General features: G+C 55.6%; 1 protein-coding gene across 2 annotated transcripts; it reads left to right on the forward strand.

The window, feature by feature from the left end:
- The first annotated feature begins 5,458 nt into the window (after nucleotides 1-5,458).
- CNTFR (ciliary neurotrophic factor receptor) lies at nucleotides 5,459-43,493 on the forward strand. Of its 2 annotated transcripts, XM_031447210.2 has the most exons (10): nucleotides 5,459-5,627; nucleotides 13,417-13,530; nucleotides 25,109-25,193; nucleotides 29,427-29,660; nucleotides 36,203-36,320; nucleotides 36,494-36,660; nucleotides 38,119-38,282; nucleotides 41,737-41,917; nucleotides 42,274-42,442; nucleotides 42,533-43,493. In XM_031447210.2, coding segments are annotated over exons 3-10 (1,119 nt in total). In that variant the 5' UTR covers nucleotides 5,459-5,627; nucleotides 13,417-13,530; the 3' UTR covers nucleotides 42,534-43,493. The 2 variants fall into 2 exon arrangements, with proteins under 2 accessions (XP_031303070.1, XP_031303073.1); XM_031447213.2 differs by lacking the exons at nucleotides 5,459-5,627; nucleotides 13,417-13,530 and adding an exon at nucleotides 16,462-16,527.
- The last annotated feature ends 12,383 nt before the right edge of the window (nucleotides 43,494-55,876 follow it).

A 55,876-nucleotide genomic window follows, 5' to 3' on the forward strand; every position in this document is an offset into this window, starting at 1 on the left:
CTTTATCCATTTTTTCTTGTGTGTAGCTATAGTTGGTTCTTTTCCATTGCTGCAACTATATCACAATCTATTCACTCATTATGAGTTGTTTCCAGTTTGAGGCTATAAATGAATAAAACTGCTAAGAACATTCTTGGTAAACGTATGGAATAATTTCCTTTGGGTATATATCTGGGAGTGGAATTGCTGGGTCACAGGATATACATATGTTCAGCTGAGTAGATCCTGCCAGACAGTGTTCCAAAGTAGTTGTACCAGCTCATACACCCACCAGCAGTGTGTGGAGTTTTAGTTTCTCCACATCCTTGAGAGGGAAGGGATTTTTGCCTGTTTGGTTCACTGCTATATCTTATTACTTAGATCAATGCCTGGAATATACTAAGCGTTCAATACATATTTATTGACCGCTTTATGAATGGAGGAGCCATCAGCATTACTGGGGTCCTTTTCTGGCCCTAGCACTAAATTGCTGTGTGACTCTGGGCCGGTGACTCCCCCTCTCTGAGCTGTTTCCCTGTCTATTGCACCAGGGGACCAACACTAGGGGCTTTGCCTTCCAGCACCAGCCAGGTGTTGTGAAAGCTGGACACCTGTTCATTCATTCACTCCACTTGTATTGAGTAACATCCTGCTATATACCAGGATGGTGAAGGTGTGATCTGTAACATGCCACTGACAGCCTCTTTCAGGTCAGCCAAGACCAGGGGTCACTGCGCATCTTGTCCCCAACTCATCCTCCTGGAGACCGCTCTTCCTCCCTCAGTCCAGCCCTGACCCCAGGGGGAGGGGGGTCTGGAATGAGACTGTGGATGGAAAATATGATTAATAATCAAAAAAACATCCAAGAGGAAGAGACCAGGAAAACAACTTGGGGAAGGCTCCTCGCCCAGGGGAGGGGGGCCATGTCCTGGGCCTCAGGACAGCTCCGGCCGCCCTCCGGCCGCCCTTTCTGGGAAGCTGCCACAGGAGTGGGTAATTTTAGCCAAAAGTGAAAAAAAAAAAAAAAAGCTGCCCTAATTATTTATGAAAAAAGATGCCCCCTTAGTGTAAATTATGCTTCCCCTGGGGGCTGCTCCCTACTCTGTTACTCCCCTCCTAGTGGTCCCCCTGCTTGGTCAGGCTGAGGGGCCCTGGAAACACTGGGCTGGGGGCAGAGGAGGAATTTCAACATGAAATGTTTTGTTCATTAACAGAGAACATAGGGGGAAATTCCCTTTCTGCTTGGGCCTGGGCAGCCCAGGCAGATACTCAAAAGCACTTGTGAAAAATTGAGTCTGGGTTGCAGAGTTGGGGGTGGGGGGGGCGATGGACACAGACAGTCTCTCCCCTCCTCTTAGACTCCTGACTTTAAGGAGTTTCCTGAGACTTAATCCTTCCTCCTTCCAATGTCTCAGGTTGCCCTCAAACTTCCTTCTTAGCAAAACAGGAGGAACTGGGGTTAGACTGGAGTTAGAACTTCCAAGTGAGGAGGAAGGAAGGATATCAAAGAGAGGGAGGGGGGGCTTTGGACCTATCCAAATAAAATAGGCAATGTTGAGATTGGTAGGCAGCAAACCTGAGGGGGGTGGGGCAGGAGTGAAAGCACCTCTCTCTCAGCGGCTTTAGAGAACCCCAGTGAGGAAGAAGAGGACATCGCTCTGGAGAACTTGGAGCAATTCCAGGCTAAATACTTAGGTACCCCCATTATGGCTTCAGCCCTCTCATTCTCTACCTTTAGGGAATCTTTGCCCTTTTCTGGTGCCAGAGGGTGGAAGGGTCAGGGCACACTTAGGTGGCCATACAGATGACAGGATTCCAGACGGGGTCTGCACAAGGTGGTGTGAGTGGGCACTAAGTGTTGTCCCAGGGTGTGGGTGAGCCGTCTCTGGGGGGCTGAGCTGGACCCTGAGTGTGTTGTGGGGGGTGATCTGGGCCCCCCTCCCTGGCTCGGCCTGGGGCTGTGTCGGATCGGGTTTCTCGGCGCCTGGAGCCTCCGCGAGGCCGAGCTGTTCCCGGGCCCCGGCCAAGCCGCCCCGGGCGCTGGCACTGCGTGAGGAAGCGGGGAGGGGGGGGAGGGGGAGGGGGGGGGTGCTGTGAGGGCGTTTACGTAACTGCCTCCCGGAGCCCGCCCCGACCCGCCAAACCCCAGTGTGTGATTGAGAGCGTGTGTGACTCTGCGTGTGTGCCTGTGTGACACGCGGTGTGACTGAGTCCATGGCTGTGTGGGTGACCGTGTCTATGTGTGGTATGGTGTCATTCCGGGAGTCCCGCCCTTCTGAGACCTCTAACTCCCAGCCCCAGGCAGAGGACCCTAGGTCCCAGTGTGCCATAGGGAGGAAATTAGGTGTGTGAATTTACATAAGGTGTGTTCAGCATTTATAGGAAGACAGTCTGTGTGTGAGTGTTTGTGACTTTGAGTAGCCAAGTATGTGCCTCATGGTGGAGCTTTCTGATGGTATAGAAGGTTAGAAATAAGCACCATTTCCCGAAGGAACACTGGAAACGGCAGCGGGGGCCTCTCTTTCCTTGAGGACACATCAGTAAGAATGAGGAACGGTCCTTGCTACCCAAAGGCTTGGGATGGCACAGTTGTCTCCCGGGGAAGGGCGTGGGAGGTGGTCCAAGTTTAGGATATCTGCCAGGGTGGAAGAGGGTGGAGCCAGAAGTCTTTTCATGGTGAGTATAAAACTCCAAGGAGTTATACAAAGTTAAGAAGAACTTCTCCCCAATTTCCCAAGGCCTTCAGGATTATCAAATCTGCAGTCACAATCATTTGCAGGGCACAGGGCTCTGAACTGGGGGCGTTATTTCTGGCTACCCGTCATGGGAGAGGCAGATGGTGAGGATGCGTGGGGCTGGGGGGAGGGTATCAGTGAAGTGGGATTTGGCTTAAGGATAAGTGCGCCATGAGCGAGAAGGGGGCTGGTGCAGAACTGGGGATACCGGGGATAGGGGCGCCCAATAAAGCTGGAGAGGAGACAGGGACAGATCCTGGAAGGGCTCTGAAGAGCCTCCTACGGAGCTTGGCTTTGCCCCCAGGGAAGTGGGGTCCAGGGGGGTTCAACACGGAGGCTTAGAAAGCTCAGAAGCTCATGTACAGTTAGGGCATTGGAGCCGGAGGGAGCGGAAATCCACGAATAATCTGTTGCCCCAGCTCAGATGGAAAGAGAACCACTTCTGGGTAGCGGCAGGAGGGAGAGAGGGGCCGCACCCCTAGTTGCTCTATAGGTGGGCGCTGCCTCTTTGCGGGATCCGCAGCCCAAGGGAGCACGCGCGTCCCACACTACCCGCCAGGTGTCGCTGCGGCCCCGGGGAAGCGGGTGCGGACGCTGGGTACTGCACCCAGAGAAGCTGCGGATCGACTGACTCAGGGATCCGGTCCGACGTGCGCCTCTGGTCTTCGCGAATCCTCTGACACACCAACTTCTCGGGCTGCCGTCCCCGCTTGCTCTGAGCAGACCCTGCCCCAGCATCCGCGTACTTGGGCACTGTCGACGGCAGCCCCAGCGTCCCCGGGTGGAGAGGAAACGTTGGTTTGGGGCAGAACTCCTCACTGCCCTCAACCTGGCAGAAGGGGGCTGAGTCCAGGACACTTGGAGGATCTGGAGGTCATGACAGCCCATCAGTGATCCGCAGATCTCGACGCCCATCGTCGCCTCGAGGGGAGGGGCGCCTTCCGCAGAACCCAGTCTCTCCGAGGCCTAGTTTAGGTCATGGGGAGGGGCATTCCTGACACCTCTCCCTCGCCCCCCACCCACACATTCTGTTGCACCATCTCGGCTACTTCCTGGTGCCCACCACCTGGTCCCCGCCCGCGACCCGGGTATTTGGAGGCTCCTCCAGAGAGTCCGGATAAAGGACACCTACTGTGGGTGGCGGCGAGCTGGATCTCAGCAGGGTGCCACTATTTCTCTGTGTCCTTAAACCCCAGCCGGCCCTTTCTGAGCCCCAGCTCCGGCTGACTCCTGCCGGTTGCACTGAGGGGATTCGGAGGCCACGGAAGTGAAAGTGAAAAGCCCGGGCAGTGGCAGGAAGGTTTTTCCTCTGCAATGGGAGTCCCTGAGGCATTTGTTGGGAAAGGGCCCGGGTGCTCTGGGCAGCCTACTAGGGAAGGGTGTGAGGAAGCAGCGAGATGTTTCCTTTTCCCCTCCCCGCCCTCGGCCCTTGCGCAGCATCCCGGAGGGGCCAAGCGCAGGGATTATGGGTCAAAGGTCAGGTGAAAAATCCGTGGGGTGGGGATGGGGGTGGGCCACTCGTTATCCGCCTCTGGCATTCACTCTTTCTGTTGCGCTTTCCTGTGGCCTCAGAAGTAGTCGGGTTGTCTAACCTTAATCCCCTATGTTATAGCTGGACCGGAGGCCTGGGGGCGAATGAAATTAGCACACCCGCCCCTCAGAGGCCCAGGCTGCGAAAGAGTGAACCTCAAGCGCCAAACTCTGGCACTCGCGCTCTGGCACTGCCGGTCCAGGCATAGAGGGTGCACCCTCCCTACGCCCCGTATCCCAGTGGAGATCTCGCCCCAGGCCTTATGCCCGCGGATGGGAGAGTGAAGAAGGAGAGGGTAGTTGTGGTGTGTCACTGGAGGCTTGGTGGGAGGCGAGGGCCTGGGTTCCCAGCCTGATCCGTGTCGGGTCATGGGAGCAAATAGCCCTCTTTCCTCTGCGCGAGGGTGTAAATAAATGTCTAGTGGCTGGGAGGAGGAGGTCGGGGGAGGGAGTCATTGCTGGGGGCGGCAGGAATAGGGGAAGGGCGGAAACGGCTGGCCTCCCGTGCCCAAAGTGGGGCCTGGTGGCTCCAGCTCGCGCTCTTCTCATGGAGGTGCCCGCGGGAGGACCCCGAGAGTTGGTCCGAGGTGTACCAGGATGTCGTTGCGAAGCAGTCAGGGCCTGAACGTGCGGGAGTGTGCGCGGCGGAGACCTGGCCAAGGCTGAGTGTGAGAGAGTGAGTGTGAATGAGCGACCCCGGGGGTTGGGTGCGCGCCCAGCGGCCCTGGGGGATCCGGCGGAGTGGGTGTGGGGTGTATGTGCGCGCGCGTTTTTGAGACCCGCGGTCCGGGCTGCGTCTGAAGCGCGGGGGCCACAGCCGTCTGGAGGGCGTTCCCGAGAAAGGGCGAATGCGAAGGGGCCACGCGTGCCAATGCGGGCGAGTGTGCCCGCGAGGGGAGGGTGCGTGCTAGCGCGAGACGAGTGGGAGTGGGGGCTCACAGGCCTGCTCAGGGTGAGTATGCCCGCGCGAGCGGGCCGCGCGAGCCAGGCGCGGGAGCGTGCCATAGCGGGGGCGCGCGGGGGCCGTGGCCTGGAGGGGGTCGTGGCGCGCGGCCGCGGAGGCGCGGGGAGACAAGGCGGGAGGGGGAGGGGAGGGAGGGCGCGCGCGGCCGAGCGGGCGCCCGCGGTCACATGGGCGAGGGAAGGAGGGAGGGAGCGCGCGAGGGAGGGAGGAGGATGGGGGGGTTAAAGCCGCCGAGCGCCGAGGAGCCGGTGCAGAGCGGGCGGCGGCAGCGGCGGCAGCGGAGGCGGCGGCTCCAGCCCGCGCGGCGCGGGGCTCGGCGGCGGGATCGGGCAGCGGTGCTAGCTCCGCGCTCCCTGCCTCGCTCCCTGCCGGGAGCGGTCGAAGGGCGAGGTGCGGAGCCCCGGCGACCCGAGGGCGCGGTGAGTACCCCGCGCGGACCGCGCGCGGCCGGACCCTCAAACCCTCGGGCTGACCGACAGACCCGCGGCCCTCGTGCGCGCGTGAAGAGGGAGGGACAGGCGTGGGCCCGAGACTAGGGGGAGGGGGCCAGGAAAGTTCACGGGAAACTTCGAGGGTAAACTCGGGGGCGGGGGCGCAGGAGAGGCGGCCCCCCACGTCTGGGCGCGCCGAGGGTTGGGCGTGGTGGTGGTGGTGGTGGTGGGGACGGACTATCGGCTGGCGGGAGGTGGCAGGGGCCGATTGCCCTAGCCTCCCTGTTCTCCCTCGCCCCTCAGCAGAGCGCGCAGGGTCTGGGAAAATTCCGGAGCTTGATGGGGGTGTCGCAGTGACCCCCGTGCGCCCAGAAGCTTCCTTCTCCAGGAGAAATCTGGACTTAAGCGCGCCCAGGGGTGTGAACGGACGGTTGCGCGTCTGCCAGTGTACGTGTGTCCGTGTGAATCCGCTAATGTGTGTGCGTGTGTGTGTGTGTTGGTGTGAGCCTGACTGTGGTTTCCTCGTGAGTCCGCCTGGATGTATCTCCATTTAGTGGGTCTCCTTCAGTATTTCTTTGTAAGTCCTGTTGTGTTGTGTGTCCGTGTGAGTCCGCTTGTGGTGTATCCCCGTCTCTTTGTGAGTCTGCCGGTGTGTGTCTCCTCCAGTGCGGCTCTGTGTGAGCCCGCCTGGGTGTCCCTGTGTGGCTCGGAGTGGTGTATCTCCCCGTGCGTGGGGGCTGGGCCGAGGGGAGGTCACCAGACGGACAGCTCTCCTGCCTCGCTCCTCTCCTCTCCTCTCCCGAGCCTCTCCTCCTGCGTCTAGCTCTCGAGCTCGCCGGCTCCCTTGGCCCCCTCCCCCCTTCAGTAGCTTCAGGCGGGCAGGAGCATTTCACGCCTTGTTGAAAATTCAGGATTTTCTTTCTCTTTCCGTCTAGTCTATCTCGATGAGAAGCGTCTCTGTGTGTCTGTGTAGCTGGCAGCTTGTCTGCAACACTGGATGTGTGTCTGCATGCCGCTGGAGGAGTGTGTCTGCAACACTAGTTGTTTTGCCTGTAATACTTGGTATATTTGTGTCTGTGTCACTGGGGGTGTGTCTGTGTCACTGAGGTGGTGGGAGTAGGAAATGCTGGGTGTGTTCGTGTATCTATAATTGCTGTTTGTCCAGGGAATCTGAAACAGAGTGCATTCTTGTGTGTCTAACTCTGGGTGTGATGGTGTACCAATGCATATGTGGGGATGATGCGGCTTGAACAATTGGATATTCCCATGGCTGTAGAGCTAGCCAGGGTTTGGCGTTTGGAGGGGGCTGTGTCTCAAAAAACTGTATCCTTGCTTCACTGCCAAAACCCACACAAATCCTCTGGACTGGTTTTTAGGGCTAGGGATCAGGATTGGTGACATGGATCTAAAGTTCACACCCTATCTGGGTTAATACTCCAACTGGGACCCTGAGCCTTACATGAAGAGTAGGAGTTTAAAGTTCACACTTAAGACTTCTAGGGGTTCTGGAATTCATACTCAGCTTCGCACTGGGACAATTTAACTCATATGGACTCACACTAAGAATTACACTAGGACAATGGACTGGCAGGCACTCAGATTCACAGTTATGTTCTGGTCATATCCAGTGATACACTTTAGTCCTGGAGTTTACACTCAGACTCACACTGGGACTCTAGGCTCGCACTTAGATGCACATTTCTGTCCTGAGGCTCGAAGACTAACACTGAGACCTAGAGCCCATGCTCAGAACTCATTGGGGTCCTAGGGCTCACACTAAGACCCCAGAGCTTTCTCAGATTCACACTTACGTTCTGGGGCTCACTCTCAGACTCACATGGGGAAGCCGGGTCTCATATTTGAACTCAAGGACTCACACAGGATATTGGGGCTCACATACTCACACTTCCATCTCCAAGCTCACACTCAGATTCACAGCAGGGCTCCAGTGCTCACATGCAAGCTTCTCACTTCCATCCTGGGATCACTTAGGGACCCAGTATTCACACACAGACTTCTAAAGGGACCCCAGTGCTCACACTCAGACTGATACGGGGAACCTTCGCTCACACTCAGAATGCCCTGAAGACCAGGAGCTCACGTTCGGACCAACACTAGGACTCCGAGGCTTCCACTGCCTTGTCTGGGAATCCTGGGGCTCCCAGTTAGACTCACATTTCAGACCCAGGGCTTATAGGTACATGCATACAGGGACCCGTGTTCACACTCAAACCCATACTTCCATCTTGGAGTTCACACTCAGAGCGACATCCCTCGCAATTACATTAAACTCACTTCCATCCAGGGGCTTATGCTCAGACTCACGCAAGGGTCCTAGTGCTCACACTCAGACTTGTGCTTCCTTTTTGAGGCTTCCATATTCACACAGGAGCCCTGGGGGGCAGGTCACACTTAGAATCACACCCAGTTATGCTTCCATCCTGGGGCTCACATTCAGACCCACATTAGGATTGTGGTATTCACATGACCAGTGGCACTTAGAACTCATAGTCAAACACACTTATGCTTTCTTTGGCTTATGGTGTATATTGGGGCATTTGGGATCAGGAAGAGACTGTTACAAGATCTGTCCCCTCCTGAGGTGGGGAGAGGAGGAGATATGTGTTTGGTCATGTCCCTTGGGCTGTGGGCTGATGGAGAGGGTGGTGGGAAACACTGACACAGTTAAACCTTTCTGCCTTTTCTTCCAGGAGATAGCTCTTGGCAGGAAGCTCTAAGTGGCTTTTTGGTACAGGAGCGATATGTACGCTTAGAGTCCCCCATGTGCCATGTACCTGCACATCCCTCTTAAGTAGTTCTAGGTACCCCTTCTGTGATGGAGAGGGTCAGGTGTAGGAAAGTAAGACTCATGTCCTCCCAAGATAGCTCCAGTCATCCTTAGGATGGGAGTGATGTGTAGATTGACTGGGTGAGGGGTAGACCTCTGGCTCCTTTGACCTTTCCAGGATGTTGAATCTCTGATTCTAAGGGAGATGATAGCCCCAGACCTGTGCATAGAAGTTGGCTGGAGGAGAAGACTGCACTGGAACCCACCCTCTTTTCTCTCCTATGCCCTGGGCAAGGGGGTAGGGCCAAGTTAGGTTCTACCTCACAGCATCTCCTGGAATGTCTCTTGAGTCCTTATCTTGTCTCCATGGTATGCCCAGGGTTCTCCACTCGGCTTCCCAGAAGAGCAATAGCTTTGTGGGGAGGGGACAGTTGGGCCAGGTTGCACTCAACCTTAGGACTCCACCTGCCTTGGATTCACTGCCCAGGCATTTAAACACCCTCCCACTGTGGAAGCCCTCGAGGTGCACCATCACCCCACGGGAGTCCATGATGTAGGGACTTGGCCCTCAGGCTCAGATGGCTAGACCGTAACTGCTCCCTGTCCCTGTGGGGGATACGTGCTCTCCAGCCCCCCTATAGGGATGGGGGGCTTGGAGGCCAAGACGCCCTGCTTTACCCCCCCGTGGTGAGTTGAAGTGTAAATGAATCGGAAACAGATGGAGCATATTTTCTTTGAAATGCAGATGGGTTGGGGGGGACCATGTGTGCCTTGTTTGGGGGAGTCCCAGAGAACAAGGAGGCTGAGGATGAGGAGAGAGAGCTGACCCCTCCTCCAGACCCACCAAGAGGTGGGAGGAGTGGGGGAGACCTCAGCTGTGTAAACTCCGGTGGCCCCGGGGTAACCACACCCACCCCAGCTCCCAGCTTCCTGTGGGGAGGGGCTGGGGAGGCAAGTGGTCCCTGTGGGCCTAGAGCGCTGAGGTCATCACCCGCCTTTCCCTCTGCAGAGGGCAAAGAGACCCTCCAGGGCACAGAGCCATCCTGGGTTTGGGGTCACCAGAGCCAAGAGCTCTGGGGGTTAAGAGGTGGGAGGAGAAGCTGGGGCAGATGTGGGGGAAGAGTCAGACCCTGCTGGTGTGAGGAACTAGCTCCCAGAAGCTGGGACCAGAGCTACGGTGGAAGAAACTAAAGTTAGACTGTTGTGGTGCCTTCTGGGCAGTCCTGGGGTTTAGGAATGGACTGAAGAGTCCTCATTCCCGCAGGAAGTCAGCCCGCCCCACCATACACTACCTGTACTTTCTCTTCCCAATACTTAGCAAGGCTGTGTAGTAATTGCCCATGAACTCTGGGACCTAGGGATTGGGTCTACTTCCCTCACCCACCGTTCCGGCCCCTGGCACAGACCAGGTACACAGGAGGAGGGCAGTGTTGAGTAAACCATACACCTTTTTCTCTCCTGCCAGACTGACTGAGTGCTATTGGTGGGCAAGACCAGGTCCCTAACTCCGGGCACAGTACCTGGCAGGCATTGGGTGCTCAAGAGATGCTGAGGAAGGAACCATTGAGAGAGACAGACCACTGGGAGAGAAGACTCTCTGGGGTTTGTGGCTTGAGACCCAGCAGCCTCTGTCGTATAACCCTATTTGGCTCGAAGGAATGCTGAGTGATTTGCAGGCTAGACTAAAGGAAGGACTTCCCTGAATTCAGGGAAGGAGTGCAAAGGATAGACAGCTTCTTCCTTGAAAAGGTCTGGACTAGGAGAGACCGAGGCAGGGCAGTGACCCTGCTTCTGTGGCAGAGGTCAAAGTTCACCTCTGTCTTCTCCTGGCTTCAGGATTTTTCAGAAGGTAGGAGAGTCCTTTTCTCCCTACGTGGTTGTGAGCGTGTCCCTTGCTCTCTCTAGGTCTGGGTTTCTTGGACTCTGGCGAAGGCAGTCAACCACATCTCTGAGCCTTTGAGACTGGGCTCTGAGGTTGTTTAGCTGCTGTGGACACCACGGACTGTCCGTATTGGTTATTAATGTCTGTTTGAGAACACGGGGTTCAGATCCTAAAAATACCCTGTCTAGCCAGAGCCTCGGAGTTGCTGGTGTGGGCCAGTGTAGCAGTGGCTGCATCTTGATCAGATGGATACAGAGCCAGGAGAGACTGGGAAAGTGTGGGGAAACTGAGGCACATGCATGGGAGTTGTACAGGAGACAGAGCCTTTGTTTTATGTGGAACAAAATAGTGGTGCCAGTTAGTCAAATTATGGCAACATTTAAGGTGATCTGTTATCCTATACTGCAGAGAATTTCCTTCTCAGAGAGTCTGGCCATAATTCTGGTATCAGATATAAAAATCAAGTAGTCAGTAGTAACCGTTTCAAGTCCAGCTTTGCAGTGTTCCAAAATAAGTGTGTTGCAAAGAAAAAAATCCTGCCCCAGTAGTCTTCCCTCAGCCACTGCCTCCATCCCGACCTCCTAGAGCTCTTCCTTGCAGCCCAGGCCCCAGTGAGGTTCTTGCACACCTCCTTCTCTAGGCCCCACCTCACTTCTGACCCCCAGGCCTCTGTGTAGCCCTTCTCCCCCAGAAGAGAACTGCACAATGGTCCCCAAAAGGTAAGAAGAGCCCAGCCTCTGAGGGCAGATGTTGTTTGACCTTGGCCCTTGAGCTGACCTTACTGGGCCCCTCCGTGAAATCGTGGAATGGGGGGGCTGGGCCCTGGCCCAGGCCCGGAGAGAAGGCGGTTTTGGCACCCATCCAGGTCCCTGACGTCAATGACTCCAAATAATGGAATCAATATTGGGGGGGGCAAGCGTGAACCAGGCCCCAGCGATTAGAAACAGATCAGCACAAACCCGCAGCTGATTCTGATAGAGCTGCCTTGGAGAGCTAGGGTGGGAGGCCTGGAAGGAGGTGGACCTGGGGAGGGGGGGTGCTCAGGAATGGGGGCGGAGCCACGGGGTGTCCAAAGCGTGAGAGTGCACAAGTGGGCAGGGACTCTGGGGCTGCCTGGGTTGGAAGGATGGGGCGGGAAGAGGGGGGCTGTCCTGGTCCCTTTCTCTTTTGAGCCTGTGGGGTTCCAAAGCTGGGGAGAGATTGTGAATGGAGACTTCTGGCAGCCAGTGAGGGATAAAGAGGTGCAAGGGGAGTTCAGAGTTCATCTCTCTGCATCCGAGACCTGGGCGTCGAGGCCACATTGGGTGTCACAGGTCATATCAAGGGACCGGGGAGAGTCCTGATGAGACCTAAGGGAGATAGCCTTTTGCTTGGAGGCATTCAGCATTAATCGGAGATGAAGAAATGGGTATTCACCCTCAGGTTAGGAGTCTGGCCTCCTCCACCAGCCCAAGTCGTCTCAGTCTCCTAGAGGGCAGCAGGTGAGGATGGAGGGGCCCACGAGGTCCACAGGGGGCTGGCCTGGCGGCAGCTGACAAAAAACAGGAAGAAGGGCTGGGGGAGCGGCTGTAATTACGGGGCATTTATTATTAATCAGATGAAATTGCTGGAAGCAGCTGGTGTAATGTGTGTCGTGATACAGCCTCGGCATGGCCCCCCCAACACAGGCGCACACGAGTGCACACTTACACACATACCACACACAGCCTGAGTCTTGTTTGCTTTCACAGTTTTCTTCTCGTGAAGGTTGGATGGCTCAATATGTGTCTCTGTGTCTGTGCCTGTTGGTGTGTGTCTATGTTTTTTCAGGGGAACCTGTCCCCTCCTCTCCCTCTATTGTCTCCTTTTCCCACAGTCCCTGTGATTCTTTGGCCCAGTGTGTCTGCCTCTGTCTTCCTCTCTGTCTCCCTCTCTTTGTCCTTTCTTTTGGTGTGTCTGTATCTGTTACTACCAGCCAGACTGTCTCTAACACCTTGTTTTAGTTTCTGGCCATATCTCCCTGGTTGGTGGTACCTCTGCCTCTGTGAGCAGAGTTGGATGTCATGGAGTCCTTTTCTCATGAGTATGTGTTTAGGCCCCTGATCATGCCTTTGGCAGACATATCTGGGACCTGATTTTTTCCAGGAGAGGGGCAGTTGGACCCTGAGATCTTCCCAGTTCTTGTAGAAGTCCAAGGCTCTGTTAACTGACTGGAGTCCTAGAAGCAACAGTGACTTTCAAAATAGCCCTGAGTACAATACCAGCTTTCTTGCCAACTACCAGTCCTGTGACTTTGGGCAGGGTGCTTTTGCTCTCCGAGCCTCAGTTTCCTCATCTGTAAAATGGAAGCAGGATTACCTCCAAAGATTGTTTTGATGATTCTGTGCAAAACTGTATGTTAAGTACTTATCATGGTATCTGGCTTATCAAGGACCCTGAATAAATGTTAGCTGTTGTTATTATTATTATTGAGAAAGGCACTGTGCTGGTGGGAGAGAGAGCTGCAGAGGCAAGCTGGTATTGCAGAAGGGCTTTGGAACTAGATTTGCACTCAAATCTATGCTCTGGAACTGATTAGCTGTGTGGTCTTGGGCAAATTAACCTCCCTGAATCTTGGGTTTTTCAACTGTCAAATGGGAATAATAATAGGACCTACCTCATAGAGAAGTCATGAAGATTAAATGAGATAATGGATATAAAGTGCCTAACACAGTTCCTGGCACATAACAGATGCTCAATAGATCATAGTGGTGATGAGGAGAAGATGGTTTGATGGTGGCCATGTGTCTCTGTGTGAGTATGCGTGTGAGAATGTGTGTGCTATGGAGGTGCTTGTGTCTGTAGACTGCTTATATGGGGATTTTGGATTGTCTGTGGGTGTGTGTCTGTGTGTGGTGTCAAGCCATTGGTTTCTTGTCTCCCTCTGTCCTTGTGGTTCAGAACCTAAAGTCCACAAAGCGGGCTGCAGGAAGTCAGGACCTCTCCCAACTTCTCTTCTAGACACTGATCTGCTGCCTGCCTCAGTCTCCCCTTCTCACAATGGGGTTGTGAGTATGAAATGAGATCTGAGTTGGACTAAGGTCTATGGCTCCTCTGTGGCCTCTGATTTGTGCCCTTTGCCCTTCTAGAATCCAGTCTTGTCACATCCTCCCGCCCCCTTGGTTTTGGAAGTCTCAGGAAGAGTTTGGTCCGGAGGAGGAGGAGGACATTGATGTGCTCGGTGTGCAGCCAGTGGTGAAGAGGTATGTGCTGGGGACCCAGGAGAGGCAGGCCAGTTTCGGGGCATCAGGCAGGTGCGGTGGGGCTGTAGATCTGGGAATGAGTGAAGGAGGGCCTGAGACCCCTCCCTTCTCTTCCCTCATCCTTCCTCCTGAGGCTTTTCATGCCCTCATGACAGGCTTGTCTTTACAGGGAAGAGACTTACCCACAGTCACACAGGTGGGTCAGAAAACTGGGTTCTGCACTGAGGGGGCTGAATCCAGGATGTGGGAGTATGTTTCTGTCTCATTGTCAGGCTCCCTCTCTGCCCCCAAAGCATCTCTCTGGCTTGACTCGGGGGGAGCAGCTGGGCTTGGAGGAGATGGGAAGGAGGGTCGAAAAGTCCAAAATATTCTGGGGCCAGCCGCGGGGCTGGGCCTGACTCTCTCTGCCTTTCATTCATGCTAGGCAAAGCCCCTGGATTGGCAGCCCGGGGGTGGGGGTGTCCAAGGAATCGAGGCGCTGGAGCGGAACGGAAGGGCCTATTGTCCAAAACCCGCCAGAGGCCCACAAAGGCCGGCCGGGCTTTTCATCTCAGTTCCCAAACAGCCTGGCCTTTTTCCCGGCCCGGGAGTAGGGGGGCTGACCCTTCAGAGCTAGGAATGGGGTGTTGTTGAGGATGGGGTGGGGTATCCCTGGCTGACAACAAGGCCATAAAAGGGACTTAAAATGGAGCTGAGGTTCTGAAGAGGAGGAAGGGAGGCTCCAGAAGGCTATAGAGAGTTAAGCTTCCATCTCACTGTTCCCAGAGGATCTAAGGACTTAGAGTGGGATATCTGACAGAAGTTCAGATTTGCACAGTATTAGGGGGCACACCTGGGAGGAGTCTGATTGCTGGTTGGGAAAGTGATCTGCTGAGCTCTGAGGGTCATAATCCTCCCCCCAAATTGGGGACCTCTTAGGGAGGAGAGACAGGGATCAGAGAAAGCTAGTGGTCAGGCAAGAGAATGGGCTCCCTGCAGCAGGAGGGACTGAGGCCAGACAGCAGGAAGGACTTTCTGCCAATGAACAGTAGCTCAGATGCCCTGACCCTGTCCCTGGGGATCCCAGAGGCTCGCAGAGAGCAGGGGAGCTGGAGAACACCCCCGAGGGGTTAAGGCTGAGGCAGCTTCTGTGGGGGCAGAGGAGGAGGCCAAGAGGGAGGACTTGGCAGTGCTGTCCACCTCCCCCAGCAGCACCTCCAGCACCACTTTAAAAACGGCTTTTTAATTTAACAAAGTGGATGAAAAACTGTTTTTGGAAATAAAAGATATCTCTGCTGTCTCCCAGGCTAGCACTCAGCCCTTGCAGAGAACCTCTCTGAGTTTCTCCCCGCTGTCAGTGGCTCCTTTCCTCTCTCTCTGTCTGTCTCTTTTGTTTGTTTCTGCTCTTTGGCCCCCCAGCTTCCCCTTGGCCTCCCATCACCACCCCCCTCCATTCAGCCTCTGTGGGAGTGTCATCCTCAGCCTCTTATTTCCGTGTCTCTGCATCTCCTGTCTCTCCTCTCCCAGTCTCTCTCTTCCGGGGCTTGTCTCTCTCTCCTGATTCGTCTCTGTCTCCCAGCCTGTCTCAATCTCTGTCTCCCTCCCCCTCTCCTTTCTCCCCCCAACCCCTGCTCTAAATGGGTCTATTTAAAACACCCGACGCTGCCAAGTCAGAAAAGCGTCTCCTGATAAAGCGCATTAGGCAGAGGGAGGGAGGAGGAGGGGGGAGGGAGGAGGGAGCCGCGGGCGGATGGATTGATCCAAGCCCGTAACCCCATTAATCAAGCATCGTGGATCCCCCTCCCTCCCCCAGCTTCAGCCCCTTCAGGGCTAAAAAGCCCCTTAAATATTTATCACCCCTCCCCCTTGGGGGGTGAGGGGAGGGGTGGGTGGCCCTTGGTGTGAGCATCCCCAGCCACCTGGTTTCCCCCCTTGTGCATGTACACATGTGTGCCTGTGCTCCTGTGTGCATGTGTGGGTGTGTACACCTGACAGGATCAGGGCCCAACTGCCATCTCACTCCCCCACCATCTGAGTGGCCTGGTCCCCTGAGCAGCTCCTGGGGACCTTAAGGGTCTGGCCTGGCTCCTGCTCCTCCTGAAAGGTTGGGCATGCAGAATAGGGAGAACTTGGAGTCAGTTGGGGGCCCTCATTCCCCCCAAAGTGCAGGGCTGGAGGACTGGGTGGCATTGCACTGTCACTCTCAGAAGGCAAAAGGGTGAGCTGGGGATTAATGTCCAGATTCCCTCAAATTCCCAGCGCAGGAAGTAACTTGAGGAATAGAGTTGAGGACTCCACACTCCTCAGGTGCACAAAGGTAACTTGGAAGGCTGGCTGAAGTTTCCCCTTTCTCCTCAGAGGGCAGGGATATGACCCGGGGGTGGGTAGGGGGCTTCCCACTACTCTCAGGCGGAGAAGACCTCCTGGGCCGGGTGGAGGTCCCCATCGCCTCCAGAGAATAGGAAGGTGGCCACTCTCTGGGGGTGATGTGGGACTGCCCCCCCGCCCTCCCCGGCAGCAGAGGTCAGCCCTGAGTGAGACAGGCGGGGGTTTGTCCGAGTTGGCCTGAGACAACTTCGCGCGGGGCGGGGGAAGGGAGGCCCCAGCCGCCCCTGGACGTGAGGAGGGGCCCCGGCCCAGAGCCGGGAGGGTCCCTTCCCCCTCCCCTCCCCCGGCATCAAGTGCCACATCTCCTCCTGACTCAGACAATTAGATTCAAAGGATGACCTCACTGCCTGCCGTCCCTCACTCGCTCCCTCCGCTAGCTCGGCTCGCTCGCTCGCTCGCGGCGCGCTCCTTCCTCCCCTCCTCCCGGCCCGCTCGCCGCCTCGCTCGCTCCCTCGCTCGCGGCTCGGCCCCTCGCCCGCCCGCCGGGACCCTCGGGGGTGGGGGGACGCTCCTGCTCCCCGAGCCGGCCCGGGCCCCAGCCCCGAGCCCCGAAGGCCCGATGCCCGCGGGCGGCCGGGCAGACCCACGGAGCACCGGAGGCACCGACGGGGCGCCTGCGCGGGGACCCAGGTCAGTGGCGGCGCGGCCGCAGGGCCGGAGAATTTGTCACCCCCGCTGCCGCCGCAGAGACGCCCCCGCCCGCGCCGCCCGCCAGCCCGCCTCGGCGCTTCCCGCTCCTTTCTCGGCCCCCGCCCCCCGCGGCTGCTCGGCGCTCCCCCTGCCAAGCTGTCTCTCTCCTCTTCTCTTTCTCTCCCCCCAGCCCCCCTGCCTCTGCAGCCAGTGGGAGGGACTGGGACTTCCTGAGGTCCCAGGGATGGGGCCGGGGCCCATTGGCTGCAGCCGGACCAGGCCTCTGAGAGAGGAGGGGGCTCTGGCTGTGTCCACTGGCCTGGGGGAGGGGACCACCACCTGGGTGGAAAGGGGGCTACCGAGAGAGGGGCCCAGGGTGTGGGGGTGACATCTCGACAGAGGGGATGAGCTCCTGATATCTTCCTTTTCTCACATCCTGTGGGCCTCTTGCCTGGCTTCATTTGTCCCCACCTCCTAACTAACTTTACTCCCCATGGCCTATGTTCTTTTGGGCCCTGTCACCTAGTTTCCATAGACCCTGCTGCCTGATTTCTTTTGTTCCCACTACCTGCCTGGCTTTATGGGATTGCCTTGCCTGATTTTCCTTAGGTCCTGCTCCCCTGACTGGCTTCCGCGGAGCCGCTCCCTTTAGGACGGGGCATCAGGGCCCAGGCTACACCTGGAATGGCAAGTGCTGGATGTCAACAGCATTGCCGATTTTTCTGGGGTTGGGGCCGGCCAGCAAAGCCTGGATTCCTTTCTGCCTGGACAGCGACACAGCGTCCTCTCTTGTGATAGGGGGCGGGGCTGCAGAGTCCAAGGACACTTGAGGATTCTTGTCCTCAGTGGTTGGTTAGGGGAGCACTGGCTTGGCCAGCGCTGTCCCCATCTCTCTTTGGGCCTGATGGTAATGACAGGGCTTTGGCAGGGGCTGGGGGTTGAGGTCGAGGCCTCATCTCCTTCCCCTTCCCTCCCTTCCTGCAGCCAGACCTGACATTCAGGTGTCCTATGGACAGTTATAGGCACAGAAATGTCTTGAAGAGGCCTGGGATCACACAGCAGGTAGCTAGGCTGAGAGCTGCTGCTGTTTCTCATCCTGGGGAAGAAGGGGTGAGGAGGGGAGGCAGGAGGCCCTGGGGAGCAAGCTGGTTTCTGGGGTTTGCTGGCTCCTGCTGCCACCAATGCCACCATCTCTTCACCCATAGGCTTCCCCACCCCTCCTCTCTGGCCTGGATCTCCCCTCATTCCCAAATGCCGGTGAAAGCGGGGTTAGGAGAGGAAGGAGCCGTCTGTTCCCTCTTTTAGGAACCTTTCCCTTTCTGCCTTAGGCCACCCTGAGCTTTATTCCCCTTTCCCCAAGGCACAGGCCAGGCAACCCAAGGTCCCAGTGACTATTCTGAGTGTGTATCTGTATTTCCCTCTGCCAAGTATAAAGGTGTGAGGTGCTGAGGGGGTCTGAGTTTCTGGAGGTGCTATGGTATCTGTGTTCTGAGTGTGTGCTGGTATCCATATGCGAGACCAGGACTGTTTTGATCGAGTGGGTGTGAGACTCTGTGTGTGTGACTGAGATTCATGTGTGCACCCACACCAGCGTGTGCAAGGCTGTGGCAGCGGGTGTCCACGTGGGAGGCCATGGCATGTGGCTGTGATGGTGGACTTGGAGTGCCAGTGTCTGCGAGAGGCTGCCTGGGTGTGTCTGTGAAGCTCTGGCTGCCTGTCGTGGAGGTGGGGGGCTTTAGGGAGCTCTGCCAATGGGAGTGAGAGCCCGAGTGTGTGTTCTGTCTTGGGGTGAAGTGAGCACTGGGTGCTGTGTGCCCCTGAATTGCTGGTGTGCATGTGTGTGTGTGTGAGCATGTGTGCGCGCATACTCCTGCCTGTGTTTACCCATCAGGAACAGATTGCTCTGGCTTCCCCACTGTGAGGAGGGGAGGAAGGGGGAGGAAGGATGGCTTGCTTTTGCCCAGCAGACCAGAAGCTTCCTCAGAAGTAGTGTGTGCAGTGTGCGTGCATGTTGTGGGGTAGGGAGAACAGGACACTGTTACATGAAGACAGTCGAAGTTTCTGTTCCCTCCAGCTTTGTCAGAAAGACCATCTTCAGTTCTTTTTCTTACACATCAATGCTTCACAAGCACTGCCCACCCCCGCCCACCATCATGTGTGCGTGCATGTGTGTGTGCATGTGTGTACACAAGCTTGCAAGTGTAGACCTCTGTGTATGTGTTCGAGGGTGTCTGCCCCATAGCAGTGATGGGGCCAGGGCAAGGTGGAGTGCGAGATGCTGAGGCAGATAGGTCTTTGTCCCCGCCCCCAAGCCTGGAAAGCTGCTCTGTCCATCCTGCTGTCTCCATGCAGGGCCCTAAAGCCTCCTTCCTGCCCCTGGCTCATCTGGGGCAGCCCGCTCCCCTGTCGGCTGAGGGAAGTCCCATTCAGCCCTGTTGCTCTGCCCATCCCCCATTTCAGGGAGTTCCTCCAGCCTAACCTCCTGCTGCATCATCTGTCCCTCCAAGAGGAGCAGCCCCACTCCTTCTAGACTTAACCTGAGTGGTACGTGGGCCTTTTCTGGATAGACGGGTCCTCCTGGTTCTTCTAGAAGCCAGGCGCTGGGGGATTTTGTGCTTGTACCTCAGGTTCTGTGAAGCTGTCCAGAGCCCGTGGACCTGCCCAAAGGGAGGATATGAACTTACCTGCCCCTTCCTGCTCTCCATTTGAGAGGCAGGGGGCTGGACCAGATGACTTTCGAGGAAGAAAGCTCAGGCCTTTTGTACCTAGAGGGCTGCTTAAGTCCAGGTCTGTGTATGTATGTGTATACAAGCCCATGCCCAGTCACCAGGCAGCACACAGGGCCCCGAGCAGGGCTCCACGTGTGGGCACAGCTGGTGGGATTCAGACTCCCACCTCCCCAAGACACCTCCCTGCTGCCCAGCCAGGCCCGTCATGGGAGGCCCACCACACGTGCAGCAGGGCACGCACATGCTGATCTCGGTCCCCACGGTGCAAGAGGCTGGGGTGGGGGGTTTGAGCACTCAGAGTCCAGGCTGCTGCCAAAATCCATCGGAATCTTGTCCCCCCCACCCCAGGCCCCCATCTCCGGCTTTGGAGGTCACAACAGCAGGTGCGGATACCCCCCCCAACTCACTCACGTTGGGCCGCCTCCTTTTCCACAACCTCAGCCAGCGGCTGGAGCTGGGGGACTGCTCCCCCTGCCTCCCTCCTGGTCCCCCTCCCACTGGTGCTCAGCTTCTCCTGCCCCCTTCTGTGGGGAAAGATGGGGCCTAGGTTTGGATGGGGTCCTTCCCCCAGAGCAGTGGGGCTTGCCCCTGGAGTGGATGGGGATGTGGTCGCCCAGGAGGAGATAAGGCTTGAATCCTGAACCCAGGCATGGCTTCTGGGTCCCATGTCACTTGGGGTAGGGGCACTGAGAGCTGAGAGGAGGGCCAGGTCTGGATTCAGAAAGGAAGGAGAAAGAGCCAGAGACAAGAGACTCAGAGACAGGGAGAGACGCCACAGGGAGTGGGAGCCTGCCCCATGGCCAGCCGGCCCCAGCCCAGGAGCTGGCCTCTGACCCAGCCCGCCCCCTCCCCGGTGGGGGGGCCTGCTGGGCCAGCTGCCAGGGGCCAGGCCTCCCCCCTTGGCCTCCCCCCTACCCTCAGCCTCTGGACTGCTCAGGCCTCTGCCCCCGCCCCCACCGCCCACGCTGTCCAGGCTGCCTAGGCCTGGTGGGATCTGGGGGCCTCCTGGCCTCAGCCCCTCCTCCCCCTCCTGGAGCTTCCCGCCCGCCCAGACTGTCTCTCCCAGGCTCCCCCTCGGCGGCGAGTGCTGTTCCTCCCTGCCCACCCTGTCCTTGTCCTGTTCTGTCTCTTGTTTTCCCGCTCCATCTTCAAGTGTAGGTGTCTCTTCTTTGCTGCACCCTAATTCCTCTGCAGATTTGAAGCCTCTAGAGTCTCCACGGTCTTTGAATTAGTCATCCTGTTCTGGGTTCTCACCTCATTCCCAGGATGCATCCTCTAGGGCTGTTGTAAGGAGAGGGAAAAGGGGTGAGGCCCCAGGATAGAGTGTCATTTCCGTTACCCTGAGGGATTCTGGAGTCTGGGTTGCTGAGGGAGACTGGAAGCTGTGGAGATGTCACCTCGGCCCTGCCATGGGCCAGATGCCCTCCATTAGATGAAGGATCCTGACCTCACCCCAGTCCGAGGCCTTGGCAGTGGGGAGGGGGCAGGTCCAGGCCAGTGACCATCACTGGATCTCAATTTCTTGGAGGTGCCACTGGGGCCTCCCTGTTCATTCATTGTCCAGGCTGGATTGAGCCTACCTGATCCCCAACACACCCACACCCACACCCTGAAGCCTGAGGTTCAGAGCACACTATTGCATCAACACTCATGCGCAGTGAGAGCTGGGCCCTAGGCAGTGGTGCTCAGAAACCCCCACCCCATCCCGGATGTGGTAGGGATTCCTCAGGGTTGGGCTGAATAACCTAAGCTGCTCTGTTTTTGCAGGGGTAAAGAGGGGCTTTCCAAAACTCACACGTCCCTCTCTCAGGTTTTGCCTTCAGCTGAGCAGGGGGTAAGGGTCGGGCTGCAGGGCACTTGGGGGGGCTGGCAAGAGGGGTCTTGCCCCTGGATCTTAAGCGAGACTCAGAAACTGGGTAATTGAGGTCCCTGATTTGGAGACTATCACTTTGCCTGTCAGTGTCACTGCTGGTGACAGCCTCCATGGTGCCAGTATTATTGTGGACTGGTGTTATTCTGTGTGACTGTCCATCTTACCCAGTCTATCAACATCCCTATGTCACTGTGGATGTCACCATCATTGTTAGTCTGTGTGACTGTCAGCTTCATTGCGTCTTTGACTCTGAAGTTATTGTCACTCTGATTGTGTGAGTATCAACAGGTGTCATTGCCCTGTTTGCTGGTGTCATTGTTTGTGACTGTCACTATAGTGACTGTCGATACCCCTGTGTGTCATTGTCATCTGTGCAACTGTGTCATTTTTACTGGGTATTGTTATTACTGTGTAATGGTGTCAGAGGGAGAGACAGACCTTGAGAGAATGACAGAGACACCAGCAGGGTCTCTGGGTCTACCTAGAGCATCTTTGAAAGATCAAGTGACAGTAAGTTGGGGGTCCAGGATTGTCTCTTGATGAGTCACGTCTCTGTGTGTGTGTGCAATGATGACACTGTGGGGTTCTCTGTCGGGAGAGGTGCTGGGCTTCTATGCTGACAAGGGCTTTGGGCTGCTGGAAATTTGCTAGTGGAGTGCCCTCTGTTCCCTTCTCACTTCTGAGGCTGGGGCTGGGGCTGGAGGCCAGGCTGGCCCCCTGGAAGGGTCTACCGGGAGCCTGGGCCAGTTTGCATAGCCCTCAACTGGGGCTTTATGGGATTTATGCTCCAGATCTATTCCAGAGCCATGGGGTGTGGACTCGGAAAATTCCTGGGAAAGATGCTCTTTGCCCTGGGATGGGTGGCCTGAGGTGAGCTAGGGCAGAGGTGTAGCCTGGATGCCTCTGGCCTCAGCTTCCCTACGTGGGAATGGGTCCAGCTGGGACTCAGAGGGAAGAGGGAAGTGAAATTGACCTGGGGCTTCCTGGATCTGCAGGGGCAGAGGTGGGGTGGGGTGGGGTAGGTTTTAGTCCGCCCTTATCCCTTGGGGGCTGGGCTCCTGGATCCAGAAGCCCTATAGCCCCCAGGAAGGCCTTGCTCTTGCCTCAGATCAGCCAGTACTGCTGTCCTGACAGCGTCCCCCCCTCCACCACTGGAGGGGCTGGGTGGTTGAGCATCTTTGAGAGTTGCTCTGGGTATATATACCCAGAGACCTTACTGGTGTCTCTGCCACTCTCTCGGGGTCTGAATCTCTGCCCATCTTCTATGTTCCCCATCTCTCTTCCTGTGCCTCTTCCATTTCTCCCTATCTCGATCTCTTCTCATCCTTCTGGGTCTCTGCTCATGGCTTTCCATCTCTCCCTGCCTCTCTGCCCCCCCCCCGGTCTCTCCCTTTTCTGGGTGCCCCCAACCATGCAGCATCTGTCTTGGTACCCCATCCCCCACTCTCTGCGGGCTTGCTCACTCGCTCTCAGCAGCGCCCGTCTCCCATGGCTGCAGCCCCGTTGGCCCAGGGCCCGGCCCTTACAGTAACTCGTCGGGCTGATGGAGGAGACTTTGATGAAGAAGCCACCCCTCCCCCTACGGGGACCCGGGTGTGTGTGTGTGTGTGTGTGTGTGTGTGTTTGCTTGTATGCATTACACGTGCCAGACCATCTCCTCACCCCCATGCCCTCCCAACTGGGACCAGGAAGGACCTGGGAGCCAAGGGCCACCTTGTCGCTCTCTTCCTATCCTGTGATCTCACCTCTCTCCATGCCCCGCTTCCTCTCCCGCGTGGTGGGCAGTGGGCCTGGCACTCAAGTGGACTATCTTCCTGGCTGTGAGGAGAAAGGCACAGGTGGATGGCAGAGATGGTAGGGGAGGGTCTGAGGGCGACCTGCAAGGACTGAGATGGGGAACCAGGCAGGCCTCCAGCCTCTTGTCTCCTCTCTTTTTCTCCAGCACCAGCTCTGAATTCAGACCGTCCTGGGTTCATTTCCTGGCCCCAGCACTTGCTGACAATGACTTTGGCCATCGTCTTAACCTCCTAGGCCTGAGGAGTAGCTGAAGATGGGGGAGTGGCTGAGGGTCAGGAGCCAGGCCAAGTGGTAGCAAAGGCCTCAGGAGTCACAGATGTGGGAGGGGTAGCCAAGGCCACATGGGGCCCAGAGAGCTGAGCTGTGCCAGGGAGGGGCAGTCTGAGCGCCTGCGCCTGTGGCTGGAGGAAGACCAGGTGCAGATGGGAGGACTCGCCTGGTGAGGGGCGGGTGTAGCAGTGGGCGGGCAGGCAGGAACCCTTCCCATAAGGGAGCCCCCGAAAGTCAGGTTCTCTCCAGTTCCCCCGCCCACGGCTACAGGCTGACACCCGCGTTGGTCTCCCCTGCTGTAGCTCTGTCTGCAGTGTCTCTGGCTGTCTCTCTGGCAGTATTTCTGATGGTGTCTCTGGCTGTGTCTGGCAGTGTGTCCGACTGTGCGTCTGAGTGTCCCTGGCAGTGTTTTAAGTGGTGTGGATACTTCCTGACCGAGCATCTGGTTGTGTCTCTGGCTCTCTCTCTAACTGCTTTTCTGGGTGTGTGCCTGTTTGTGTCTATCAGTTTCTCTGGTATTTCTCTGCTTGTGTGTCAGGCAGTTTCTCTGGCATGGTTTCTGACAGCGTCCCTGGCTCTCCGGCTGTGTTGCTGATGGTTTCTCTGCCTGTGCTTCTTGCTCTTTCTCTGATATGTCTGCTTGCGTCCGGCCAGGTCTTTGACAGTGTTTCTGGCGGGTCCTCTGGCTGTGTGTTGGCTGTTCTCTGGCCGTGCCTCTGGCTGGTTATCTGTTTTATCTACCTGTTTCTCTGGCTTTGTCCGATGGTGCCTCGCACAGTCTCTCCAGGATGTCTCCAGCTGTGCGTGGAGCTCTTTCTTTGTGGCCCTGTCTCTTGTTTTGGGCAGTGTCTCTGGCTCGTGTCTTTGCTGTGTGTCTGGCTATACCTCTGGTTGTGGCCCTGGTTGAGTGTCTGGCAGTGTCCCTCTCTGAATCTCAGCTTCTGTCTTGTTGACAGTCCCCCTGTCTCCTCAGACGAGGGAAGGAGGGTCAGATTTGGAAACTTCTCTGCAGAAAATGGTTATTTTCCCGTCCTCAGGTATAGGCATGTGCTGGGGTGGAGTGGGGTGGGGGCAGCAGGACCCATTTCAGGAAGCAGGACAACAGGTGGGGGGGCCCTGGATCCATCCTGGCTTCCAGGCACATGTCCTGAGTGTGCTTTGTGTACCCACATGGGAATGTGCAGACACTGATGTGCCTCTGCTAGGCTGGGGCTCCCAGGCTCCTGGGCTGAAGGATGGGCTGGGTTCCCTTACGGGGACTTCCATGTGAAAATCCCTTGTTTTCTCTTGATCACTGGTTTACACTAAAGCAATAGCCACATCTGACCTGGTCACGGTGCTGGCCTGGTACCCTGCTGCTCTGAACTTCCCAGAGCCCGGTGGGGCCGGGCTTACTTGGGGGAGGGTGGGAACCTGGTGGGGGCCGATCGGAAGGGCTGCCTCCCCAGGAACATGGCAGGGGGCCTTTCATTCGAGGCAATTTGGACAAGTATAGACCTCCAGTTAGGTTAAAACATTACTCTTTCAGTTTGTGATGTTTATGGCTAATTAGCTAACCTCACCAGTAAAGTTATTATTATTTTTTTCTAGAAAAATGGCCCTAGCATTACCAATGTTCTATAACTCACCCGCGTTGACTGTATCCTGCAGCCAGCAGCCTTATTGAACAGCAAACCACTGTAGATTGCCTTCTACCGTCTTAGCAAACCTTTGCCTACAGATGCCAATAATGTTGCTTTCTATTGCTTGAAGAGGATCCTGAGCCCCATTTAGAAGGGCATTTGGGGTCAAGGTGCCCTGGCCCTAGGGCTGGGATTTCCCAGTCTTGCCGGAGGACAGGGGGGCTCCCCAGGCGGCTCCTGCCTGGGCTGATGCTGCCCCTTTCCCCACCGCCCCCTCTTTTCCCCGACAGATGGCTGCTCCTGTCCCGTGGGCCTGCTGTGCCGTGCTTGCTGCCGCTGCCGCCGTGGTCTACGCCCAGAGACACAGTCCACAGGGTGAGTGCTGGGTAGGGGGCTCCCTGCTGACCCCTTCCTGGAGCCGAGCATGAACCCTCCCCAGCATAGCCAAAGGCATCCACCCAGAGCCGCATACTGCCATGTGCTGGCATCATCACGCTTGTAAAGAGTTTCAGTTTTTTGTTCTGCTCTGTTTTTTGATGGCGGTACTGAGGATGGAACCCAGGACCTGGTGCTTGCTAAGCACGCACTCTGCCACTGAGCTGCCACCCACACCTGGCGTGATCACACATGAACATGAGTCAATGACACTGATACAGGCGGGGTGACCCACTGATGTCGTCCCATAGGCACAGTCCTCCAGTCCCTCCTGGGTGGCCTCATGCTGATGGTACCTCTGGCTTGAGATGACCTCTCCCTCTTCCCACTAGCATGGACATAGGGTCCAGGCAGGTGGGATGGGAGTTGGGGGCAGCTTGGGGGGCCCTGCACAGTATCTGGTGAAATGAGGTCCCCTCAGGTTTGTAGGGGGTGCAGTGGGAGGCACTGAGAGAGACAGTAGGTCAGACTGCTTCCCCTTATTCTAGAAGGAATATGGGGACGGAGATGGGGGACTGAGAACAAGATGGGGGGATGGGCAGGGTGACGAGTGGGAGGGGTCTAGCCCAACAAGGAAGGGGACCAGCCAGTCAGTTGGAATGGCTAGAGGAGGCAGAGATTGGTCGGGATCGGCCACTGGCAGCCTCCTGCCCTTCCCCTACCATTTGTCCAGTGAGGATGGAATCCTACGCGCGGTGCCCGGGGCAGGGAGCTGCACCTCTGCTGGGAAACGGGGGCCCTCTCAGCTTGACCACTCGCCCTTCTGCATTTCTGGCAGCACTTCAGACGGCCACATCAGGAAGAGGTCTGACCTCGAAACTCCTCGAATGAGGCTCCAGGTGTAGCGAGCTCCCCCCTTGGGTGTGTCCTGCCCCCCACCTCAGCTGGCTCAGAAGGGGCAGAGAAGGTGGGGGCACCTCTGGGGCCCAGGCACAGAGCAGACCCTAAGGGTTAAGCTCAGCCACCCTCAAGGCTGTGGGTTCAAGGAGGGCAATTGGTCGAGGTTCCTGTGGCCCCTTCCTTATGAGACCAACACTGGCCCAGAGAGAGCCTGGCCCACCCCAGGGCTGGTCCACAGTGGGCAGGGAACCCAAGGGACCACCAGGCCAGCTCATCGACCCCCGCCTGCAGTCAGCCTGCCCTGGGCTTCTATGTTGACCTGACCAGCCGAGGCCTGCCAGTGGTCTCTTCTGTTGGTCCGGCCCCTGTGTGGGGGCATAAGGCTGCATCTTTGGGCGTGTATGAGGCTGTCCTTGTGTGTTAGGCTGTGTTCTCGTGTGGGTGAGACTGTGCCCCTGTTTGGGTGTGTTTCTCTGTGTGGTTATATCCTTGTGGGCTGTACCCTGTGGGTGACATTGTCGATGTGTGACTGTGACCTTTGTGGGTCCTTGTGGTTGAGATTTTACCCCGTGTGTGGTAGTTTTTAGTTTCTCTGTTTCTATCTCTGTGTGTTTGTGTCCCGTTAGGCTCTCTCCCTGTGTGTGAGACCACATCCCCGTGGGTAACTGTGCCTCTGGGTGACTTTGCCCTTCCTGTTCTTGCATGTGACCTTTTATCAGGTGTCACCATCCTTGAAGCGGGACAGTGTCCCTGTGCAGCTGCAACCCTGTGGATGGTTTCCTGTGTGTGCTTTGTGGTGACTGTCCTCGTCCTACATGTGTGGCGATGTGAAGTTGCTTAGACGCCGGGGGGACTGTTTCCGGCATGTGGTCCCCATGTGAGCCCGTGTGCGCAGGTGTGAGGGAGCCGTCAGCTCTGTCCCTCTGTGTTCTCCATGTCCATGACCTCATCCTGTCTCTGTCTCTCATCCTGGCTTCTAACAACCTTTTCACAGCTGATTCCTTTGGAGCATTTGTCACTGCGTCAGGGCCAAGAACCCCATCCTCCCCCTGCTGCTTGATTTAATTTCTGAAATGGACAGCACACCAGTAGGGGCACCCATGGGGCGGGAGGAGAACTGTCCAGAGACAAAGGATTAAATCACTGCTGTCTTTGGAGCTGTTGCATGGCTGTGTGTATTGCCATTGTTGTGTTATTATAGCAGGTGTGACTCTGTGTGATTGTCATGTCATGCTACCCCCTCCGCCTCTGCATTGTGGCCTGGAGTTGTCTTCTGTCATTGTGTTGTCATTTTTCCATTCCTGCCCTGCCCTTACATGGCTGGTTTGTCACTGTTGTCAAGTTGTGTTTCCATTTCCTTTGTGAGGCGGACAGGGTTCCCTCCGTGTTACCCCACTGCCATTGCACTGGTTGTGCTGTTGGGTTGGTTCTTCATCTTGGGGTTGTGCCTGCCCCCCAGCGTTATAGGGCCATCCTGGGGCCGGGTCGCTCTGAGCCATGGTTGGTCAGTGTTGCTGCTGGGTTGGTGATGGCCACGCCCCCTCCCCGACTGTCAGCTTTCAGCCCCCTCCTCAGGCAGCAGGATGCAGTCTCTGCTTGGGGTCGGGGGTGGGCGTTGTGTGCAGGGAGAGGGGCTTGGCATGTTTCCTGGAAGCTCCAGGTTTTTGGAAGGGAGGCAGGAGAGGGGCTCAGTGGCTAGGACTGGAGGATTGGGGGTGCTCTGTGGCTTGCTCCTCGGACACTGGGCCTCTGGTCAGAGGGAGGCCCCCATTCAGTCGCTGGTCCAGCCTCACAGCTGTGGCCTCCAAGGCCCCCAGCCACCGCCCTTCCGCCTGTTCATCCTCTGTTCGGCTGGTCCCAGGCCCCACAGACGAGTGGTCGGGGCTGGCTGGGTTTCCTGCTTCCTTCTCCTTTGACAGGGACAGGGAGGCTCAGAGAGGGGCAAGACGGAGGCAGGCTGTGGGAGAGAGGCCTGGAGACACAGAGGGACCTTGGCACAGGGAGGGCGACAGAGGCAGCAAACAGGGACAGATGTTCCAGCACAGAGAAAAGCAGTACCGGTGAGGGGGCTGCGAAGGAGGGAAGAGGGTGGCTGGCGGCATAGGGGGATCCCTACCGCCTGCAGTCCTGGTGGTGTTAACAAGTCTAATTAAGAGGCCACTGGCCCAACTTAATTGGCTCGTTAACAGGAATTGCCTCTGAAAATCCCCCAACTCAGCAGGGTGGCTCTCTGGAGGGGAGATGTGAGCGAGTGTTAACGAGGGATCCCGCAGCCCCACCACCACCTCTGCCCCCTACCCCTCACTCTGCCCCTCCCAACCTCACTCTGCAGATCTGGCTGGGACCAGGGAAGCATCTGTCCTCCCAGGCTCAGTGGGGCAGGATGAGGAGAGTAGATTCACATCTCGGGGCTCTGCTCGCCTGATTCTCTGCTGCTGTCTGTAGATCGGTGTCTTGGACTTTCTCTGTCCCACTCGCTTCCCCCACCTAGCGCTGCCTCTGGACAGGTGCTCCCTCCCACCCTTCCACTCTGGTCTCCTGGGCTCAGTCCATCACGCCTGGGTTGCCGAGGCAAGGGCTGGGGTTTGCTTTTGGCTCTGACAGGCCCCTCCTGGGGGCAGGAGAGAAATGGTCAGAGAGCTCCCTCAGTCCCAGCACTCCCCTCACCACAAGCAGTTCCTGCCTCATGAAGTTGACAGCTGCCAGGTGTTCCCGAGGGCTGCCGTCCTGGACCTGCCCATTCTACCTTCTCCTGCTGCTGCCCAAGCTCTGGATGGTTGGGGGGGGGGTCTTGTCAAGGGGGCCAGAGTCAGGGAGAGGGAGAGAGGCAAGACAGAAAGAGACAATGATGGGGAAGATGAAGAGATGGGAAGAGCCGGAAAAAGGAGTTCAGGAGTGACACCTCTTGGCTCCAGCTTGCCTGGGTAGCAGATGTTAGTGACTGGGGCTGGGCCTGTTGGTGGTAAGAGATTGGGGTCATGAGGGTCAGGAAAACTTTGAAAAGGGCCTGGGACTGGAGGTGAACTGGGTCTTTTCTCCCAGCACTCTGCACAGTCTCTCTCTCTCTCACACACAAACACAAACACACACAGGATCGCCCAGACATACACATACGAATTTGGAGACACTCACATCCCTGTATCCTTTTCCAGCCACAGAGGAATTGTGCACACCCTTCATCTCCCCGAGACACACTGTCAGACACAGAGCCTCTCAGCCTGGACTCCTCACTTGTGCACACTCACAGGTTCTCATCCATGCACGTTCATCCGGGGGCGCTGGGCAGGGCTGTGACCTGTGACTTTTGCTTTGTGCCTTCCCCGCCCCCAACAGAGACACCCCATGTGCAGTACGAACGCCTGGGCTCAGACGTGACTCTGCCGTGTGGGACAGCAAACTGGGATGCAGCTGTGACGTGGCGGGTGAATGGGACAGACCTGGCCCCTGACCTGCTCAACGGTTCTCAGCTTGTGCTCCGTGGCCTGGAACTGGGCCACAGCGGTCTCTACGCCTGTTTCCACCGTGACTCATGGCACCTGCGCCACCAAGTCCTCCTACATGTGGGCTGTAAGTGTTTCTCCCAAGCCCTCATTTGACCTTCCATTTCCCTCAAGGGGGTTGTTAATGAGGCCCAGACCCTTGGCCCAGGTCAAGTCCCCTTCCTGGTGGTGGTGGGGATGGCTGCAGCGCCCTCTGGTCCCATCCTGTTCTGCTCTTCTGACCTCTAAGCCCAGTGTCACCCACTGAGTCCAGACCCCTGCGGATTGCATTTGTATCCCACCCACACCGGAGGTCTCTGAGATCCTGAAATCCTGTTCCCTGTGACAAGATGGTCAGAGGAGGGCTGGCAGGGCATGGCCCATCTGGGGCCTGGTGGGGAAGAATCCTAGGGTCACAGCTCTGAGCTGGAGTGGCCTCACTCCACTGTGTGCTCTCACAGGGGCTACCTTTGAGGGTCTTAGGGAAGAAAACAGGGTATGTGGTGATGTAGGTATAGGTATGGGCACTCCAGGATGCCCCAGGGAAGAAGGAAGACTTCCTGGAGTACATGGCACATAGAGACTTGGAGGATTTGGAAGATACATTGAAAAAGTTGTTTCTGGCAGAGAGCTAAGGGGGACCATAGGCCCCTCAACACTGAGAGGGCATGAAAAGGCCACTTGGCTTGGTGTAAATGGCAGAAGGGAACTAAAGGAGGGGATGGGACAGATCATGATCCTAGAAGCTTGGGAGTGACATGATCAAGGTCATGTTGTTAAAAGATCCCTCACACTGTGTTGAAGAGGGGCAGGTGGATGGTTCAAAGCCAGGGCAGAAAGGAGGCTGTTGCTGGGATGTTGGAAAGATGGTGGGGACCTAGGACCGTGTTGGGGAAGTTAAGAGGGGGTGACTGGACCTCCAGGGGTTGGTGATGGATTGGAGGTAGGGAGGACAGGAGAGTAGAGACTAGGAGGAGTCAAGACAGCTAGCGGTCCCAATCACTGCAAGAGACAAAGTGGGAGGGTCGGTTGGAGAAGGTGGCGTGTTCTGTTTGTGCAGTGTCTCTGTTTGAGTTTCCCTAGAATCAGATCCCAAGATGAGAATTCGCAAGCAAGTAGTGTATTTGGCAGGCAACAGAAACATCATGAGGGAATGGGAAAGTGATAGAAAAAGGAAGTGAAATTAGTCAATAGAGGAAGTTATCTAGCCATTGCTACTGGGCAGCTGGAACTTAACCCCCTAGGGGAACTCTGGGAGCCCAGACAGAACATGTGCCTTGGCATTCTTCTGCCGGTGGCGGGGAGAGGGAGCTCAGATGCCTGCACTAAGGGTTGGGGGTGGGGATGCTTTAATTCCCCAGCACTTTTGGCCCAATGCCCCGGCAGGCAATGCAGGTTTTGGTGGCCAAAGAAAGCTCTTAGGCAAATAACTGTGGGCAGCGGGTATGGGTGAGGGATCTGCGGCACTGCCATCCACTACGGACATGTTGGGTTGGGGTCCCTGGGGGACAACCAGGAGCTGATGGCTGGTAGCCAGTGGATCTGAGAGTCTGGGACTTGGGGAGAGGGTTGTGCTGGAAGTGGGAATTTGGGATTTGGGGACGTTGTCAGTATTAATTCCTTGGGAGGGGGTGAGATGGCCAAGGGGGAGACTGTGGGATGAGGAGAGAAGAGGACCCAGCACCAAGCCCTGAAGACCGTTACTGTATAAGGGGTTGACGGAAGAAACGAGCCCCATAAAGAGATGAGGGAGCAGAAGGAGCCAGCAGGAAGGTAGAAGGAAGAGCAGGTGAGTGTGATTCAGAAGTGGGGTTTGGAGAAGCCGGGATGGCGAGGTTGTTGGTGTTGCTGAGGGTTGGCTGGGCCCTCACTCAGCCAGAGGCACCCACTGACAGAATAAATACTCTGAAAATAGTTTCATTTCTTTTCTTCCTGCACCAAACTCTCAAGCTTCTCTAGCCTCATCCGATTTGGATGGTGCCCCTCACCATACGAGGATGGTTTCCTTACTCCCTGGGAGCTGCTGAGGGGAGGAGATGCTTGAGGGACCCTGGGGCAGGCCCTTTCCCCATTGTCAGGAGGTTGGTGTGGCCCCGCGGGGAATATTAGGCTGGAAGGCTGCTCAGGGTCCTCCACAAAAACACTGACTCATCAGTGGGGCTAGAGGAGGGGTGAAAGCATGTTTTGGGATATTCCTTTCCCCACAGAAAAGCCTTTGTATGTGCTGAAACTGGAGAGATGGCAGTCATAACAAAACATCTTAATTGCAAGCCGGGGTGGAGTGACCCCTGTCGGCCAGCTTGAGAAATGCAGGACCAGCCGAGCGGAGTCCTCCCTGGCCCACCACAGGGTGCATTAGAAGTGGACCACTCAGCCTAGCCCTGGGCCCATACATGGAGGGAAAGGCCATGGAAGAAGGACGAGGCCAACTTGGCACAAGTCACCCACACCCTTGTCTTCTCAGTCTGAGTCCCAGAAGTCCTTAGGCTGGACAAGGCTGGCCGTGATGGCTGAGCCTTCGTGACCCTGGGCCCTCATTCCTGATGACTTGATTTTCTTTGAGAGGTCATTGAAAGGGAATTGGGTCTATAAGTGATGTCTGTAGCCATACCCACAGGACATGCCCACAGCTGCCCTTTGTGACCAGAGCCCGGACCTTTTATGTATATGGTGCTGACCGCTCCCCAGGCCTCACCTGTCAGAGGAGAACTGCCCATGAATTGGCAGTAGCATTAGTAACAGGTACTTATCTCTCATTGCCTTGTTTCCTTCTAAAGAGTTGGTCAGAGGAACAGGGGACATTAATCATGATTGTTTCAGTCACTTTATATTAGTAACAAGAGACTGGGTTTGGCAACACTCAATATCAAATTATCCTTCTCGCCAGCACTCAGAGAACAGGACAGAGTTGCCCCTGATTTGTGGGTCATTCAAACCAAAAATTATTTAATATTTATCCTAAACATACAAAATTTTCATGTCTCTATTTCCAAGGGAAGCTGATCATAAAAATATTCTGTTGAAAGTCCCCTTAAGCAGGCTGGTCCCTGAATTGCTTTCTCCCAACCCACCTTCTGCCCTCAGGTGGACGGTCACAATTATCTCTAAGGAGGCCCCTACCCAGGGTGAAGAAAGGACCCCCAACATTAGGAAACAGGATCACAAGCTTCCTTTCAGCAGCATCTTTCTGTTTACTTAGACACTGTTGATTCAGTGTGATTCTGATTTTGAGCTAAAATAAATCAGAGCTTAACTGACTGATTTTAGATAGACAGTTCCTCGTCCAGTTTTAAAGTGTTTGTATTTGATTGGTCAGGACAGAAACTCCAGACCCTCGTGGGTCAGCACTGCTTCCCCCCAGCCCTGTTTTGGTGGGAAAGGAAAGAGCAGCCTGTGTTTGAAGAAGAACTGGGGAGAGGAGATGGGTGGAAGGTGGGCGTTTGGGAGTCCAGAAGTTGCGGTGCCTCGAGGGATGTCATGAGCTAAGGTTGGGACAGGACATGGGCCTCGAATGCCAGGCAGGAGGAGGAGTGTGGGTGGGGCCTGGACAGGGCTGGAGCTGGAAGGGTCACCTCGCCCCGCCGGCCTGATCTGGCCTGGCCAGGGGTGTGGGCAGCCTGCCCCTCCTCCTCTCAGAGCCGATGGGCAGACCTCGTGCGTGCCGGGGGCTCCAGCCCAGGCGGGCTGGCGAGATGAGAGGAAAAACATGCGGTTTGGTGGGCTGGACATGGAAAAACAAGCCAATTAGGAGGAAAACAAACAAACCCTGGGCCAGCGCGGGTACACGCACGCATGCACACACGGCCCTGCGTGGGACGCAGGGACACCCTGCCACAGGCTGAGGCTGTCACTTGGGCATCTCAGGAGCCCCCACGGGGACAACTCTGGAAGTGTGGGCATCCAGGAGCATGCCTGCATGTGATTATGACATGTGTGCATATGGGCTTTGCTCGCACACAGCCTCTCACACGGTGTTCAGCTCATACGTGTGAACACACTTGGAATTCTGGGCACTTTGCCACACCTGCAATTTGAAAAATACATTCAGGCTTAAGTTCCGTCTCATACCCAGTGTGTCAGGTATGTAGTCCTGCCGTCGCTGTTTCACACATGGTGATGCATTTGCACACTTTCTCACAGAGGACCTCTGCCACACGGCCCCACACATACAGACAGTCCCGGAGTCAAACAGCCTCGCCCTGAGTCACACACGGATGCAGTCATCCAGTCACACACAGCCAGTCGCAGTTAGGCGACTGCCCGGAGCCCCAGTCACACACGTGCAGCCTCTCAGAATTACACACACAGCCTCACAATCGCAATCTCTTAAAATCAGCTTCTCCCCGGACTTGCAGCACACTCACAACAGGCCTCCTAAATTGCACACTGTCCCACAACCTCACACTTGGTCGCTCGCTGCACTCCCACCTCCACCCACCCGGCCCCTCAGCTGGGCTCCAGCTGCAGCAAGTCACTCCTTTTCTTCCTTTTCTTTGTTTTTCTTTCCTCCTTTTCCCTCTGAGAAACCTGGTCCCTGTCAGGAAACCCAAGCCCTTCCCTCCTCAGGGCCCAGGGCCAGGCAGGAGTAGCCAGATGACAGACAAAGCTGGGCCTGGTCCCCCGGCCCCCCATGACCTGCCCAGTCAGAGAGGGGAACTGGTTTAGAGGGGAGGCTGGTCTGAGAGAGGAGGATGGTCAGAGGGGAGTGGAGGAAACTGGTCAGTGGGGAGGCTGGCCGGGGGAGGGGGCTGGCCTGTGAGTCCAGTGCCATGGCCCGCCCTGCCCTCAGAAGAGTCCGAGGCAGCAGGGAGCTGACTCTGCAGGCTTCAGTCCCCCCCACCCCCCAGCGCCCTTCTCCTCTGAAGCCGGGGGTCAGGGAGGGTGGTGGCGGGAGGGGCAGTGGAGGCTTCTTAGCCGACCTCGGAATGTCCTTTCCTCCTGGGGTGGCTGCCAACTCTGGCCTGGCCCACAGGCCCCCACAAGGCACTTCCTGTGTCCTTGGCCGCCCCCCACCCCACCCCCACGCCTCTGTGCCCCTGGGCAGAGAGGGAAGGGATACGAGAGGCACACAGGATGAACGTCGAGCAGACGTCAGATGGACACGGGGCCAGGAAGGCTTCCCAGGGGAGGCAGACAGCAGTGGGCAGAATTCCGGTGGACCCCTGTGGAGGCTCAGCTGGGCGCCAGTTCTCCCCTGCAAGCCTGGGGCTGGAGCCCCCTCTGCCCACAGCGTCGCCCACTCCACCTGCCACACTCAAGCTTCCCTGGGTGCCTCCCTGACCCCCTTGTCTCTCCTGCTGCAAAGCCAGATTGGGCCCTGGGGGTTCGGCCCCAATGCAGACATACTTCACACATACTGGACACGTACACGGTCACACAGAGCCACTCACAGTCACGTGCACGCTGTGGATGAAAGCCCACAGTTCCCCAAGTGTCACCACGGCCACTCAGCAAAGCAGAAACATACACTCCCCTTCACCGTCCCTGGCTTATTGAGCTGCCCCCCTCCCATTTCCTGTCCACCTGTCAGGCAGGGGGCGGGGTGGGGGGGCACAGGAGGGAGGTGTCAGTGTCCCCGGAGCCACAGATGGACATTCCTTGCCTGGGTCAGATCACAGAAGCTGCCTCCTTCCAGGAGCCTGAGCTGGCTGTCCTCACGCCTTACCCAATGCCCAAGGGTCGGACAGCTGGACTAAGTGCTCGCAGCAGCAAAACGAGTGTGGTTAGATAGCAGAGAGGACTTCCCAAGTATGTGTGTATAGTCATGTAGGTAGGTATGCCCATCCTGGGGTTTAGTACCAACCAGCTCTAGCTTGCTGTGTGACCTCAGGCAGGTCCCCATCCCTCTCTGGGCTTCCCCAGTTCCCAGAGTAAAGGCAGCTGCTGACCACGTAAAGGGCTCCTTAAAGGGTCTGTGATGGAGAAGCTGGGGGCTGGGACTGAGGTGAGGTACACACCAAGGGAGCACTCAGTCACTCAGAGACATGTGCTCTGAGAGCCACACACAGACACTCCTGCATATGTCCCCACATTCCATCCCATGTCACTCATTCACATCACGCACAGATACACACACAACACATACACGCATGTGAACAGCCACCCAGTGCTGCTGTTCCCGTGGAGCCACCAGCCCTGCCCTCGTGCTTCCCATTCTCTCCGGAGGGAAAGCCTGGGATGTCTCTCCTCCAGGGAGTGCACCCTGCTCACCCCACCAGCCAGAGGGCACAGTCAAGACCCCCCTCGGCCTCTTGCACAGTCCTCCTCTGGAAATGGACGCAATGTGGCAGGAGATGTGGGGCTGGGGCCGCTTCCCCCAGACATCACCTCCATCCTGTGATTGATGAGCTGAGGCCCGCAGCCCCCTGCTCCCCACAGTTCCCGCCTTCATGGAGCAGGTGGGGGCGCTCCCTCTCCATACGTCCCTTGTTTTTCTTTAATTAAACATCTGGCTCTCTGTGGCCTGGGAAGCCTCAGACCCTCGCTGACAGCCCGCCCTCCCCCCCAGCCTCTGGCATTGCTGATGGGTTGAAGGGGGAGAGCTGAGGTTCTGGGGCCCACCTGTCCCTGCACCAGTGCAAGGGACTGGGGACTCCAGGAATGACCTGACCGTGTTGTCCTCACCCCCAGTGCCCCCGAGGGAGCCCGTGCTCAGCTGCCGCTCCAACACTTACCCCAAGGGCTTCTACTGCAGCTGGCATCTGCCTGCTCCCACCTACATCCCCAACACCTTCAATGTGACTGTACTGTGAGTAGACGCGCCTGTGACCCGCTTCCAACCCTGATCTCTGACCTCTCCCCCCAGCCCCTCCGTGCCCTCTGTCCAGATTCTAGCCCAGCCTTGGGCTTGACCTTCCCCCAACCTCTGCCCTACCCGCCCCTTGATGTTGGTAACAGTGCCTGGGCTTCACCCCTCTCCAGGCATGGCTCCAAAATTATGGTCTGTGAGAAGGACCCAGCCCTCAAGAACCGCTGCCACATCCGCTACATGCACCTGTTCTCCACCGTCAAGTACAAGGTCTCCATAAGTGTCAGTAATGCCCTGGGCCACAACGCCACCGCCATCACCTTCGACGAGTTCACCATTGGTGCGTGGAAGGGGTGGAAAATCCCTGCTGCATATGCCAGTGGGAGTGTGTGAGCAGATGTTTGCCAGAGGTGTATGTGAGCATTCGTGGCAATGTTCACATGCGTGCACTGGTATATGTGGCATGTATTAGGGTGTACATGTACACATGGCATGTATATACCTGTGAACATTTGAGTGAATGTCCTTTACCTGCAGGGGCCAAGAGACCTCTCCAGCAGCTCTTCCCATCGTCTCTCTGGCTCCCAGAGCATGCAGGAGGGGGAGGGGGGCAGGCTGGGCCAGACCCTTGTGCAGCTGCAGCCTCCACCCCCCCATGCTAATGGCTTCCTTACGGCCTGTGATGAATGAGGTGTCAGAACAGGAGACAGGACTGGGACAGATACTGCCTTCTCCCCAACCCCCATCCCAGCCAGACCCTCTGCCTGCCCCTGCCCCATCCCAGCCAGATCCTCTGCCACCCCCTGCCCCATCCCAGCCAGACCCTCTGCCACCCCCTGCCCCATCCCAGCCAGACCCTCTGCCTGCCCCTGCCCCATCCCAGCCAGATCCTCTGCCACCCCCTGCCCCATCCCAGCCAGACCCTCTGCCTGCCCCTGCCCCATCCCAGCCAGATCCTCTGCCACCCCCTGCCCCATCCCAGCCAGACCCTCTGCCTGCCCCTGCCCCATCCCAGCCAGATCCTCTGCCTCCCTCTTCCCCATCCCAGCCAGACCCTCTGCCTGCCCCTGCCCCATCCCAGCCAGATCCTCTGCCTCCCTCTTCCCCATCCCAGCCAGACCCTCTGCCACCCCCTGCCCCATCCCAGCCAGATCCTCTTCCTCCCCCTGCCCCATCCCAGCCAGACCCCTTGCCTGCCCCTGTCCCATCCCACTCCATGGCTGAGTCCCCAACCAGACTGTTTCTACATGAATGGGCCCTGAAATGTTCCCATCAGATCCTCAGCCTACTTCCTACCCTGATCTGTACCACCTGTGGGCTGTCTTTTAATCTTGACCCACAGAGCAGCTTCAAACTCAGATTCTTTAAAGAGAGGATGTGTCCAAGTTTGGAAGTGGAAAAGCTGCGGTGAAAAGCCAAGCTTGCGGGGAGTGTATGAGGCCGGAGGGAGTGGACCCAGTGATGATGGGGTGATGGTAGAGAAGGATGTAGGCTTAGTAGTTGGGATGCTGGTCATCATGAGGATGGGGTGGGGATGACGGGATGAAATTTATGATGTTGATATCATGAGCTGGTGACGGTGACTATAGTGACAGTCATTGGTGATGACAGGAATGTGAAAGGTGGAGTAATGAGACGGCCGTTAATGGTGGTGCCAGAACTGACAACAGAGAAGAACAATGGCGACCATGGTGGTGATGATGATTGACGATGTGCATTGGTTGACGGTGGCTGGGGTTGACAAAGTGGGGTTGTTCTCAGAGATCAGTGTGGTAATGAACCTATGTTTACTGAACAGTGAAGCCTGACCCTCCAGAAAACGTGGTAGCCCGGCCAGTGCCCAGCAACCCTCGCCGGCTCGAGGTGACATGGCAGACCCCCTCAACTTGGCCTGACCCTGAGTCCTTTCCTCTCAAGTTCTTTCTGCGCTATCGGCCCCTCATCCTGGACCAGTGGCAGCATGTGAGTGCCCTCCCTTGCCCTGCCCAGATCCCGAGAGCCTGAATCAGAGCCACACGGCATGGGAGGTCCTCATATCCCTACTGCTATAGCTGCTCCAGTGTGAGCCTGAGGGCAATCAGAGAGGCTTTCTTGGGGAAGAAGGGGCCAGGTGGGCCTGGAAGGATGGATGGAGCTGAAGGAAATGTCTTGATCTAAGGCCCTTAGGGGTTCCTGGCGACCTTCATTAGGGCATTGGGAACACATCTATCTCTGTGGCTCCCCAGGGCAGTGGAGAGAAATGCAAGGAGGCAGATGGCAGGCAGGGCAGGCAATGTTTCTCTTTTCTTACATCTGGCTCTCAGCCCTGATCAGACATCTCCCTCTTACACTCTGGGCCTGTGTTGGGCCCAAGGGGCAGGATAGTCCCTGTCGTCAAGGACTCACAGATGGGAGCAGGGGGTCAGAATCAGGCAGTGGAGTCAAGCTTCGTCCAGGGTGTGATCTCAGGCCATGACTAGTGTTATGGCTCCAGAGTCAAGTCTAGCTTAGAGGTCAGCTTAAAGTTATGGATCAGAAGGTGGTATGGGCCAGGAACCGAGCAGTGGAAAAGGGTGGTATGGGGTCAGGCTGTGGTCTGGAATGTTGATCAAGCTACAATAGAGAGCTCTGGGGAGCAGCCAGGGGTTTGGGGCAGACTTGGGTTTCTCTCTCCTTGCGAGCCCTGGGGCCCATAGGGTTGTGGGTGCTGTGTGGCCCCTGAGGTCTGTGGGCTAGGACTGGGGCTGGGAGGGTGCTCCCCAGGGCAACCCAAGTTGGCACCCAGGGTCAACCTGTTCCCCCCTCAAGTCCACCAGGTTCCAGCCCCACCTCCTCATGCCCCTCTCCAGGCTGGTCTTTAAAGTGCGTAATTCGATTCTAGGGCGCCTGTCCTGGTTGCAGGCCTGGCCCCAACAAAGGCTGCTCATGTGTTCCCTGACAGAGTCCGGAGTCCCTCCCGCCTGGCTAGCTGCCCGCGACTAATGCATTGCTAATAACCAGGGTCTAGTTTCACAAGCCCCCCTCCCCTGCTAACGAGCTACAGGCAGCAGCCCTGCGCGTCGCGGCGCACACGCCTTGCAGTGGACCTGGCACACTGCCCACCACACACACACACGGGAACATGCACGCACACACGTGGTCCCCAGCAGGAACCATGATCCCTACATGCCTGTGACTAACATGCCAAGACCACATCCTGGCCCACACCATGGGCAGAACTGACCTCCACACTTACATGGGCAAAGCAAAATACACGGGCTCCGTGTCAGGAACATGCCTGGCCTGTGGCACATGTTAGCCCTGTTCCGTGTCACATTGGCATTGGGGTTGGCTAGATTTATGGCTCTTTTGAACTTGTATTTTGCTCTAAACAGAATCTACTCTCCCTGATCCTTGATCTTGGAGAGAGGCAGGTGTATGATTGGGAGGGAGTGTGGCGGGGAGAGCGGAGAACATCACTTGGATTTTCAGGAGGAAGTGAGAGAGGCAGGCCAGAAGTTGCACAGGAATGGGCACCGTGAGGCCTGACAGGGGCTGTCTCGGTATGCATGGGGGCAGCGGGTGCTGGGCGAGCCTGGGTTCCCTGCATCTTCTGCTGTGGGCCTAACTCAGCAGGAAGGCCTCGAGGGCATGTTTGACATCTGCTGCCGCAGACTGGATGGAGGATGCCTCGGCAAGGCAGATGCCAGCAACCAGGGAATTCCTGCCAGTTGTGGAGCCATTCTTTTAAGGGGGTGGATTAAGAGATTAGTGACAACCTAGGAAGAAAGGCGCAGGCCTAGGAGATGTGGCTTCCGGGAGAGCACTGGGCTCTTAGACCACATTCCTGGAGGCATGGTTGCCCACCGTAAGTCCACCAATGATGTGCTAATTTGATCTGCTCCCCATGGCTCTCTCATTTTGGGGAAAGATAGATGTGGAGATCTGGGGGACAGAATCCAAGAAGGGGCCGGTGGCCAAATCCTGGCAAGAGGGAGAAGGAGCCGAATGAGCTGGGGTTGCTCAGCCAGAGGGGGTCTTTGCAGAGCCAAAGGGAACTGGGGGCCAGAGGTGGAACTGGGCCCCAACTCCAGGAGTGGAGAGTCTCTGGGGCCCACTGATCTTCCAGGGCTGGTAGGAGGACTTCCTGAGCCCAGGTCTGGGCCCAGAAGGGCTCTCACCCCCACCCTGGCCTGTAGCACTACCTCCCACCTCAGGACCACAGACCTTGGGGGGATGGGGAGAGTTTCTCACTCCACTGGGACCCAGCCGCACATACGTGGATACACATACACACACGTACATGTACTCACAGCCTGTCTGGTCAGGTAGCCCAGACCCTGGTTTTCTTAGGGGAAGACTGGAACAGGGACCAAAAAGCCCTGAAGCCAGACGTGGCCCACAGCGGCCCCCCCTCCGCCCCTGCCGGCTGCCCCTGTTTACGAGGCGGCTTAATGAGGCAGCGGGTGCCGCTGAGATGAACCAGAGCCCATCCTGGGCCTGGGAGGGGCGCCGGACAGGCAGGCCAGCCTGGAGGCTGGGGGGAGACCAGCAGGATGGAGCTGGCCGGGGCGGGGCTAGGGGCAGTGGCGATGCTTCCAGGAGGAAATGGAGCAGCTGTCTCCTGTCCTGCAGCCCCGGGAGCTGCCCCCTCCCTGCCCCTTTTCCTCCTCAGGCAGGGTGATAACCGCACTGAGGCCTTCCTGAGGGGGAGGCCCAGCTGGGGCCAGGCTGGAGGGTGCGCTGGGCATCTGGGAACCCAGGCTCTGAGCCGGAACCCATGATGATGACAGAGCTGGCTGAAGTCTGCTCGGTGCTTACCACGTGCCTGGGTCCTCATTATAACCCTGTGAGAGAGATCGTTAACGCCATTTTACAGATGAGGACCGCAAGGCATGTGGAAGTTAAGTAACTTAGTCACCTAGCTAGTAGGTGTTGGAGCCAAAATTTGGACTCAGGCAGCCTGGCTCCCTGTCTGTGTTTGTAACCTTCCCTCTAAACTGCTTCTTGATGGGGTGGGAGAGGGCAGCTCAACACCATTCCTTCTCTCACCCCATTACTCTTGTCCCCTCCAGCTGGGACTGGAGTGAGGTCAGGACTCAGGCTGGGGTCAGTGAGAGAGCTGCGGTGACAGCAAGGTGGAGACACTGGGGCCAAGTCCTCCTTATTCTCCCGTCAGGGTGCTTCCAATCTCCTTAAAGACAGATGATCCTCACTCAGGACCGTCTTCCCTCTCTGGGGGGGGGGTCTCCTCCCTGAGATGTCTTTACTCTCCTGTGGGAATATTCTCAATATCTGCGTGTGCCCCCTCACCCATCACGGAAGTCCTCATCCCCTCCAGGGGTGTTTTCAGTCCTCTCTCCCCACAAGTGTTCCCACTTCTTCCGGGGGGGGCTCACTGCCCTGACCCCCAGAGTCCATCTGCCCGTATTTTCCCCACCCCACCATCTGGCTGCAGGTGGAGCTGTCGGACGGCACAGCGCACACCATCACAGACGCCTACGCGGGGAAGGAGTACATCATCCAGGTGGCGGCCAAGGACAATGAGATCGGGACCTGGAGTGACTGGAGCGTGGCTGCCCATGCCACGCCCTGGACTGAGGAGCCACGACACCTCACCACCGAGGCCCAGGCCCCCGGTGAGCCCGCCCCCTGTGCTCCCTCCAGCTCCTCTTGGCACTTGGAGCCTCTGCCCCAGGGGTCTCCACGCTCTGTGTGGCTGCCACACTCCCATTGGTCTGTCCAGCACCTGCTGTTCCTGGTCCTTGCTGTCTGGACATTGTTGGTCGGGACCAGGGTATGTGTGGGACTTAGGGAAGCAGGATCTGCCGGATAGGTGAGGCAGGGCAAGTCTGAGAGAGGAGGCAGGGACTGTCTGATGGGGGAGGCAGCACCAGTCTGACACAGGAAGCAGGAACGGTGTGCCTCATGAAGCCCTTGATCTGGGTGGGACTCTGGCTCTGGCCCTGCCCTGAGTTTCCCCCATGTTCCCCAGAGACCACGACCAGCACCACCAGCTCACTGGCCCCCCCGCCCACCACGAAGATCTGTGACCCCGGGGAGCTGGGCAGCGGCGGAGGGCCCTCAGCACCCCTCTTCATCAGTGTCCCTCTCACTCTGGCCCTGGCTGCCGCCGCCGCCACTGCCAGCAGTCTCCTGATCTGGTAAGTCGAGTGAGGCTGGGCAGCAGGGGGGAGCCTGAGGGGCCCCCACTCCACCCTCGTCCCTCACAGCACCCTGCCCTTTCTCCCCAGAGCCCGGCATCCCGTGAGGACATGCCAGCGCACCTGCAGAGGAGCAAGAGGCCGGCACTGAGCCCGAAGACCCCGGTTTCTATTTTGCACACGGGCAGGAGGACCTTCTGCATTCTCTTCAGACACAATTTGTAGAGACCCCGGCAGGCCCGGGCCTGCCGCCCCCAGCCCTGCCACACCGTGCTGCCCCTCCTCCCTTCCTCAGGGAAGGGGGCTGTGCAGCTAACCCACCCACCAAAGACCCCCCACCCCAAACCTGCCCCCTCGGGCTGGACCCTCCAATGCCAGCGACTCCCAGGAGCCCTTGGGGGGCCTGAGGGGAGCCCCTCACATCCATCATTTCTCCTCCTGCCCCAGCCTCCTGTCTGTCCCAGGGTCTCTGTTGCCACCATCAGATTATAAGCTCCTGATGCTGGGGGGGCCCAGCCATCCCCCTCCCCCCAGTGTCCACACTTTTCAGTCCCCCACCTCTGCCCCTATTTTGTACGACCCTCCCCTTTTCCTCCTCCTTCCTCACAGTATTTAATGCCCTGTCAGTCCCTTCTAGTCTGACTCAATGGTAACTTGCTGTATTTGAATTTTTTATAGATGTATATACAGGGGTGGGGGGTGGGGGAGTTCTCATTAAACGTCACCATTTCATGAGTCCTCGGAACAGACCCACTTTGGGAGGGTAGCCCTCCTCCCAGGATTCCTCCCCAGATTCCTCGCCTTCCAGGCCTGGAGGAGGGAAGGAACTGGGGTTGGAGAGAGTCACCTCTCTCCAGAGAGGTGGGGGAGGCAGTTCCGCTCTCGGGCAGCTGTGTCTGGGGATGAGGCTTTCAGCGTCTTTGGAGGGTAGGACGCCCTGGAGGCCAGGGCCAGAGCTGTGGGGGATGAGGGGTCCCAGCACGGCAGGCCCCACTCGGGGGCATCCCTCAGCCCCAGAGGCTGCTGAATCCGGGCAGCACTAAGGGTACCCACGGGGGAGAGATGCAAGAGGGAGGAGGCCAGACTTCCGCCTCGGGGTGGAGGGCTCGTATCCCTGCCATCGTGGAGACACAGCCCCAGGGTTCTATCAGGTCAGGCCTGGGACTCAGCCAGGGCCCAGAGCGCAGAGTGGCCTGGGCCGGTGCAGGGAGGGAGGCTTCTTGAAGGAGGCCACTTGGCTTGTGACTAGGAACTGGACTCGTGCTTCAGGACGGGCAGTGTGGAGTATAAGGTTTACCCCAGGGTTAGATTGCAGTCAGGACTCAGTGTGAGTGGGGGAGGAATGGGCTTTGGCTTTACAAGGTACTCGGTCTTTGGTCCAGCTCCACACCCTGTCCACACCCTTCCAGTCCCTAAACTGGGACTCCAGGTTCTTTTTGATTTCTCCTCAGAGGAGGGGCCCCTGGCTGCCCCCGACCCGCTCAGGTCCAGCCCCCCTTGTAGGAGCCACCTCCCTGCAGCTCCTTGGCTGAGAATGCCTGAGGCTGGGGCCAAGTTGGCAGGCACCTCTGGCCTGGGGCTGAGGGCAAAGGGTTAGGCCAGAGCCCCAACCTGGGAGCCAGGCTTGGCTGTGTTCTGGGCGGCTGGAGCAAGGAGAGAAGGAGTTGAAGCCATGAACATGCTGGCCCATGCACACCCAGCAGGCACTGAGCACCACACCGCCACTAACCATACCGCTGCCCCCCATGTCACACATGCACTCTGATTCAAACCCTCCTCCACAGACCAGGGTCAGAAAATGGGCATTCCTTGCTGGTTTCGCCACCTGCCTGGGATGATGCCCTGGGAGGAGGGATTCACGGTGCCAGGAGCATCGATGAGTCAGGCCTGGACAGGACTCCAAGTGGGTGGGGGGCTCAGAGTGAAGGTGGCTGGCTCTCCTCCAGGCCGGGCACTAGAAGACGAGAAGCATGTTCCAGGCGGGAGATGCCGTGGAAAGCAAAGGCTTGGTGTCAGGGTGGAGGCCTGTGGCTTTTCAAGCTGAGCAGCCCCAGCTGTGGGAGCATGTGGCTCCTCATTCACCGGAAGAGGCTCCCAGGAAGGACATCCTGAGAAGGGCTGTGGGCCTGTCTCTGTGGCCTGGACCCCCAGTTCTGCCTGTCTGGTCTCTGTGAGGTGTGGCTCGGGTCTGAAACCTGCACTCCAGGTCCAGCAGGGGTGAGGGGAATAGGGGGTGAAGGACATTGTATTCCTGGGTTGGGTCTGAGCCTCCCGCTTCCCTGTCCTTGTCTTAGGGGGACAGAAATTAGGAGGTCTCTGGCCTGTGCTGCCTTCCTGCCTTGAGAGCTTTGGTCAGCCCTGACCCACCCGCCACCCACCCAGGGCTTGGGCATCAGCAATCTGGCCTCCATTAGCAACATGGGAAAGCAATTATGTGGGGCCTGGGGAGGAGAAGGAGGGGAGGGGGCCTGCTGGAGCCTCAGAGGCCAACGGAGAGGAGGACTGGGGCATCTCCCTGCCCCCAACCCCAAGGGAGAGACCCAGCCCTGTCCCAAGCCCCGAGGTGGCTGGAGGGGCAGTGTCATTGCCTCTGACCAGACTGGACGTGGGCCTGGGAGTGGTCATCTCTCCCTGGGGGTCCTGGCCCTTGACCTCACAGAGGCTGCTGGCCTTGGAGGGTCTTGACTGTTGTCTGCAGCTGCTTCCGAGTGCTGTCCCTCCATATCTGTTGTATCTCATCGTGGTTCCGGGGTGCTGGGGATGACTAAAGACATTAGTTCTTAGGGCAAAATCAGAACCTGAAGAATTAAAACACTGCTGGTGTTGTTGGGGAGGGGGTGGGAGGATGTGCACTGCTTGGAGGGGGTTAGATCCCAGGTCGGGTGTGCATCGCAGCCCAGCCTCTCAGCTCACTAGTTCTCCTTGCTCCTCAAGGTGCACTGGGGATGGGAACCCTCCTCTGGGCCCTGTTCCTGTGACACTGACTTGTCTCTGGCCCGTCCTCTTCTCGCTGAACACCTTCTTGTCTCTGTCTCTGTCCTATGCCTGTCTCTGAACATGTCTTTGTCCTGGTCCCTGTCCTTGTGTTTCTCTGTATGTCTTCATCTCCTATCTCTGCTACCCTCTGTCTCTCTCACCATCTCTCTCTCTCTGTCTCCAGCCCTGTCTCTGCCTCTGTCCTCCTCCCTGTCTCTCAATCTTCTCTTTTTCTGCCTTCCTCCCTCTGTCTCTGGGGGTTGGTCCCCATCTAAGAGTCTCTGTGTCTCTCTCTGTGTTTCTATCTCTGTGTGTTTGTGTGTGTATGCCCCTGTCCCCAGCTGTGTCTCTGTTCCTCTTCCCTGACTCTGGCAGTTCCCTCTCTTTGCCCTTCTCTGTGTGCTCCTGCCCTGGTCCAGACCCCCACCTGTGGCTGCTCTGCTCTCTGGCCTGAGCCGGGGGCTGTCCTGGCTTCTGCTGCCCTCTCTCGGCCACCCGCCTGCCCTTCATTCTCCTGGGCAGGCAGCTATCAGCACACACATCCACGGCTGCCTCCCAGCAGCGGGCCAGGAGAGGAGAGAGGGAGGTGGTGGGCAGACACCCGGCAGGAATGCCTCCCTGCGGCCTCTGGCTTTGAGAGCTCCCCAGAGCCAGTGAGCTCACTAACTCCCTAGGCTGGGGCTCCGAGAAAGTTCATTCTCACATGGAGAGAACAGAATGCTTGGCTCCAAACCCAGCCCTGTGTCCTGCACCTGTGTGTCTTTACGGCTTGAGGCCCTCATGTTCAATCTGCCTGCAGCCGAGAGCTACTGGACGTGGACAGATAGAGATATGACCCTCAGATGGTAGCACCTGCCTGGGGATGTAGGGCTAAAGCCCTGGGGGCAAGAAGGGTTGCAGTATAATCCTCACATCCCTTCCCTCTCCTCAGAGGAGGGCAGAGGGGAAGGAGGTCTGAGGAGGGGAGTCTGATGGAGCCAGTCTGAGGACAGAGGCTGGAAGGGACTTTATCTGACAGGATCACTCTGATGGGGAAGGCGAATCCGAAGGTGAGTGGGTCTGAGAGGGCCTGTGTGACAGGATTAGTCTGGCAGAGGCCGGTCTGGAGCATGCTGCTGAAGGGGTCCTGTTTGGAAGGGCCGATCTGAGGGGACAGACTGATGCAGGCAACGTCTGAAGGGGACTACCAGTCTGAGGAGACTACTCTGAAGGCACAGAGGTCTGAGAATAGGATCTCCAACTAGTCCTGCTTTGCCTGGGACTTCCCAGTTTTAGCACCGAATATCTCAAGTCCTGGGACACCCCTCAGCCCCAGGCAAACCGGGGTAGTTGGTCACCCTATTTGAGAAGGCCTTGCCTAACAGTGCTGATCTGAGAGGCCGGTCTGTGAGGGAGTGCATCTGAGGGGGCCTGTAATGACAGCGCCAGTCTGAGGGGGGAGGCTGCTCAAGGCTAGAAGCTTCTTTGAGCAGGAACCAGGCTGCAAAGGGAGTGGAGAGTTTGGGTCCTTCCAGAAGTGTAGTGGCTTGGGGAGTGGCCACCAGGGGGCAGGGCAAGCTCTCAGGAGAACCAGAGACAAAGGTCCCAGAGGGAGCCAGACAGCGCGGGGCTATGTGCACAGTGTGCTCTCTACAGCGTGTCACTGCACCATCACGTGCAAGTTTGCATGATGGTGTGCAGCTGTGCAGTTCTGTTTTTGTGTGACGAGGCAAGCAGGGGCAGGTCTGTGGTGTGTCAGTGTGGCCGTGGTCAAGGCCTGGCCTGTGGCCGTGGGGAAGAGAGCAGGAGCCTCTTGGGGTACCAGGGCAGGCGGGCGGTGGGAGAGGGGCAGTCAGAGAAGTTTCCTTGGGAGGCGCTGAGATGGGGAGGGGAGGTAGGAACCAGCCTTCCCTGCCTGTGCCCGCCCCTGCCCACCATGCTATCCCTGAGAGTCCAGACACGAAAGCTCAGTGCTTTGGTCACACGCAGGGGCAGCCCCCAGGCCAGGCTGCACACCTAGGCCCTGCCTGCCCTCCTCTCCTGCGTCTCTCCTCCTGCTCCCTTCAGCTGGCACTCCTCCAGCTGGACAATCCCACTCCACCCTGTTCCCTCATCATTGTTTCCAGCTGTCCTATCTCCATGCCTTGGTTCATGCTTTCCCTGCCCGATGCTCTCTTGTGAAGCATTTGAGGTCCCTCTGATGCTGCCTCCATGAAACACTCCCTGCTCACTCCCTCTTTACTCAATGGGTGGACTGGATACCCTCTCGGAGCTGAGGCCTGGTCCTGTGGGCCCCCGTCTCACCTCTGAGACTTGAAAGGGATGGGGGCTGGGACTGCTAGGGTCTTGCCCACAGAAGGGCTCTTAGGGGAGAGGTGTGGACAGAGCAAGGCTGGGGATCTCTGAGTTAGGGCAGCAAAGTGACGCCACCACCACAGAATCACTCCACCCCATCCTATTCCCCCCCCACTAACAAAATGAACAAAAGCCAAAACAAACTGAAACAAGAATGCTGGTACCAGCTCAAGTCCAACCAAACAAGGACGTTTTATAAACCTTAAAATATGATAGCAAAGGGAAGTAACAAGATTCTGGTGCAGTGAGTGAATGGTATGTCTCCTAACCCCATGTCCAAAACTAGTATTGAGAAAAGGCGGGTCAGCCAAACACCAAGAATTCTCGTGAATATACTGCAATCTGAGAGAAGTGGACTGTTGGGTGAGTAGGTAGCCTTAGGAAAAGTCTGGGGGGAAAATCTTTGTAAGCAGAAACCCCTATGCTCGTCCATGAGACCTGAGAGGCCAGAAGAGCTGCCATGGCTTGGTGTCGTCCAGAGTACAGGGCTGAGGTTGGGGGCCAACCAGAGCCGACAGGATGGGATGTGCCCTGCCCTCTAGCTGGAGAAGGATTCCTAACAGGGCCTCAGAGGAGAGGCAGCACTCAGTCCCATCAAGGTCAGTAGGCAGCCCCAGCCAAGTCACCCCCCAGGCCACAGAAGTGGGGTGGGTGGGTTTGGAGACAACAGCCAGCTTTCAAACTATGACTCCCAGGGGAAGATAAAGTGGTCCAGCCAAGACGGGAAGGGGCTCGACTCCAGAGCAAGGAGAGGTCCGCTCAGTGTGAGCCACAGCAGGTAGAAGAGCAAAGGAAAGGGCATGACCCTTAGGCACACAGACCACAGCCACAATACAGGTAGGGAGGAAGGAAAGAGGGAAAGAAGGGAGGGAGGGAGGGAAAGGAAAGGAACAAGGAGGACAGAATGCAAAAAATAGATAAAGAGCCCAATCTAAAAGGAAACACAACCAAAGGAATAAAAGCAGTCTCCTGGCAAGTTCTTCCTGTTACAGAAGGTCTTAATAATAGTATGAAATCAATAGAACAAGAACCCAAAAACAAGATGATAAAACAACAGAATGAGGTGAAAAGGGAGATAACAGAACTAAGGAAAAATAATAAAGGGCCAACAATACCGTTACAGATGTCATAAATAAACTAGAAACAGCAAAACACAGAATGGATATGACTGAAAACCAAAGTAATCTGCAGGAAAGCCTTGAGATAGCAAGAGTAAATGTGATGGGAAAAGGTAAAGATGCTAAAGCAATTAGAGTGAAGTTAACAGGACAAAGACAAGCTACCATAAGCATAATTGTTGGCAGCCCTAAAGCCGAAGTTCCAAAAATGGAACAGAAAAAGTTATTGAAGTATGAAACATGGGAAAGCCTTCCCTGAAATGAAGGAAGAACTGAATATTCAGATTATAAGTGCACACCATCGACTAGAAGACTTGATACAGAATAGTTGACATTAAGATACACTGATTTAGCAACCAAACTTTGAGGATAAAATAAGAATACTTTAGGAACCTAGGCAGAAAAAGCAAGTCATGTCAGGGGGAAAATTCAGTCTGAATCTCAGATTTCTCCAAGGTAACATTCGTCAAATGAAGAGGATGAAACAATACGCACAAAGTTCAGAGGGTAGAAAACCCCAGAATATAACCAACCAAGGGGCTGATCCCAATCATGAATTTGGGGATACAGAGCTCACCAGCCCTACTGGAGAAAGTTCTCAATGACAAAATTCAGTCAGCCAAGAGATGAATCAAAGTCAGATGCTGAGAAAAGGAGATTCCTTGTAAGAGGACCGGTGATGAACATTCATTCCATTTAGATTAAGATTCAACTGTGGGAACTTTCGTTGCAGAACAGAATGTAAATATTGTAAATCCTGATAAAGTAAAAACAACATTGGCAACATAGTCTGGAATGGAGAAAAGGGGTAGAAAGGAGGGCAGAAGTACAAATCACACTTTCTTTCACAGTTCAGAGTGACTAATAAGTGTATAAAATGGAAACAATTGTAAAGCTCCTACTCCAGTCTCTTAATTGAAATTGTTTTTCTTAACTTGAGAGGGGTCTTTTAATAATGAACTTTTTTTTGAGGTGAAGAAATATTTAGCTGAAGTTAGCTACTCCTTCATTTTCACTTTAGTTTCTTTTCCCTCTATCAAAATCAAGTAATAGCACACTTTGGACTAAAATAATAGCTTCTATAGTGTGTCTCATTCATTTTTCTACCTGTCTGACTCTCTACCTCTCTCTCTCTCTCAAAGCTTTGTGCATAAAATGTTAATGCTGACTTCTGGGTAGTGAGATTTTCAGTGATTCATTGCATTTTTCTTTGTATTCTTTTATATGGCTTATAAATCATTTAAAAATAATAAGCATGTATCTTTTTTCAGTTTTTAAAGACCATCTCTCTCTATCATCTATCTATTTAGATATCATTTATCTATTACTTTGGGTTTAAGGGAATTCACTTAATCTTTTTTTTTTTTTAATGAGGGGGAAGCAATTCGGTTTATTCATTTATTTCTATTTGAAGGAGGTACTGGGGATTGAACCCAGGACCTCCTGCATGCTAAGCATGAGCCTTACCACTTGAACTATACCCTCCCCCTGAAATCCCTCAATCTTGAACCTCAGATTCCTCATCTTCAATCCAGGGATAACAAGATTTACATCAAAGGATGTGCTGAAGATTGTGAAATAATATACCACCCCCCTTGTGGTAGGCTGAAAAATGGCTCCCAAATAATTCCCAGAACCTGTGAGTGTTAATTTCCACGGTAAAAGGATTTTGCAGCTGAGATTAAGTTAAGGCTCTTAAGATGGGAAGATTATCCTGGATTATCAGGTGGTGGGGATGTAATCACAACCATCCTAATAGAAAAGAGGCAGGAGGAGTCAAAGTCAGAGAAGGTGATGGGATGATGGAAGGAGAGACTGAAAGATGTAGGAAGGGTCCACCAACCAAGGAGTATAGGTAGCTGCTGAGAGTCAGGGGGCCCCGGGCGCTGGGGAGACCTGGTCAGATCTGTGTTTGGGAAAGACTGCTCTGGCGGCCGTGCAGAGGAGGGTAAGGAGGGAAGAGAACGCGGGACCTGTGGTGGCTGAGAGCAGCAGCAGGCCTGAGTGAGGTGCTTTGACTGAGCGTGTGAGGCCTGAGTGCAGGCGGGAGAAGGCCTAAGGCTAGGGCAGTGAGAACTGGGCTTTTCTTTTTCTTTTTCAAATCAGAGTATAGTTGCTGTACAATATTATATGAGTTACAGGTGTACAATTTAGTGATCCACAATTTTTAAAGATTATATTCCATTTTTTGTTGTTATAAAGTATTGGCCATATTCCCCGTGTTGTACAATATATCCTGGTAGCTTATTTTATACCTAATAGTTTGGACCTCTTTCTCCCCTACCTTTACATTGTCCCTGCCCACTCCCTGTCCCCACTGGTAACCACCAGCTTGAAGAACTGTGCTTTTTAGAGCACAAAGTCACCACATCTCGCTGAACATGGGAGATGGAAGAGTCTTGTGCATCCCCTGCTGACTGGAAGGTGGTAGGGCTGTTTATTGAACTAGTTAGCACAGGAGGAGGGCAGGCTCCGGGCAAGCTGATAATAACCACGGTTCAGACGTTCAATCACTTGCCTCCGGTTACACAGCACCTTAAGGGACAGCCGAGCTCAGATGCAGACACGTCAAGTGTCAGGCACGAGTGTGACCTCCGGTGGAAAGCAGTTACGAGCGCACTCTGGGGTCAGACACACCCGGACTCCTGTTAACCTGGGACAAGGTGATGGATCCATCCAAGGCTCAGTTTCCTTAAATGGACAATGGGAAAACAGCACCCACCTCAAGGGGTCATTGTAAGGATTTCCTGAGATGATATATATAAGGAAGTCAGCACAGTGCCTGCCACGCTGTAAACACTCCATAAATCTTACTCTTAATAACAATAGCGGCGGCAGCAGCACGTCAGTCCGGGATTTGGGAGCAAGGTCTGGGTTGGTGTGAAAGCATTGTCTGCATAAAAATGGGCACTGAAGCCACAACACGGAGGAGGAGCTTGCTTAAGGAGAGGAGAGGAGAGGAGCGGAGCGCAGCTCACCAAGGAAGCTGAGGAGGGGCCAGAGAGGCGCGGCAGCCAGACAGCGGGCTGGAGTTGAGTGCAAAGCAGCAAACTGGGGTTTTCGTCCAGAGCATCACTGCTGCTGAGGCATCTTGAGGAGCCCCTGGTTGCCTTGAGCCCTGGTTCCTTCACCTGTTTCTTGGACCTGGTGTGCACGTGAGGGAGATCTGTGATGAATGTTTGGCTCTGACAGAGTCTAAGTGCTTAATAAACAAGAGTTGTTGTTTTAGGAGGAAGAATAAATGTTCCCAGAGAGAGTGGCTTCATGGAAGACACAGGAAGATAGGGTTTCAAAAGGGAATCAACAGCCTCACTGCTGCCAAGAAGTCAGCAAAGATAAGGGCAGAAGAGTACTCACCGGATGTGACAAGGAGATGAAAGGGACCTTGGTGAGCCAGCTTCAGGGATGGCGAGAGCAGCCGGCGGGGGCAGCGGCTGGGGAGGGATGGGAGGTGGGGAAGTGGAGCTGGGAAAGCAGGTGGCTGCTGGGCAGGGATGATGAGGAATGAGGAGGTAGCAGGCGGCGACAGGCACGGTTTTGAGATAGGGAACCAGAGCACGTGGCAAGTTCGCCTGCCCTAGAACAGGACTGCTTCATGTCTACCCTGCCCCCACCTGCTGGCTCCAGCCCTGGGACCCTTTGTTCTCCACACAAGGCCTCTCTGTCTGGGCACAAATCGTGGTACACTCCCAGGACTCTGGGTCACCCAGTGCTGAAGCCAGGCACCTCCTCTCTCTGTCCTACATTCCAGTGTGGCCTAGGAAAAGTTGAAGTGGTTCCCACCTTCTGCCAGGGTCTTAGCTTCCAACCCTCTCCCTGCCTGCCTGGATCTGCACAGCCCAGGGGAGCTGGACAGTAATAATGAAAATAGCGATCAGTTTTATCCTTTCTCCTGGTTCCTTGTCACCAGTATTGAAACATGCCCATGTAAGAAACATGTAAGAAATTTTTAGAAAATTTAAAAAACTTCCTCTAATTCCACATCCTTCTATGTCTATTCTCCTTCCTCCTAATCTTACAGTCAATCATCTATATTGCATCAACTTCTTACTCTTGAAACCACTAAAATCTGGCGTCCACCGCATACCCCATCTTCATTGCCCACTGCAACTACTTCTTGCCAAGATGATCAACAGCCTCCTTGTTCTTAAGTCCAATGGTCCCTTTCTATAAACTACTGCACCTCTCTTTGACATTTTGGATTGCTGACCTGTCCCTCATTGAACCTCTGTCCTTTCCTGGCTTCCTTAAAGGTCTGTTCCCTCCTGATTTTCCTTCTACCTCTCTGACAGCTCCTACTTTATTTACTTTGCATATTTATTTTTCCTCTGCATCCATAAATGTTAATATGGTAGACTTCTTCATGTTTGGTTTCCCTTCTGGTGAGAGCTGTCTTTTACTCATATGGTTATCATAAGAATCACCATCTTATGCTCCCTCCTCCACCACCTCCACAGGTGCAGGGAATGGCATCTGACCAAAACCAGGCTGATAAGAGCAAGTCCTTGAGAATTTTGGAGCTGGAACTGAGCTGGAACTGAAAGAGATGAACCAACATTTTAATGAGGACCCGGATTTCAGTTATAAAGTTGAGAACTGTCAGAAGCTGGGTTTATTATTATTATGTGGACTGGAGGAGCATAGGCAGCCTGTCTGGAGAGAAAAGAGGAGAGAGAGAAGGCAGGGTGGGGACAATATGCAGGTCCTGTTCAATTCCTCTGGCTCTTTCAGGGTACCTTCATCCTGACTGCTGGGACCTCTCCGTTTTCTAATCAGGCATCAACGTTAGAGACCAGCCAGTCACTCAGCTTCTGCAATTCAGCAAGGCATATAATAATCTAGCTCCTAGCACTCCCAGGTCAAGACTGAAACACTTGCCCTTAACCAACTTAAATAAATTAAAGCATACTCTGTTTCTCCCTAACTGCTTGCAGACCACCATTTTGGATGTCCCTATGTTGCCAGGCAAATGTGAAGGTGCCTCCCATTGTAAAGTGAGTTGACTGGAATGCAGGTGAGTCTAGGGCATCATTCAAAAGCAGGACATACCAGCCCTGTCACTCCAGCCTATGATGTCCTGTGAAGCCAGGAGGCATAGACAGAGGAATCGAACAGGCCCCTAGACATGGTGCTAAAAAAGAAATTGCTCCAAGATCTTGCACAGACCCTGCATCTTCTTGGTAAAACTGAAGATTCAGAGAGCATGGTTCTATAAAACTCTACTATTGATTATGGTAGTGGAAGTCTGTTGTGTCATGGGTGTTTTCATCTTTTAAATAGTTTTTCTATTGGGGAAAATTTTCATTTTAAAAATCCAGCCTCCTCAATACAGAAGTCAGAATTAAAATTCCCAGCATCCCTTCCAGCTTGTCTATGGGCATGCTACCTTCCCCGTGTGAGACTTTGATTGGAAGTGAGCAAGATGAGTGAGGGAAATATCACTAAAATTCACCAGTATTTCTGGTTCTCCTCTCTTTCTGGGCACTAGGAAGATGGTACTTCCCTTGTTTCTTGATGTTGGGTGTGGCCATGAGGTTTGTTTTGATCAATGCAATGTGAGCAGAAGCCAGTATATGTTTTTCCTCACTCCCTTCTGCCACAGCGAACTCTGAAGGTTCACATCAAGAAGGTGGCATCACCATAAGGTGACAGAGCCTCCAACAGCTTAGATCCCTGAGTGACCACAGGGAGCAAGACTCCTGCTTCCCTCTTCACCCATGCTGGAACTGCAGCTGAGCAAGAAATACACGTTCACTGTTTTAAACCAGTCAGACCTGGGACTTGTTACCTAACTAATTCTGAGTGATATATGAAAGAAGCAGTTTGGACATAGGACTTCCATTTTTGCTGCTGCTGGTAGCCCAAGCATCCAGCTTTTGGGGGGTGGTAGTGGTCACAAGCAGTGGCTTCCTAGTGGTTGCAATACTGAGTTCTTACCACAGACGTGCCATCAAGCTTGTAAAGTCAGCAGTGAAGTCGATCTCTTCATGCTTAGTACTTGGAGTGGCAATGACTGTGATTTCCTCATCGCGTTGCATGGTATGGTTTGGGTGCTGTTCCTAGAAACTTAGCCTCAAGTCCATTTCCCCAGCCCTGCTAACAATTCTGAGCTAAATAATATCCTTTAACAAATCCCTTTTATACTTCAGCTATCCAGAGTGGATTCTATTATTTGTGATAAAGAACTCTAACCGATAAAATTACTCTATTTAATAAATCTTATGTTTCATCAATTCTAAGAGGCAAGTTATTTTATGAATTACTAAAAAAAAAATACAGGCTTAAAAACTATTACAGGCCATTAATTGTAAGACATATTCTGATTTCACAGCTGTTTAAACTAGAAAAAAGTGTGCTTTAGGATCAATGAACTGTGTTAATAGCAAAAGGAATTCTCCCCCCAGATGAAACTGACAGACAGCTGATTATGGTTTTAAAAGAACTGTATCATTTGGGAGGAAAAAATAAAATCATAAGCAACTCTCATAAATGCAGAGATCTGTGATTGCCCAATTCCAGGAAAATCCCTAAGACACCACCAGAGAGTGTAGTGCTAATTAGTACAGTGTCCCGCAGAGAAATCCTCCACAGTGGTGTCCTCAGGGCTCTGGATAAGAAATCTCATCTTTGTGGGCAAAACCTGGGGCAGCCAGATTGGCTGATGGAGGAACTCTGTAGCCAAGATGCCAAGAGATTTCCTAGCCCCATCATTTTCATTGTTATTCATGGCCAAAATTATATAGATGATGTTCTGGATTAGTAACCAGTGTGCAGGGCTTTCTTTTTACTCCATTTGATTCTCTATTTCTTCCATCTCTAAATGTAAGGGTTTTTGGGGGGGGGGTGCGGTTTAAAAGTAGTTCAAAGGCAGTTCAAACAAAGGTAATGGGATTATTAGAAGCCATATTCAACCTTATAGAGAACTGACTAGAGCATGAAGGGACATTACCCAGAGAATCTGTATATGAAGAACATTGGTCCTATGATATAACCTTCAGAAGCAATA

This window comes from Camelus dromedarius, chromosome 10, assembly GCF_036321535.1.
Source record: "Camelus dromedarius isolate mCamDro1 chromosome 10, mCamDro1.pat, whole genome shotgun sequence".
NCBI classification, from domain to species: Eukaryota; Metazoa; Chordata; class Mammalia; order Artiodactyla; family Camelidae; genus Camelus; species Camelus dromedarius.

Bases quoted from the DNA above. Each gene is read 5' to 3' on its own strand.
- CNTFR (XM_031447210.2), top strand. From the start codon at position 25,109: ATGGCTGCTCCTGTCCCGTGGGCCTGCTGTGCCGTGCTTGCTGCCGCT. The intron at 29,661-36,202 runs GTAAGTGTTTCT...CCTCACCCCCAG, and splicing joins AGTCCTCCTACATGTGGGCT to TGCCCCCGAGGGAGCCCGTG. The intron at 36,661-38,118 runs GTGCGTGGAAGG...TTTACTGAACAG, and splicing joins CTTCGACGAGTTCACCATTG to TGAAGCCTGACCCTCCAGAA.